This window comes from Brachyhypopomus gauderio, unplaced genomic scaffold (genome assembly GCF_052324685.1).
Source record: "Brachyhypopomus gauderio isolate BG-103 unplaced genomic scaffold, BGAUD_0.2 sc50, whole genome shotgun sequence".
Classification (NCBI taxonomy): Eukaryota; Metazoa; Chordata; class Actinopteri; order Gymnotiformes; family Hypopomidae; genus Brachyhypopomus; species Brachyhypopomus gauderio.
This window is the reverse complement of record NW_027506875.1, coordinates 1,195,471-1,267,559: the sequence shown is the minus strand read 5'-3', so window position 1 is coordinate 1,267,559 and position 72,089 is coordinate 1,195,471. Positions and strand designations below refer to the sequence as shown.

Sequence of the window (72,089 nt, the reverse complement as noted above, 5' to 3'; positions counted from 1 at the left end):
TACAAACGTAACTGCGTATTCAGTTAAATACATTCAGTTATTGCGACTTCGTTAAAATCATTAGAAACTGTTCACTGCGCAGGTTCATATTCTTAGATGATAGCTCAGAGTCAGATACTCACCATGTTTCCTTCTTAAATAATTGTTCCACTCTTCATAAAACGGAGCGGCTGTAAGTTTCACTTTCACTCGCAGCAATCTGGGACTCACCTACCTCAGGTGTGGTGACGGATATGACGTTCACACTACGTAGCGTGAATGCGGAAGCACAGGTGTGCGCTGCCGACGTAAAGAGGTGACTTGGCATGTTTGTTTTCTTCTGTCGAGTCACGGTAAGTATACAAGATCAAAAAAGTTAGCTAAATAACAGGCGTAACTGTGTAAATATAAAGATAAATAACATAGATTGTCTTGACGCACGGTGGGAAAATCACAACAATTTAGATAAGGTGCTTTATTGTTTACTACGTCGTGAAACTGTAACAGGTGTTGTGCACATTCACAGAACGTTCGGTGACGTCCCCGTATAGTCGTTGAAATAACGTTATTTTTGTTACCTTTAGAGAACGTTTGAGAACGTCCGGACGTGGTCCCGCGACCGTTGTCATGGTGCGTGTGCGAAAGGCAGTCAGCTGATTTCAAGTTTTACTCACTAGAGCAGGGGTACTCAACTGGCGGACCGCGGTCCGGATCCGGACCCGAACGCAGTCCTGTCCGGACCCAATCTCATTCCTGATTAACTGGATACGGACCAAAACAAAACCGTAGCATATATTTCAGGGCTATTGAAAAAACACTCCGTCACGAGTGTTACGTTCGCCACCCCGCTCAACAACTTACGTTCGCCACCCCCGCCGCACCGGACCAGGTCACAGGTATCTGCCAAAATTGGACCGCGGACAAATTTAGTTGAGTACGCCTGCACTAGAGGATTAGCAAGCGGGAACATAAACGCACGAGCCGTCTTCTCGCGACGTAGGAACAGAGGCGGACGAAGTACTCAATTTCATTACTTGAGTCAAAGTACAGATACCACTGGTCAAATGCTACTCCGATACAAGTGAAAGTTGCATGTTCAAAATCTTACTTAAGTGAAAGTACTGAAGTACTTGCTTTTAAAAATACTTAAGTATTAAAGTACACCTTCCGTCACATTTGTAAAAAAGTTATAGTTTAAAAGTATTATACATCCTACCAAATCCTCTTTGGGCATAATATTCATACAGTCTTTGATAATAATCCATAAGGCATATTCCAATGATGTACATCATTCAGGTAGTGGTAGCAGAAAAGTTTAACCTACACTTTAGTTTAAGGAACAAAAACATTTTCTAAAACCACAATTCACTGATTAGCCTAGCCTAACCTGTTTAAGCAAATTATGTTACCATATTAAAAGTCAATAATAAAATGACGGTTTTCTCTCTTTGCTAGTTAGGTATTCAGTCATCCAATACAACATTATGCTACAGTCAATATAAACAAAGACAAAGTAAAATTAGCAGTGTGGCATCTTGGTAGTCTAACCTTGCTACAACCTTTTGCAGTATGGCTAAAGCCCACCAACTCCATGCCACCCAACATGCTAACAAACTCTTTTCAAACTAGAAATCACAGCCACATTAGAATTATTGACATTAATTCTACACTGACATTAGAATGGAAACATTATTTGACAAGATTCGATTAACCCACACGGTTTCCCTTATTGATGTTTCCGTAGTTTGAATTACTTGCCAATATAATGTTAACATTATTTATAGTGATCCTAGCAGACCTAGCAGTGGAGTGAGCAGGCAAAGTCATTTCACTAGCCTTACTGCAAAGCTCCTCTGACTACATAGTCACTTAACAAAACATTTAGGCTGCATACCGTAATATACTTCCTCAGGTGGGACGGTGAATTTTGGTATGCAGTGATATAGTTTGTTTTTGGCAAACAAAGCATGCATTTAAAACGATAGGAATGATTAATCCGTTCAGAAAACTGGAACATTTTGTCGAGATACGGCCATGGGTGCTAAAGAGCATGCCAGGGTTGCCAGCTCTCACGCATTGAGCGTGAGACACACGCATTTGACCGTTTTTACACGCTCTCACGCCACAGTTCCGATATCTCACGCCGAAAAAAAATCTAGTTTATTTACCTCTGATCTATATCTATCAACCACCGGCGATCGCAATATAATACTTAATTTGTGTCCATTTTTCACCGCCCCGGTAACGTTCGCCACCCCCCGATCAACAATTTACACTCGCCACCAAGTCCAGGTTCAAATCTCCCTCCAAGCGATCTTGAAAAGTTGGCAACCCTGGCATGCTCCATCACCGCCGTCTCCGCTCATGTTGCTGTTATTTAGGAAAAGAACGACTAGCGACACCGAACTTGATTTTACACCTCATAGACACATCCTTGATTGCTGATAGGCTGTCACCTGTGAAAATACTATCGGGGGAGGGGAGGAGAGTTGTGTGTGGAAGTAACGAGTAACGAGAGCTGGACAGAAATGTAGTGGAGTGATAAGTACTGTATTTGTTATTCAACTGTAGTGAAGTGAAAGTCATAAGTATTTTTAAAAAAATCAACTTAAGTAAAGTACAAATACTCAAGAACTGTACTTAAGTACAGTACTTAAGTAAATGTACTTCGTTACTGCCCACCTCTGCGTAGGAACGTTAGCTAACATGAATATTCTGACAGAAGCCGTTATTATAAATTCAAGGTGAGTCATCTACATTTGATTACAATATGGTTAGCTATTAAATACCTTATCTTAGTAAATTTATCTTCTGAGTTGCGGCTAATGTATGAGGTTATTTTTAATAAACCCTCAGCTAACCCCTCTGGATAATCATAAAACCCGATCAGCAAAATCAAACAGGTGTACCTAAAACGGATGCCCATCTCTGGCTGGACATTAATTCTATGGTTATGGCTAGAACTAAAATATCACTTCACTACGCTACCAAATGATAGTTATATGAATCATTTAAGACCCTAAGACAATAGTAACGTTAACTCGATTTTCCCAATAAGTGTAAATAATGATCCCAAAATGTCCAGGAAGAGAAACATTGATGCAGATAGAAGGGCGTTTGAAGGAAGATGGGAAAGCGATGTTTGCGCTTCAAGAAGAAAAACGTGTATGAAGCGGTGGCGGTTGTCAAAAAGTACAATATATGTCGGTATTTTGCTACCAAACACGGAGCTAAGTATGCCAAAATTAGCCATCAAGAAAAACGACGAATTGTCAAAGAATTAAAAAGCAAACTGCGATCGAAACAGAATGTGTTCATGTAACCAATCTGTGGACAACAATTATAATAATGACGAATAACTCAGTTGATCATTACGTGAAGGAATTTATTGTTGGGTTTGGTAGCAATATACTACCTGTACCTGATAACCTTGTTATCGGGCTGGAGCGTACCTCACAAGTTGTAGTCACTCAACAATTTTTAACAATTAAACAGTATGACTAAACACCCTTGCAATTGCATCAGTTATTAATATACATCACAATATTCGAAACCACATAACAATACATCTCAACTGTCAGATGGGAATGTCCAAAGTACATGACAAGTGTCCTTGGATAATTACGCCAACATTTCTGTTGATGTCGAGTTGTCAGATTTGTAATAAAAATAAAATAATGAATGTGTGTGTGTGTGTGTACTTGTAGAATGTCCAGAACACTGAGGAGCGTTGTAGCCTGCTCTTTGCTCAATCCTCTTATCCGACGTCTCACTCCAAACACAGTCACAGCAATAACTTTACAGCAGGCTAACAGGAGGGTGAAAAAGCACAATTAGCACGACGGTTGCACATACGACCAACAACGTCGTGATGATCTTTCTCATTTCGCGCCGAAAGTAATCTGACAGGCGCGCTTTGTAGCACACTTACAAAAAATAATCACAATAACAAAATACCACAAAATTAACTCAACTATATATATGCAGACCACATTTTAACATTAACAAAGTTAAGCTAGATATTTTGTTCAACAGAGTTAACTGAATTGACTAGCGACAACTAACCAACTCCTAGCATGTAACCAAAATTATTACTCTTGTTAAATTGAACAGATTAATACAAAAATAATATCCACAGTCACATTGTTTCATATTACAACACACTACATTAATATTTACTCAACAACATAGAGTCTGCTCACCTAACAGGAGGGTGAAAAAGCACAATTAGCACGACGGTTGCACATACGACCAACAACGTCGTGATGATCTTTCTCATTTCGCGCCGAAAGTAATCTGACAGGCGCGCTTTGTCCTCCAGTGACGTTCTTTCCAGTCTACTGTAACGCAATCCCCATACTCGCAAACTGCACGAGTATACAGTAAACTGACGCAAAGCTCTTAAAGGGCCAGCATCTATTTAATAATGGCCTTGATAATTTTTAATGAAATTCCATGTAGGTTACATCCTCCCCCACTTAGAATATGACGCCCCCGTCACACTCAATAAGTAAAGAATGAATCAAGTCCGCAATCTGTTCTTGCCATGACATCAAGAGATCATAAATCTTTGACTGAGGTGAAGATGTATCAACCCTGTGCTGTCTACACCCAACATGGTAATCTGTCAGATAAGATGGAGGAACTCTTTTCCTCTGTGGTCCACCCCGTGGTGGGGTGGGGCTTACTACCCACTCACTCTCAGATGATCCTGAAAGATCCATTACTAAATTTGGTGCTTCATTATTTAGAGACCTCTGGGAGGGGGTTGCAGCTCTCTCAGCTGAGCTCATATTCCCTTCTTCGGAAAACAGCAACTCAAGGGTGTCATCAGGCTTCTGTGCTGCGGAAACATCAATAGAGTCTACTTGCTGCTTTTCATTTTCTCTCGTGTCTTGCAATGATGCATTACACTCGTGAACATCCATTCCAGCTTCTAGGTTTACTGGTAAGAATCCACAGGGAAGCAGCAGATCACGATGAAGAACGCGTTCTCCCCCTGCTCCATTCTCCTGCTTTACCACATACACTGGAAGATTCTCATCAGGCTGCCGGACCACCACATGGACGGCAGGTTCCCATCGGTCGGAAATTTTATGCTTCTTCCTCAGGCCCAAATTTCTTATAAGAACACGGTCACCTTCCTCCAGAGGCATAGCAGTGACTTTTGCATCCCAACGCTGCTTATTTAGTGCCTGTCTCTTCGCCATATTACTGGAAGCCAGGTTGTAAGCATATCTAAGCCTGTTCTTCAAATCCCTCACATACTGAGAGTGTGTTTTTGGGTTATATCCCCTTGGGTTGGTACCAAAGCAGAGATCTATTGGAAGGCGTGGCTGTCAGCCAAACATGAGGAAGAAAGGCGCTTCTCCTGTCGCATCGTTTCGCGTACAATTATAAGCATGTACTAAAGGCCTGACATATTTCCTCCACTCTTCTTTCCTCTTTTCCTCTAAAGTACCTAAGAGGTCAAGAAGCGTCTGATTGAACCTCTCAACTGGATTTCCCCTAGGGTGATAAGGGGTAGTACGTGACTTCACTCCAGAAAGCGCACACAGTTCTGCTACTACTTCTGACTCAAAGCTAGCTCCTTGATCACTATGCAACCTGCGTGGAAACCCATAATTACTTATGAAATTTTCCCAGAGAACTTTTGCCACCGTCTTGGCGGTTTGGTCTCTTGTAGGATACGCTTGTGCATATTTTGTGAAGTGATCCGTTACAACTAGGATGTTACGTGTATTACTTGAGTCAGGCTCTAAGCTCAAGAAGTCCATGCATACGAGCTCTAGAGGGGCAGATACCTGAATATTAACCAGTTTGGCCGCTCTTTGCACATGCGACTTCCTCCTTATACACCTCTCACATGTTTTGCACTTAGCTTCAATATACTGAGCCATTTTAGGCCAGAAAAATCTGGCTCTGGCCAGCTCTATCGTTCTCTCTATGCCCATGTGACCAGTTTCATCATGGACACCATGGAAGGCTCTTTCTCTGTGGCTGCTTGGTATAACCAGCTGGTAGAAAACATCCCCACTAGAATCATTAACCTTGCGGTGTAATACTCCATCCTTTAACAGGAGTTTTGTCTTTTCTCTCAAGAGCAATTTAATTTCTGGATGATGAACATACACTTCCGGGGTCTCCTGAGGGTTCTCCAACATCTCTATTAGGTAGGCCAAACTGGAATCCTCCCATTGCAACTGTCTCCAGTCTTCTGCGGACATCCCAGGAAGTGTTTCTTGACCTGGCCAAAGGGCCGGATCCAGTAGGTCGTCAGGAACGGCTCCCTCACCACACAGTAATGTTTCTACTGCTGGAATTGCACTATTAACTTCCTCACTTCCCCTTGGCGATTCTGTGAGAACATTAGCGTTGTGGTACATGCACAGTGTACCTATCGCTTCTCCATCATAGACACTGTATTCTGAGGGCCGTGGGCTGGCACATTTTAACAGCTGAGCAATCCTTTGATCCAGTTCATCCGACTCCTCATCTGTCAGTGGCTGTCCACAAGGCCTCCTCGAAAGCCCATCAGCATCCGCATTATGCCTCCCAGACCTATAATGGATGTCGAAGTTGTAGATTGACAATGCTGCAAGCCACCTATGACTCGTAGCATCCAGTTTGGCACTCGTCAACACGTATACCAGTGGGTTATTATCTGTTAGCACCTTGAATTGAGCTCCATACAGATAATCGTGAAATTTTTCACTCACTGCCCATTTAAGAGCAAGGAATTCTAATTTGTGAGCGGGATAGTTCTTCTCACTCTTAGAAAGTCCCTGGCTGGCGTACGCTACTACCCTAGTCTGGCCATCTTGTACCTGGTACCACACTGCTCCTAACCCACTGGTACTTGCATCCGTATGCAACACATAAGGGAGCCGCCAGTCTGCAAAGCCAAGAATGGGTGCGGAGGTCAGTCTGTCAATAATCACCTCAAAGGCCGCCTGCTGCCTATCTGTCCACCTGTCTCCTAACACTGGTGACTTTGCTCGTGGACCATGTCCAGGGTGCTTATGCCTGGAGACAATGTCCCCAGTCAGTAGATCATTAAGGGGCCAGACGATCTTAGAGTAGTCACGGACAAACCGCCGGTAATAGCCAGCAAACCCTAGAAATGACCTAAGTTCCCGAACTGTTTGAGGGCAGGGCCATGTCTTTACAACAGCAATCTTGTCTGGGTCTGGCTGGATTCCTAGTGCGGAGATTTGATGTCCTAAATACTTTACTGAGGTTTGGAAAAACTTGCATTTTGAGGGAGATAGCTTAAGGCCAAAATCTGAAATGCGTTTTAGTACTTTCATCAACCTGTCCTCGTGCTCCTCTAACGTGCTAGAGAATATTATGAGGTCGTCGAGGAAAGTGATGACTTCTTGTAAATTCAGTCCCTCCATTACTTTCTCCATCATACGCTGGAAAGTGGCTGGTGAATTGGTGAGCCCTTGCGGCATTCGCCGGAACTGCCATGTGCCAAATGGGGTTGTGAAAGCTGTTTTCGGCCTATCGGCAGGCTCTACTTCCAGCTGATAGTACCCACTCTTTAAATCCAGTACACTAAACCACTTTGAGCCAGAAAGTAAGGTAAATGTCTCCTCTATGCGAGGTAGTGGATACGCATCCTTCTTGGTGAGATTGTTTAATCTCCTATAATCTACTACCATCCTCAATTCACCATTTTTCTTTCTCACTAGTACAATCGGTGATGCATATGGGCTGCTAGATTCTTCAATGATGTTTGCTGCTAGCAGATCTTGTAAATGTCTCTTTAGGTCATTGAAGTCAGCTGGTGAGACTCGTCTGGTTCGTTCCTTGAAGGGAACATGTGGCTCCAACTCTATGCGATACGCCCGAAGCAGTGCCCACATCTATATCACTCCGGGAGAAGGCGTGTGGGACTTCCTCCATGATTCTGCCTTGCAATCGCTGTCTGAGATGTTGGCTGATGGGGCTCTCATCAAAATTCAGTTCAAGGGGCTCCATGACCGGGGCAGTATCCTCATTCTGAGAGACCAGTAAAGAGTGTGCCTGTAGCAGGGTAGCCTCGGGAGGGTCGTCTAGATCTCCAGTAATGGGAATAGCCCAGTCAATGGGGGAGCATTCAGCTATGATCATCTTTGGAGGCAGAGTAATGTCATGATGGGACATGTTCTTTACCAGCAGCTCAACTTTAGTATGAGATGTGGTTTTCAAGTGTAGGGGTTTCACCTACTAATCCTTTAAAGTAGATATAATTTGTTTTACCTTAATCATTAATCAGTCTCATTAATTTAGAATCAGTCTCATATTCTAATTATACCAGAGCCATAACATTTAGTTATCAACTAAAAGGTAATTAATGGTTTGGTATCTGAAGGATTTAACTATGAATTCTTTGGAGGTTTTGGCAACAACCACTTTTGAATGACATCAACACAGACAATTTGGTGAAAATAAATGATACATTTATTTAAAACCAACTATTCTAAAACAAACGGCATCAACTAGGATCAGTACATTTACAGTGAAGACTGGGTACTTAGTGTGTGTGTGTGGGTGTGTGTATAAAAAGGGGAGGAGTGTAATGTGTGCACGCGCTTGTGCGCGTGTGAGGAGGCGGAGCTGTAATCTCAGTTCTCCTATAGAGAACAAAGCAACTAAAATGGCGCCGACTTTAAACCGTAGAGCAGCGCGACTGTGTTAATGAGCTCAGCTGGTTTATTCCAACGTGGTCAGAACAAAGAGTAATGGTGCTGGCTTAATAACTAAAAATTAATGTGGTGTGTCTGATAATGGGGAAGACTACAAGTTGTCCATTAATCAGATAAATAAAAGATGGTGGCATGCACAGCAAAGAGAGCTTTGTATATACAAATCTTGATGAAGATTATGAAAATAAAGTTAAACACATTAAGAATGTATTAACAGAAAGCTTGGTTAACTTTACAGTTCAAATAACTTTGCCCTTTTATAAACTATGCCCAGCGTTAAGAGTCTCACGTGTTGAGGATTTGGGGTAGTGTCGTCGTCCTCCCTGAATTAGGAGGGAATTTCCACCGCAGGCTCCTCGTTGATAAAGCGATGTCGTCCAGGTGTGCTGGGAAACGTCCTTCTGGATATGAAGTCCAGGAATGAGAGTCTCGTTCACGGTTTAACTACAGGGAATTGATCGCCTTTGTTTCAGTCCGTGTGGCCGCGTTAGCAAGCTTGATTGAAGTCGTTCGGTGAATCTGTTGTCGCGGTAACGTTGATCGGTTGCTGGTTAGATTACACCGTAACTCGGGCTCGTTAATTAAGTAATACGACTTTCAGCTGTTTGCTGTTAGTCGTTGCAAAGTTCGCGTGTTCTCAAAGAAAAACTGGAGAGAGAGGAGTGACGGAGCCTCTCTTTAATAGGTCTAACCTATGTGTCGGTCAAACCAGAGAGAGAAGGAGATATTACGGAGCCTCTCTTTAATAGGTCTAACCTATGTGTCGGTCAAACCAGAGAGAGAGAGATGAATGGCTGTTCAGGGTATTTAAACACCTGAACTGTAGACACACCCTTACTTCCGTCAAAGCAAGCTTGTTCCATGTGTTGCCAGAGGTACTGCCACCTGCTGGTTTAGCATGGTACCTACACAAGTCCACTAGTTGGTCATAGACTATAAGGCCTCCGGGGTATTTACTGTATCGGCTCTAGTGATGAGAGCACGAACCATGGCATTATTACGCTTAGGACGACACATCCCCTTTACCAAGTTCGTTTCACCCTGCTTCAGGTGAACTGGCCCCCTACTACTGAGCCTGACCTGAAGGACCTTGATATTTTCTGATTGAGGTTTTGACTTCTCATATGTTGCATATGCCATAGCCCATGTGGACTCGATGGGCAAGGTCTTAATAAATGCATTACCCCCTCTCTTTCTACACTGCTGCGTCAACTGTCTTAGAACATTAGTGCCCACAAGTAAAGGAAATTTTGCATTATATGACTGATCTGGGCTCACTAATACCAGTGATTTAAATATCTGACCTGAGCCACATGCACTTTGTGGAAACTGCAAATCCGCCTCCAAATATCCTAAGTAGGGGACACGTTGGCCAGCTGCACCCTCAATGCTGAGGATACTGCCTATCGATTGCAGTTCACGGTGACCTAAATGTTTTGAGAAAAAGGACTGGCATACTATTGTTACTTGCGAGCCGGAGTCTATTAAACAGGCAGCATTGAGGCAGCAGGTGGGAACTCTCACCACAATTATAACAGAACCTCCCAGTCACTGTATCCGTCCCTGAAGAGGAATCAGAGGTAGTCATGGGTCTCTTGCTGTTCTGTGGGGATTTGCGATTAACTCTATCACTCTTAGTGCATTGTCTACTCCATGCAGGCTCATTCTTGAGCATTTCAGCCTCAAGGTGCCGAATCCTCTCCTCGAGTTGCTCTCGGGTTGGGACATCCTGATCATCGTTATCTGAGGAATTGGGCTCTCTATAAGTCACATGCGTTTTAGTATGAACCTGGGTCACTACTTCTCCTAAATGCCTTCTTTTTCTTACTTCTTTAAGTAGTCTTTCCTTCTCATATGTTCTGATCTTAAGTAAAAGCTCAGAGAAGGTGAGTGTACCCTTTGTAGTTTCACTCGGTATACTTTTTAACTGTAGGGAGGCTATCAGATGATCATCCCAACAGCCCCTGAGGAACTGCTTCAACAACTGAGTATCAGCATCCTTGGCATTCACACCCTTCCTCTCTACAGCTTCATGCAGCAAGGTCTGAAGACGGCACAAATAATCACTAACCCCTTCTCCTCTATTTTGATGCGTCTCCAAGAACTGTATGTACAGCTCCTCACCTTCTGTGACATTCCCGTAGGCATTGTCCAGTTCCTGGTGGTAAGCATCTGGTGAGGCGTGTAAGCCTATCCGTAGTGCTACATTCAATGCAGGGGAAAGCAAACTGTCGAGCAGTGCCCTACGCTTCAGATTCTCGTTCAAACTTGGATCTTGTAGCATCTGTTCAGCACGCAGTCGCCACGTGGCGAAATCTACCTCATTAGGAGGTTTATGCGGTTTGCCTGAGAACAAAGGTAACTGCCGCATAGCCGAGGCATACGTCTGAGGATCCTGCCTTACGATATGTTCAACCAGAACGCGATGCGCGTCTAATGGTATGGGTATTACCAGTGAAGAGTCAGCCTTAGCATCTGGAGTGTGGACGGAAGAGTATTTCTGGCCACTCGCTGCTGACTCCATTTCATCTGGAAGGGCCTTCTGTTGGAAATGTGTGGCAGGGGTTGATGTTAACGGGCTATGTGTCTGGTTCCCCTTTCCATACATGTAACTCATAGCCTTCTGACTCAGAGTATCGGGGTTAACATTGTATGCACTTGCTAACTCACCAACTCTCTCCCGGAAGTTGATTGTCATATCATTAAGAACGCGAGCTAATGGGGCTATTCTCTCACTGCTAGGAGATGCTACTGTTTTATCAGGATGGTATTCCTCTAGTTGGAGAACTTCCCAGTAGGAGCCACTGCTATTTGCATACTCAGCCTCTAGGAGTATGGGTGTTACACATTCCCGAAATTGACATAGTAGGGTGCCGGGTTGCACGTCAATGTACTGAATTTTAACTACCCTATCCAGTGATGTGAACACTTCTTGCACTCCCTCTAAGCTGACCTCGGGTGCAACCCCTTTAAGTATTACTGTGTACTCTGGGTCAAATCCGTACTGTTCACAGAGCTCCATTTTACCTAGCTTCCTATTAACGTCTACAAAATTTATAATTTCACGTCACCCGAAGGAATGCTCCAGCCCCACGTTGGGCGCCAAATTTTCCTTATGTAACCAATCTGTGGACAACAATTATAATAATGACGAATAACTCAGTTGATCATTACGTGAAGGAATTTAATGTTGGGTTTGGTAGCAATATACTACCTGTACCTGATAACCTTGTTATCGGGCTGGAGCGTACCTCACAAGTTGTAGTCACTCAACAATTTTTAACAATTAAACAGTATGACTAAACACCCTTGCAATTGCATCAGTTATTAATATACATCACAATATTCAAAACCACATAACAATACATCTCAACTGTCAGATGGGAATGTCCAAAGTACATGACAAGTGTCCTTGGATAATTACGCCAACATTTCTGTTGATGTCGAGTTGTCAGATTTGTAATAAAAATAAAATAAAAATAAAATAATGAATGTGTGTGTGTGTGTGTGTGTACTTGTAGAATGTCCAGAACACTGAGGAGCGTTGTAGCCTGCTCTTTGCTCAATCCTCTTATCCGACGTCTCACTCCAAACACAGTCACAGCAATAACTTTACAGCAGGCTAACAGGAGGGTGAAAAAGCACAATTAGCACGACGGTTGCACATACGACCAACAATGTCGTGATGATCTTTCTCATTTCGCGCCGAAAGTAATCTGACAGGCGCGCTTTGTAGCACACTTACAAAAAATAATCACAATAACAAAATACCACAAAATTAACTCAACTATATATATATACAGACCACATTTTAACATTAACAAAGTTAAGCTAGATATTTTGTTCAACAGAGTTAACTGAATTGACTAGCGACAACTAACCAACTCCTAGCATGTAACCAAAATTATTACTCTTGTTAAATTGAACAGATTAATACAAAAATAATATCCACAGTCACATTGTTTCATATTACAACACACTACATTAATATTTACTCAACAACATAGAGTCTGCTCACCTAACAGGAGGGTGAAAAAGCACAATTAGCACGACGGTTGCACATACGACCAACAACGTCGTGATGATCTTTCTCATTTCGCGCCGAAAGTAATCTGACAGGCGCGCTTTGTCCTCCAGTGACGTTCTTTCCAGTCTACTGTAACGCAATCCCCATACTCGCAAACTGCATGAGTATACAGTAAACTGACGCAAAGCTCTTAAAGGGCCAGCATCTATTTAATAATGGCCTTGATAATTTTTAATGAAATTCCATGTAGATTACATTCACAACCACAAACGGGCAGTAAAAGCTGGTTTTGTTGTGGCTAAAGAAATCGCCGCGCTTCAGTCATTTTCAGAGGGGGCATTTTTGAAGCACAATCGTTTTGAACAAAGTAAATCTGATATATTTGATAATTTTTTCTTTATTCACTTGGATAGATTGATCGTTGATTGATGGAGTAATGTGGGTTTCATAACCAATTTTAAGATTAAATTAACAATTTTAAAGGATTTGTCGTGGGTAACGATTATGCTGATGTGGCCCGCGGTGAAAATGAGTTTGACACCCCTGGTCTAAATTATGAAATGTCTTGCTCAGAGTTTTACTCTTTGGCACTGAAAAACAGCACTCCTTACTGCAGCACGATCTCAGCAGAAATATAAATGGAAAAAATAGGTTGACTCCAAGATGTAGCATTACACTGTTTAGTTTACAAGTTATTTTTGTTTTATTTTTACTACAAGTGTTTATGTTTACAAATTTACTACAAACTTTATTTGCACATTGCAATAAATGCGATATTACAGAATGTTCATGTTGATTTTGTTATTTGTCATGTTGATTTAAATACTGGAGTATTTTTTTTCTACTACTTCCACTTTTACTTCACTACATATTTTCCATCAGTTTAATACTTTTACTCCGATACATTTTTTACGTGCTGTATAGTTACTCGTTACAATTATAAACATGTTAGCTGGCGCTGTCACCGGGTCTTATGAGAAAACTGCGCATGCTCCGGTCGCGTCTCGTTTACTCTGCTGCTGCCTTCGCTGAACACTTGAGCTTCGTAATCTAGGTTCACTTGACACGTCGTGACTGCCGCAAGGGTCTGTGCGGCAAAATGATGCAATCGCGGTGGCTCCGCCCATGCGCGTTGGCCAAGCACGCGGTCGCATCGCGAGGTAGTGCACCTCTCGATTTTTGTGCGGGCACTTTGAAGGTCAATTTTCAGTATTTTCTAGCACCTTCAGCTTAATTTACATATTTATAAAAATACACATATGCTTGAAATTATTCCAAATTATTTGCTTTTTATCTCATTAAAAGAGATGGTACCGTGTTTGGTAATAGCAGAAGTGCTGCATAGTAGCTGCAGCATAAGTGCTGCATAGTAAGCTTTTGTTGGTGTTTTAATGTACATATATTGGCACCTTCCACACCTTCAACATTGAGTGATCGTGGCGGTGAGGGTGAGGAAGGACACCACCCTGGCCCTACCTAGAGACAGTGTTTGCGGTTGGTGGATTGAAAGTAAATTCCTATAGGATGAAGTGCCATCTCTGCCTCCCTAAAGAGGGTAAAATATTGGACTTCAAAAATTCACCTTCGAACTTGAAGAAACACATCAATGTAAGTTATAAATATAATGCACAGAATATATCTTTGCTAACTAACCTAATTATGTTCATGACGTGCTGCAGTATTCACTTAACATTAGCTGGCACTCATAAAGGCGATGTTGTGTTTTTAGCAACAGTAAGCCGTGTCTGTTTCATGATGACTAATCATGTGCCCATTTTTATAGTGTAGTGTTTTTATAGGGTAAGGGCATTTATTGGGGGTAAACGCAGGGCAGTAGGCTCACCCTTAGAATCCGACGAACGGATTTTACGTCCAAAATACAACTCGTTTTCTCAGCTAAATTAAGGCAAACTTGTACTTCTGCGTCAAACCTATGACGTAGCGGGACATGGGTTACATACAGTGTTTGTGGAAACTTTGACGGCTTTCTTTAATTAATTCAAAACACAATACTTGTACTTTTTACTTTCAGTACTTGAGTAATAAATTTTAGAATAAACTACTTGCAATACTTAAGTACAAAAAATGCTGAATACTTCTGTACTTCTACTTAAGTAAAGTTTTTAAATAACACTTCAACTTCTACTCAAGTCAGTTTTTTGATAGAGTACTTGTACTTTTACTCAAGTATGGGTCTCTAATACTTTATACAACACTGTTGGCAACCCTAGTCACAGATAACAACAGCCGACAATAGCGTTTGTTATAAGTAGTTATGCTACATTAACAAGTTAATGCCAACTATAGCTACCTAGCTAGGTTAGCATTTGTTAGATTTGAGTAGCTGATGTTCTTCAGGCAAAACATTCAAATTACTTCGTTTATCGAACGCTTTATAATAACCAGAGGTCACAAAATTAAATGTTAACAAACGTGTATCTTTGTCTATTTTAGGCTTCACCCCAAGAAACGTGTGAAAAGGAGGCTTGAAACGGCATTCAAAATGCGCACATCAGACACTTTGTTCGCATTTCAAATTAAAAATAATAACTTGTTTACAGCCTATCACTTCTTGTGTGTTCATTTTTATTCCATATACAATACCTCGATTTACTAAATCAATACAATCTAAGTTGTTTTAGAAGTAACATAAGAAGTAGATCTAAACAATTTAACACATAAGAGACATTCAAAGGACGTTCCTTAAACGTCCGCTCATTGTCCTCTGGATGTTTCCAGGTGGTCTTACAAACGTCCTTTGTAACGTCCACTGAACGTCCCCTGTAACATTTTGGCGACCCTACAAAAAAACGTCCAGAGGACATTCGCAGTGTTGGTTCTCGGGACGTTTTTTTGTTAGCTGGGTTATAATCACTATTCAAACCCACCCCGATTAACAGGGGAGTATAAATTTGGCAATAACAGGACACCTACTGAAATCCTACCACCCTCATGATCTCAGGTTTGCAGTGTCTGACTGACATGTCTTTTGTTTTGATGACTTATATACATGTGTAGGGCATAACATGTAAAGCACATGTCTCTATGTTAAACAGGGCCTGGGTTAGTAAAGGGAGTATAATTTTGGCAATACCCTTTGCAATTGCAATGTCTGATTGACATCTGATTTACAGGCAAGTGTACTGGGACTTGGAAGATGGGATATCTGTTTTAGTCATGCTGATAACTGGATAACCTTTACACTTCAGATCTTTCAAATTTCACTGTTTCATAAAATGTTGAGCCACCACATTATAAACAAAAAAATATATAGATTTTAACTTTTTTGTATCATACAAATATATTGTGGTCAATCTGATGTCACGAGCACACAAGGGGCACTCCTACTGACACACACACACACACACGCACGCACACACACACACACACACAGCCAGTCTCACACACCTCATAAACTATGTGCTCATTTGCCTTGTTTCCTTTCTTTTTTTTTAAACCCACAGGCATATTCCCACAAATTGCTCACCTGTACAGTGGCAGAACTGATTCCTTTACTGTAGTTGATCTGTGTCTCGGCACCTTTTTCCTTTTGTTCTTTGAGCACTGCTGTACCATTTGTTTGTCTTTGTGGTGGAGAATAAGATTAAAAAGACCCACCTTATTTACACTTTCACTCTCTCCATGCCACCAAGACCGTGCCTATGTGTGTGTTCGTGTGTGTGATTGACAGATATGAGCATAAGAGAAAACTCTTTTTTACAAAATATTTATATGCAATCTGTATATACAAAACTTTAAATACAAAAATTTGAACATGCCAGCAAATACAAAAATGTTAACAAAAGTAAATAAAGCATATTTCAGCCAATATTTACAAATATATTACAAAGAAAATAACACATTTTAATGATTAATATTTAACTTAGATTCTAAATGACAATAACCATTTACATTATATTTATAATTGTAGTTCTTCTTGCACTAATTGTCCAAAACTGTACAAGCTTCACAGATGTAGTCTCTGTCCATTGCAGGCTTTTTAACACAGCTGTAGTGGTACTACCGTGGGCAAAGTTCACATCCAATCTAAATGTTGAATACAGACATATTAATTAGCGATGTTGGGTATTCGTATAAATAACTACTATGTACATTATCTGATAAATATGATTTTTATTGGAAAATAATCTATGACTACTTACCCAGTCAGTGTCTTGTTCTGCATTTAGCTTTTCCCCACAGAAGTGACATAAATCACTCAGGACATCTAGAAAAATGTAATTTCATGTGACAATGTGAAGAAAGATGTTATCATTGTTGATCAATGGGGTGATTTGTCAACATCAGAAAAAACATCATAATGATTCAATCTGTTAGGAAATTGCTACAATTGCTACTAGTTTTAACACAAATGCCTCAAGGTAAATGTACCAGTTCTCTGGAGGAGCACAGTGGCGATTTCCCTTCTTATGTCCTCCACACCTTTGATACTTGTGGAGAAGCAAATAGGGCGGTCCTTCAGGATGTATTCTGCAAACTGTAAAAATAAAAACAATTTCTATATTGTATAGTTATTGTAATATCTGTATTGTATAGTATAATGTATAGTTAATATAATATATATGCCAATATAATAGTAAATAATACAAGTAATACTTTCAGCACAAAGGGCCCACAGGAACTGCCGTCCTTTTGCTGTGGGTGTAGGACTACAGAGTTACATTTAGGTGGAAGATTCTTTAAAGTAAAATATACACAGCCAATTTTGTGCACACCCTTCTTGGACCCTAACAGATTAGCAGTTTTAAAATCATCATAATAGATCAATAGCTGTAGAGCATACCTCTCTTGTGAGAATAGGGAATGATTTTGGAAATATGAACCATTATTAATGTCCTTGTAAATGCCCTTTTCACCAAGTTTGTCCTGCAAGAAGCTTTCTCTTATTTCCCTGTTTTTGAAAATGGATTTGAGAGTACCAAGAATGGGCACATACATATACTTGTCTGTTACAGGGAACTGGCCGTATATACCTGTAGTTCTATCTCTTCTTACATCCATTCTCACCCCAAGGACATGCTCTTCGGGTTCAACTATTTCCCACCTTTCATCAAAATGTTTTTGGCTCTTTTTTTTTTTTTTTTTTTTTACAAACATCTGAATCCTTTTCTTCAGGAGAATAGGTTTTGAGAACTGCCTCTCATGCTTGATTGTGAACATCATTAATAACTTCTTCCATTGAGCTAACAATTGTTTGGACAGTGCTTTCAGAGATATCTGCTGCTTGCAAATATGCAACAATTGAACCACACATAGATGACAGCTGAGACATACCATCAGAACTCTGTGAAGGTAAATGAAATGCTTCTGAAGTGGCAACAGAAGTTGACCATTTTGGCTGATTACTTGAAAACTGCACCTCATTTTCATTCTGTGTAGTGACATACTGGCTAGTATCCACATGGGGAACTGTGTTGTGCCTGTGTACATTGTTAAGGTGCTTTCTAAAGCCATTGCAAGTACAGAAAGATAAAGAACACCCTTGCTCTCCACATTTCAAACGTAAACATTTGCCAGGATATAAACCATGGCAAAACTTTAAATGCTGACAAAGGAGTGAACAACTATTGTGGTGCACTTTACAAACAAAACGTGTGAACTTTATCAAAAACACGATTAGTTTTGCTGCAGTAGTTTTGCTCTAGTAGTTTTGCTCTAAGTTGCTTAACACGGGGGCTCTCCTTGGCACTCCCAACATCAATATTGTAGCGTTGGTCCAATGGGGGACGGCGGTACTTCCCATGAGTCCCTGTGGCTCCGGTATTGCTGGTATGTCGATATATGTCTGTGCCTGTATTTATTGATTATGGGTTTGATTATGTGTGCTGTTAGTTTAAGTTACCCCGTGGTTACGTTGCGAAGGCAATTTAAATAAAGAACCTTGTTGTGTTAAAATGGATCGGTTTCCTGCCTCTCCTTCCTACACCACGCCACAATATTATACACTGTGGTCTGCACAAATGTATAACAATTGTTCAGAGCTTCATCATAGGAGAGACTGAAGACGTAATGAGCTTTAAAAAGCTCAACAAAGCAGCCACTGACGTTAGATCCTTGCATGGGACAGCCTTCTGGTCCATGATAATGTAGAACTTCAAGATTTTGCTCTTTTGCTCACCAATGCAGAGAAGGAATGGCTGTTTTGTTTCGGCTTTCTCAAGGAAGGTAAGATTGGCTCCTTCCTATATGTTAGAAATGTAGGATGTTACAAGTCACTGCAAGTAGAGGTTTTCATGTAGTGATGACACATTTTTACTGGAAATACCATTACATCATTAGACCCCCAATTGCAAATGAAAGGCATTACAAATGAAATTATATATCCTGTTATAACCTCTAAGTGGAGAACACACCAAATTCCAGTGTGACCTGAGCATAACCGCGGGAAGTAGGGGTGCTGGGGGTGCTGCAGCACCCCCTGTGGGCACTACGAGTATAACTTCAAACGTCTGTAACTAAAGAAAAATGATAGATACCAAAACATAAAAATGAATAAAACAAATAACTAAAAAAATCATTTAGTAAATATTGTTACTACTAATAATAATAATAACGGAGTGTCTATTTGCACCCGGGTACAAGTAGCATTTGCCACACAGCGAGGCTATTTTCACCCCTTAATTAAAAAAAAAAAGCGAACCCATCTGCGCATGTCTACCAATGAATGCGCGGGAGCGAAAAGGCGCAAATTCAAAGGAACCTGTAGGGGTTATAGTTATGAGATATAACTAACCTACCTGCTTGCCTACAACCAAGGACGGAAATAGGTGCAGAAGAAGGATTGACGTGCATAAAACTTAAATATCTGACTCCAAATTATAGTTGGTAAGAATCTAAAAGAACTCACTTCTTGAATAGATCAGTACAGGTTATAGAATATACCTAACCAACTTTATAAAGTACCTTGCTATAAACAATAGCCTGCTTTGTCAGAGGTTTATCATAAACATGCGTAGCAGATGGGATACTTTAGAGGGAATTGGCATTAGCATTGATTTACCTTTTAACTGATACTAATAATGAGCTCATCTGGCCCAGTATAGCTATAATCAAGGAAGACCGTGGCTACACAATTAACCAGATTTATTCAATAACCAACAAAATATAAAACAATAACAACCATACTAGATTAAAGTAACAATAATACCTAATGGAAACAGAGATACCAACCGGTGCAGGCTGCCTCACGGAGAAGGACCCCAAAGGAGGCCAAGAGAGAAGAAGAAGCCAAGGCCCAGAGAGAAGAAGAGATGAAAAAAGAGCCCAGATGAAAGAAGAGCCCAGATGAAAGAAGAGCCCAGATGAAAGAAAGAGCCCAGATGAAAGAAGAGACCAGATGATCGAAGAGACCCCTGCACCCACAAACTTCTCTTTTTATATCCCCCCAGCATCTCAAAGGGACAGCAGTCACAAAAACCAGGTTAACCAATGGGAATCAGGTTGCTGGTAAAGACATCAGAGTACATTTGCATACAGTGTGCATTCCATACAGGACTGTCCCCTTTGGGGTGAAGTCTACAAACCTTATCAGGGAGTGATGGAACTCTTATCCTGTTAGCATAAACTTTACCCAGTACACAACAAGCTGCAAAATAAGACTAAACATGCCACACAAACATACTGGCATAACTAAAATACAAATGGTCAGTTTTATCCCATTGCTCTGGGAACCTCTTGAGGTAAACCACCATTTGTTGCCCCCCATGGTTTTATGGAAGAACACCAGATCCTGCATCCCCCACAGGAACACATCTGAGCACTCCTACAAATCCCCCCTCAGGGACGCCAAAATGTAGAAACATTCAACGACCCGAGAGTGAGTGTCTCTGTCATAGTGGAGCGAAGGGCAGTGATGTGCTTCCTGAAATAGCAGAACTGGATCAGGGTGATGGCGAGTATTAAAGAACTGGCCAGGACGCATCCTCGGAAAACCCAGTCCCACCAGGTATACATGTACTCCGCTGAAAGGGTTGAAGCACTGGTCAGGATTCTCACCGTCTCACTGGCGAGATGCACTTCCACTTGTGATTGACGAAGATGATAGCTGGTTGTCTGAATCAGGTGCTGAACCAGCTGTACAGTGTCTGTTAGAGGTTTTGTGCTTTCCTCATAGAACGTGTCTTCCCACCATGGAGAAACATCAGTGTCCATTGGTATCCTACCCAGAATGCTTAAAGGTCCCATTGTGAAGTCATCTCTCACCTCTAGACAGAACGAGTGATTGGCAGGGCACAGAAGACCCCCATAACTGAAAGATGTCATTTCACTAATCACACACCACTGGGTGTGTGACACTTGGACTGCATCAGAGTATCCATGCAACGAATGAACATTTATCAACTTAGTATCATTTGAAGAGACAGGTTGTAATGTATTGCATGTACAGATTACATAACTGGCTGTTTCATGGCAGCAAGAACGTGTAGTAAGCAACATTTCAGAACCCTTTACAGTCAAATAACCAGTCACCTGATCCCATTTGACAACCTGATCCCTGATAACCGTACCCAATGAACGTATAGTGGTGGAATCTGGAAAAATTTGCTCAGGGTGAATAAAAGGATAAGTTGCATAAAAACCAATACAACCGGGGCACTCGTTTCCATTGTACATCATAATAGTTGTAAGAAGTTCAGCATAATAGATGGTTTTCATAGAAATTGATTTAAACCAACGATCAAGATCAAGCATTTCAATCAAATCAGCTAAGGCATGACGTGGTGATTTCTGGAATCGGAGATCCAATACCTCTTGCCTTGTTGCTGTAAACAGATCTTGAGCATAAGATCTGCATGCAAAATCAAGCTCTAAGGTGTGTGTTTGGTTAAAAATCATATGACTAAGGTGTAACAAAGCTTGAGCTTCTGACTTTACTGCTTTAATAATGTTATCTTCACCATTAGTCAGATGTTGAAAACCAGTTGCAAACTGATTGGTAAGCCAAGATGTATACTGTGATTGTTTGGAAATTTGGTATGTGTTTATTAGTGAATTACTACTACCAAATAATCCAGTGATGTCCGAGAATAGATCTCGCTTCATGCGTGACTGTGAGTATGGAATTTGGACAGCTAATCTGCTTTTGTAGTCATACACCAAATCTTCAATTTGAGTTTTGAGCCATGTGTATGTTTTAGTGTAGGCTTTACAATGTGTCAGATAAGCTGAGAGGATATTTGAAATATTGTAACTAACATGAACCATAACAAGGTTTACATCATGCAATAGAGTCTTATTAATGTTTCCTCTAATAAGTCCAGCTAGAGGGACAGGGTATGTATTTGGACACTGTGTTGGTTTGTGGTAGCCGCATGTCGTTAGATTGAAACAATATTTACGTGTCCATGTGCAATTTTCTGCACCTGTCCACAAATTTAGGTCAGCTTCACACCTACCAACACAATACATGCCTTCCCGACGTTTTGTCCAAACAAAAGGTTTGGGCGTAATAGAATAATCCTGTGGAGAAGAGAGATTAAAAAGATGGGATGTATATGTGTTGTGTGTAGAATTGAGTGGTTCTATATGTGTGCACTCATACATGGCAGGTTCAAGTTCTTTTGTGTTATAGCACTTCCGAGGATCTACTCCATTATTTCCTCGCTTGTATAATGTGCTTAAAACACCTGCTTCTTGACCCTCAATTGATTTTAGTTTTATCCATGTTGTAGAATTGGCTTGGCTTGGAACATGGATAATAGGAATAGAAAAACTAATTGTAGGAGGATGGGTGGAACCTAAATTACAGCAAATTTTAGTTATACAATTTGGTTCTGGTGCTACACCAGGAGGCCATGTAACTATTTGCTTAGGTAAAATTGTCAGTGAATTTGGTGTGAATGGCCCCTTGAAGTATTTCCATACCCATCTCCCACATCCGAGCATGTGGCTCAATTTGACTCGCTGTCCGAGCTCAATGCAGGTTTCTTTGGTCACCGTCCTAGCATCAGGGATCCATGGAACTGCAGTAGTGAGTCTGTGAATGTGAGAATGAAAACAGAACAAAATGCTCTACATCTACTCACTAGGTTCCTCTGGATCAATGGGAAGCTTCATGACTCTTCCTGTCATAAGCTCATAAGGGCTGATACCTGTGGCCCTTAAAGGAACGGCTCATAAGACAATTAACACTGTGGGCTCATCAGTCAGTGAAAGTGTAGGATCTGTACATGAACATGAATAGGCAGCTCCCGTATCAACAAGCGAAAAATCATAACCGGCCTCCAAGGTTAGCTCTAATTTTTGATACGATTACCATGATGGATATTACTGCCGACAGGAATGGAGGCCACGCACCCTTATTGAGGACCACTGTTTCTATCTGACAGGTTTTTGAGGTCAGATGTTATGAACTTCGCTTGTACAGCATCTAACTGCTGACTGATCAGTGCAAGCTGCTCTCTTAACGTCTGATATTCACCAGTAGGTCTAGCCTCCTGTCGTTCCTTTGGCTTATGTGCCCTTTTAAACTTCTGTTTGTTTAGCTTGAAACAGTCCTCAATTACATGTCCTACCTTGTTACAAAATTTGCAACGTTTCTCAAAAGTAGGCGTACTTGGTTTGCTAGGGACTTCACCCTCAGCTACCCACTGAACTGTTGCAAGAGGTCTCTTGTTTGTTTTCAAGCGACTCTCCATCCCCATAACCCACCTGACTATGGAGTCAAATGTGTTATCTGGAGGATTTGCTCCATGACTTAGTGCCTGCTGCACATGTGGACCTGCATTATTTTTAAGGAGATGTAGCAGGATTTCATTATCCTTAGTTGGCTCTTCAATTCCTGAATACTCCCTAAAAACTACCCAAAGGCGCTCTGCAAACTGTTCAAACGGTTCTTTCCCTTGTTTTGCATCAATGATCTTATCCCAAGCTGCCGGAACCGTACCCCTAATATCTAGAAGGGTATCTTTCAGTCTGGCTAACACATCCGTGTGTGTTTCTCCCAGTAAGGGAGTCATGATTCTCCCATCCAGAAGTTGTTCTGGAGCTTTAGATATTAGCTCTGGAGGGATAGTTGTGAGAGCTATTTGCCAAATGTCCTTTGGTTCTAAGCTAAAAGCGCTAGCTTGACGCATTAATGCACTCCAGTATGGCTCAAATGGACCTTTACAGGGAAGCATCCCAACAACGCTGGAATGTGCTGCACATTCATGAAAAGTTAGCTGTCGGCTAACATTGAAGCGTTCCCCGTTGGGATCTGTCATTGTTTTAATGACGGCTACTTTAGATGCACTAGCAGTTTTAGACCTGGTGCAAATAGGACTACGCTCCCTGTGCTCAGGTAACCCTGGAATTGCTGCTGCGAGCACCTGACTGCTTTTGTCTTGTCTCCATCTTCTTGGGCTTACGGCCACATGGTCTTCCTTAACCAAATCTGCAAGTGGGGGTGTGGGCTTTGACCCCACAGCCTGGCCAAACCCAGCTGCTTCAGCTAGCTGTGGTATCTCAGCTGGAGACTGCTGATAAACACTATCTGTATGAGGCCGTGGCACTAACCCAGGTACAAGGACTGGTGCTGGTGGGGATGGTAACACAACCCCCTGCTGGCGGGCCTGGTCTAATCCACTGTTAGCAAAGGCCATTAACATAACATCTTCATCACCCTCAGTATCATCCAACAAAGGCATGATTTGAGATTGAGGGTTAAAGCTCTGTCGCACAGCAGCCACAGGAATTCCAGCATTATCACAGCATTTCTCCAAAGTTGAGGCATAGTTCGTACCTGCTCTCAACTTACTTTGGAGACTAGCTATTTGCCTAGTGAATGCCTCACTCTGGCGTGCCCAAGTTAGCTTATCATATGCAAAGCTGTCTATTTGTAAACGCATTCTCCTGATCTCCTCAGATCGGAGGCTTTCCAAGTTGCGCATACTGTCCAGTGCTTTCTTGTGTTGCTCTAAAGAGTTTAGGCTGTTGCGGAGGACTAAATAGCCTGTGGCGGCTAATAGTTTGTGTTGCTTAGGCTTTTTCAGTAAAATATGTTGGAGTTTACTCCTAGTGCTAAGCTTACAACCCTCAGATGAGAGCCAATTTAAAATGAACTCATTGCTAGCATTTAGCGACAATCCTTTGATGCGCATGCTAACCAGAGTTTCTTTTACGTCCAAAGCCCAATCCTCCATGAAGGCCTGCTCTTCTACACTAGAATATCCCTGAGCCATTGTGTATACAAGCTAAAATCCTTGTCTTTTTGCACGTGTCGGCACGCCTGCTACTCGGTGGGTATTCCGACCCATGTGTCTGTATGGTGCACCTATGTTTTCCCTGCTGCTAAAAAGAAGGGTATATTTGTCTTACCTCAGAAGAGACCAAACCCAAAGATGCAGCAACATAGGTGTGAATCACAGACAGCAATCCGGGCGGATGGTCGTTATCTGCTTGCAAAACTGTAAACTGGTTACTTTGTACTAGTACTGGATCACACTAGTACACAAATTTCTGTACTAGTACCATATCACGTCGGGGTCACCAAATTCTGTAGGGGTTATAGTTATGAGATATAACTAACCTACCTGCTTGCCTACAACCAAGGACGGAAATAGGTGCAGAAGAAGGATTGACGTGCATAAAACTTAAATATCTGACTCCAAATTATAGTTGGTAAGAATCTAAAAGAACTCACTTCTTGAATAGATCAGTACAGGTTATAGAATATACCTAACCAACTTTATAAAGTACCTTGCTATAAACAATAGCCTGCTTTGTCAGAGGTTTATCATAAACATGCGTAGCAGATGGGATACTTTAGAGGGAATTGGCATTAGCATTGATTTACCTTTTAACTGATACTAATAATGAGCTCATCTGGCCCAGTATAGCTATAATCAAGGAAGACCGTGGCTACACAATTAACCAGATTTATTCAATAACCAACAAAATATAAAACAATAACAACCATACTAGATTAAAGTAACAATAATACCTAATGGAAACAGAGATACCAACCGGTGCAGGCTGCCTCACGGAGAAGGACCCCAAAGGAGGCCAAGAGAGAAGAAGAAGCCAAGGCCCAGAGAGAAGAAGAGATGAAAAAAGAGCCCAGATGAAAGAAGAGCCCAGATGAAAGAAGAGCCCAGATGAAAGAAAGAGCCCAGATGAAAGAAGAGACCAGATGATCGAAGAGACCCCTGCACCCACAAACTTCTCTTTTTATATCCCCCCAGCATCTCAAAGGGACAGCAGTCACAAAAACCAGGTTAACCAATGGGAATCAGGTTGCTGGTAAAGACATCAGAGTACATTTGCATACAGTGTGCATTCCATACAGGACTGTCCCCTTTGGGGTGAAGTCTACAAACCTTATCAGGGAGTGATGGAACTCTTATCCTGTTAGCATAACCTTTACCCAGTACACAACAAGCTGCAAAATAAGACTAAACATGCCACACAAACATACTGACATAACTAAAATACAAATGGTCAGTTTTATCCCATTGCTCTGGGAACCTCTTGAGGTAAACCACCATTTGTTGCCCCCCATGGTTTTATGGAAGAACACCAGATCCTGCATCCCCCACAGGAACACATCTGAGCACTCCTACAAACCGAAACGGAGACAGTAGGAAACGGTAAGCAGAATTTGGTTAATAGTTATGTATAAAGGTCCATCACTCAATTTAACTTTACATTTTAAGATATATATTTAAGAAATAGTGTGAGAATTATTATCCAACGAACACTGATATATTTTTGAGCTAATAGGAGCATAATAGTGGCGAACGTAAAGTGTTACCGGGTGGGGGGTGTAAAATGGACACAGCGAGAAAAAAAGACAGATTTCAAGTGTGCAGAAAGTCTAAATAGTCGTTTGAACTAACCTAGTGAAAACCGGGACATTAAATAATTTTTATTTTTTGCCGCGACCGAATATTAAAAAGAAGGAAAACCGGGACAAACCGGGACAGCGACGTGAAAACCGGGACAGGTGGCAACACTAACTGGCGCTACAGAGCTTGGAGGCGGACACAAACGCTGAGGAGAGCGAGATTTATTAAGAGGAATGATCATGATCAAAGTCGTTCAAACAGGCAGGGGTCATAACGGGCGAGCCATCCAGGTTTGACAAATAAACAGGCATGACGATACTAAGAATTAAACTAAGACACCGAACGAACACTTTAAACCAAACACGGGGTAAACGCATACAAACTAGAAAATCAGGCTGGGATTACAAATACACAAATACAAGTGAAACACTGGGACTATAAATACACAGAACTAAACTAGACACACACAGAACTAAACTAGACACACAGGTGAAGACACTGATGACACGGGCGTGTCAGACGAGGGGAAACCATGGAGACAGACACGCAGGGAACAACACAGACACAAGGACAGGAACAAGTGACAGAGAGGGGGGTGTAGCCCTACGTGACAGTCGCATTGCTATCTTACAAAAACAATTTTGTCCAGTCTATTTTTTGAGTTTTGTGTAAAATTATATAATTTTGTCTTTTTGTTCTCTATTTTTGTGTTGTTTCAGTACACACAAAGGACATGAATGTGTATAACAAAAGATGTACAGTCCTTTTGAATTAAGGTTTTTGCATGACAGAGTCAATATGCCAGACTTATAATGTAATGACTATTTTATATAAGCTAATATTTGTGTTTTCTCCCAAGAAGGAAGAAAAGCTTAAGAACATTTGTGAAGGATACTCCTTTGACAGTTGTGAGGAATTCCAGAGAGCACTGAGATTATGGAGTGAAGAGGGCTACCATCCAATGCACAAAATTAAAATTTATTTAAACATGATGTAAATAATAAAAACCCCAATTTATTTCTTTAAAAAATGTACAAACCATCCAGAAAAAATGAATTAAAAAATCAAATCTGTCTTCTGCATTCTGTGAAATTAAATAAAATTAAAGAGGCTGATAATGTACTGGCAGGAAGAATATTTGTATACATCATACTGTAACGTAGGCGACTGGGTGAAGGACGAGACACAGAATCCTGTTCGCTACAGACGTTACTTTATTTGTCTTTACACATATAGCGCAGACAGTGCACGTTTAACACTCATATAGAGACACGTAGACTCAGACAACGACGAGCACAAGACACTGCGCGAACGCACATTAAATAGACAAACTACATAAACCCCATATGATGACGAGACGAGCCACAGGTAAAACGAATTATCACAGGACGCAACCGCACCCACGGAGATCCACTGACGCAGACGACGTAAACACACGCCCAAAGGGAGGGGTCGGGGACCATAACGTGACACATACAATGTGGTGTACGTATCAGGGTGCTACAGACAGATATTAACTTGTGTTACATTTTGTTTTAACATTATTTATCACTGGCAGTGTATATTACATGTAGTATTTACCATGTGATTACTGCCATTAGCGGTAAGCGACTTAGGATAATTAAATTGCTATTTAAATTCTAAGCATGGTAAAGAAAAAGACTCACAAGTGAAAAACAAAATTCAAACAGGTCTACCCCATAACCCCAAATAAAAGTATCTTCACTTCTTGTAAAATAATTTGTAAGTAAAATGGAACACAAAAGAATAGTACTAATCTTTGATAAATCAAAATGTTGGGTGCAAATAGCACACACTGCTGCATATACCCGGGTGCAAATAGCACACACTGCTATGTACACCCGGGTGCAAATAGCACACATTGCTGCATATACCCGGGTGCAAATAGCACACACTGCTATGTACACCCGGGTGCAAATAGCACACACTGCTGCATATACTCGGGTGCAAATAACACATACTGCTGCATATACCCGGGTGCAAATAGCATCTGCCTAATAATAATAATAATCTGGTTCATCATCCACAGCAGCTTAATGGTGACCGAGTGCGCCTGGAACTTCAATTAAAAATACTTGATGTCATTCAAGGTTCACAGTGCAACAGCGTGCAGGACATAGCAACAAGCATATCTAAGCTCCATCCTCAAACACGAAGTGTTTTCCAACAAGCTGAAAACTTTATAAAGCTTTGCCTCAGCCTTCCTGTCTCAGCCGCTTCATCTGAGAGAACGTTCTCTGCTCTGTGCCGCCTGAAAACCTGGTTACGCACTACAATGACACAAAAGAGACTGACACATCTAGCACTTATGCATGTGCACAGTCACATTTTGGAGAGTTTGGACATTCATGTTTTAATGAAGACTTTCCCTGAGAGAAAGGCTACGTTTGGGGTTTTATGAGACACCTGGGCGCAGCTGCAGAAAGAAGGTAGCAGGGTTGCCAACTTTTCAAGATCGCTTGGAGTGAGATTTGAACCTGGAGGCGGTGGCGAGTGTAAATTGTCGATGGGGGAGGTGAACGTAAAATGGACACAAGTTAAGTAATATATCGCAATCGACCGCCGGTGGTTGGCGCCAGAGCAAACTAGTAACTCATTGCATCATAGATGTAGATCAGAGGTAAATAAACTAGATTTTTTTTCGGCGTGAGAACTCGGATGTGTGGCGTGTGAGCGTGTGAAGACGGTCAAATGCGTGTGTCTCACGCTCAATGCGTGAGAGTTGGCAACCCTGAGGTAGGACAATGGTTTGTCCTGCCGCTGTGCAGAGTGCATTTCTCTGTTAAATAGCTGGTGTGGCTATATATATCTTGTGTGCTGTACTTGCTGTCAAACTCAGAGTGTAGGGCTTGTATTTGCATATTTGCTGTGACGTTGTAAACCGCAACACTACCCCCCCCCCCCCCCCCCTTCAGCACCCCCTAAGCAAAATACCTTCCCGCGGCTATGGACCTGAGGCATGGTTTGAATGCATATCCCCATAACCATTATGTCAGGGCAGGCCCCAGCACTGCCCCGCCCATGACCACCAGAGGGTGCTCACGGTCTACATCTCGAGGACGCAATCAGCGAAGATAGGCCGTAAGGTGAACCTCGAAAAGTCCTTCAGAAAAAAAATTCTGCTCCGCGCTCTCCGTACCAAACACGCTTCAGCTCAGAAAAAGAACGAGTTATGTTGAGGTTTTAAAAAAAGTTTCGCCGCTCAAAATACTGTACTTTTTTATTCGCAGCGTTTAATGGAAGGACTAGTGCCTGGCAAGGCGTATGTACGTATTTGGCAGGTGTAATAACACTTTGGCTCGCGAGACGTCATCAGAATGGATCGGATAGCTGGTATGTCAGCTGAGCTAGTAAACACAAGCAGACGTCGTAGTAGCAGCGCATTCATCCAGCGGTACCGAAGAAGAGGAAATCTCGTCCGAAAGTGTTCAAAAAAAAGAAATCTTCGAAACGTAAGATTTGATACATGCATATATCTTCTGTTAAGCTTGAGGAAATAGAGAATTTCACCAGCACAAGGTGGAATACTTATCGAAATAGTCTTGGGCAGTGGCTAGATTTGAGGGGCAAAGGCAGAGATGTAGTGGGGTTCTGTTTTGTTAAACTATATTTAATCATAAATTTTCTATGGTTTAAAACATTTCTTCAGCTTATCAGAGACAACCGTCCGTTAAAAAAACTTCACTGTCATTTTTAGGGGTGCTTGAGCAACATTTATTTTTTAATAAGATTTTTAAAATAATATATAGTAATATGCACTGATCGAATGTATACTGATTATGGACGCTTAATATTTGTTTTTAAGTTTTGAAGGATTACGTGCCCCCCCTTTATAAGCCCCACAGTGGTTTGGTCCACTGTCCTACCGTCACCATCGGGCATTTCAGACCACATGTTTCTGAACCTTAATATCAGCATCGGTCGTTTAGTTGTGTTCATCTATTAGTCTACTGTGTTGGTATCTGGACGTGTTGGGACTACTGTTTGACCTCCTGTAAGTACTTAACTTACTAGTACGGAACACTAACACCTAACATTTTATCTAGATTATTTTGTTCGTTCCGGTACTTCATGATTGAATCTCGTGTCATGACTAACTTGGTGGAAAATTCAATGTTTTAAACTGTACTGTGATACTGAGAAATGTTCATAAGAAAGGCCTGTGATTATATTCTGTTGATTTACTACCCCCTTGTGGTCGGATTTGAGTTAGGTTTCGTTTTGCTGAAAGTGAGTCAGTCGAGCATAATCGCCTGCAGCACGGCAGAGAGACAGTGTTTCCAGCGTTTTTAAGCCTTGGAGTATCTTTGTCCGTAAGTTGACTACTGTTATTATATGGGAACATTGTTTTGAATAGGAACAATTGAGATGTTGTGTTGCTATGCATAATGTTTCTGTGTTAGCCGTAACTTGGCCGAATGTGTTGCTAGCTGCCTTAGCGGCTATTCAGGCAAGCTAATGTTAATAAGTAATGCATAGATTGCTGACAGGCTTCTGTAGGTGATTGTGTGAGCAGGAATGGGTAAATTTGCATTATGTTTAGTTGACAAGGTTCACACACATTTGTTTAATTCATGTGTTTATTTAAAGACTGTAAAATTTAAGCTATGCAAAATGTTGATGTATATGTTTGTTTATTTTCCTAGTTTTACATAAAAGATGAAAATGCACGCAACGCCTGAAGTCTTTTTTGTCAGCTATCTGTCTAGCATGGTCTAGAACGCTTATGCGAGGACAGAATAGTAAAAGGACAGTTACACAGCGGGCCCACTGTCGACCACACACTGCGACCACGATAAGAACATCATGGACCAACAAAGGCAAGCAGACCGAACAGAAGATTATGAGGCCATGTCACAAGTTGCAGGGTCCAAGTCATCTGGGAGATCAAGTAGGTCCTCAGCCAGTGCAGCAGCTACCAAGGCAAAAGCTAAAGCAGAGGCGGCCCTGGTAGAAGCCAAGTATGCAGCTCAAGAAGCGGAGATGATGAAAGAAAAGGCCCGCATTGAAGCTGAAAATCAAAAAATGTTAGCTGAAGCAGAACAGCGCAAAGCAGAGTTGGAAGCGAACCTGTATGTCCTAAAAGTAAATAGGAGCGCTAAAGCAGCCTCAGCAGAAGCAGCAGTCTATGAAGCCGCAGCAGAAATAGAGCCAAACTCACTGGAAGGAATAACCCAAATATATCCTGAGGATCGCACTCAATGCACAAATGAGTATGTGCAGGCCCACTACGTGACACCAAACGCTCAGCAGCAAGCTCTGGTCTCACAGGAATCACCTGCCACACCCATGAGCGCAGAACGAGCACGCCCCGATCCAATTCAGTGGTATCCAATTCATGATCAGGAGCCCCGTTTATCTAAGCTCTGCATTAAAGACGAGGGAATGCCTGGTGCACAAAACAGAGGCTACTCACCTTGGGTTCCTGCTCCAATGTCGCACTCATCCAGTCTAAGAGATTACCCGTGTGAACCAGCACAAATAACGGATCTCACCAAATATCTTGTAAGAAGAGAGATGGTAAGCTCTGGGCTACTGAAATTTGACTACTGGGCCTGGAAAACGTCCTTCCAAGACATTACTGAAGAGCCCAACTTAACAGCACGAGAGGAGCTTGACCTACTGATAAAGTGGCTTGGTCCAAACTCATCTCCACAAGCCATGCGAATCAGGTCAGTCCATGTGCACAATCCAACATCAGGTGTCGCTATGGTGTGGCAAAGGCTAGATGATACATATGGCTCCCCTGAGATCATAGAGAACGCACTTCTGCTAAAGCTAGAGACCTTTCCAAAAATATCTAACAAAGACAACCAGCGTCTTAGGGAACTGGGGGATATTTTAATGGAGGTTCAGGCAGCTAAGTCAGGTGGAAAATTACCAGGTTTAGCCTATCTTGACACAGCTAGGGGGGTTAACCCAATCGTGGAAAAGCTTCCCTATGGCTTACAAGAACGCTGGATTACACAGGGCTCTAAGTACAAGGAAGAACATAATGTTCCCTTTCCACCCTTCAGCTACTTTGTAAGTTTCATAAGCAGTCAAGCAAAAACCCGTAATGATCCAAGTTTTATGTTCTCTAAATGCAGTACTATGACCCATGTAAAGCCAGAGAAACCGCTAGGACACAACAATTACAAAACAGTGTCAGTGAAAAAAACTGAAGTTGCAGTTGCACCTGCGCTCCACAATAGTACCTCACTAAAGAAAATAGAGGAGCCAGCAGAGCGGTGTCCTATTCACAGTAAGCCGCACCCCTTGGCAAAATGTCGGGGGTTTAGAGTCAAACACTTAGATGATAGAAAAGCTTATCTAAGAGAAAACTCTATCTGTTATCGTTGTTGCGCATCCACTAAGCACTTGGCCAAAGACTGTAAAGTTGCCGTGAAGTGCAAAGAGTGCAATAGCGACAAGCACCTTACTGCTTTACATCCTGGCCCAGCTCCTTGGGTTACAGAGGTTGAAACGACACGGCAAGAGCATGGCGGGGAGCAAGAAAATTGCCCGTCTCCGGAAGTTATTTCAAAATATACAGAAATCTGTGACACATCCCATGGACTCAAGTCATGTTAAAAAATCTCCTTAGTGAACGTGTACCCTGTTAATGAGCCCAACAAAGTCCAAAAAATGTATGTTGTCTTAGATGACCAGAGCAACCGATCTCTTGCGAAGTCAGCCTTCTTTGACCTATTTGGCATTAATGCAGTCTCCTCTACTTACACTCTAAAGACTTGTGCAGGAATAAAGGAGGCAATGGGGAGGAAAGCTCACAATTTTGTTGTCTCGTCTCTAGATGGAAAGACTCATGTACCACTCCCACCTCTTTTAGAATGCAATACTATGCCAGATGATCGCACAGAAATTCCTACGCCTGACATTGTGCAACATTTCCCTCACCTAGCTCCTGTTGCAGGTGAAATACCACCGATTGAGCCAGAAACGCCCATCCTTCTCTTATTGGGGAGAGATGTCCTGAGTATGCACAAAGTATGCGAACAGTACAATGGTCCACACAACACACCATATGCCCAGCGGCTAGATTTGGGCTGGGTCATTGTAGGCGAGGTGTGCCTTGGAGGGGTGCACAAACGAACAAAGGTGAACGTCTACAAAACTAATGTGCTAAACAATGGGCGCACTTCCTTTCTTGAGCCTTGTCCTAGCACAATACACGTGAAAGAGAAGTTTAGTGCTCCCATCCAGCAAACTACAGACCACGCATCTGACATCTTACAAACAGCTCCACTCAAACTGACAGACAACCTGGGACTTAGTGTTTTCCAAAGAAATCCTGATGATGACAAAACAGCTTTGTCCATTGAGGACAAGATTTTTCTTGAAATTATGGACAAAGAAGTTTATATGGATGATAATCACTGGGTGGCGCCACTACCTTTCCATACGCCACGCCCTCTACTTCCCAACAACAGAGAACAGGCCTTAAAGCGACTCACTGTTCTGTTACGGACACTAGAGAAAAGAAAAGACATGAAAGAGCAATTCATTGAATTTATGCAGAAAATTTTTGATAATGACCAGGCAGAAGAGGCACCACCACTCGAACCAGGGGAAGAATGCTGGTACCTACCAACATTCGGAGTGTACCACCCCCAAAAACCAGGCAAAATACGAGTTGTTTTCGACTCAAGCGCCTCATTCAAAGGTATTTCCCTAAATGACATTCTACTTAGGGGGCCTGACTTAAACAACACGCTGCTCGGGGTTCTATTGCGCTTTCGGCAGGAACAAGTTGCGGTCACTGTGGATGTGGAGCAGATGTTTTACTGCTTCAGAGTCAAGCAAAGCCACAGAAATTATCTCCGGTTTTTGTGGTTCCAAGATAATGACCTTAGCAAAGAAATCATGGAGTTTCGCATGAAGGTGCCAGTTTTTGGAAACAGTCCTTCTCCGGCTATTGCGATCTATGGCCTAAGACGGGCAGCTGAACTTGGGGAAGAAGAGTATGGCTTCAACACAAAGCAGTTCATCTTGCGCAATTTCTATGTGGATGATGGACTGGCCTCTGTGTGCAGTGAAAGCGAAGCCATTGAGCTCTTAACACGAGCAAGAAGCATGATGGCAGAGTCAAATATAAGGCTTCACAAAATAGCCTCGAACATCAGTCATGTGATGTATGCATTTCCCCCAGAAGAAAGAGCAGCGGATCTCAAAGATTTGGATTTGGATGTTGACCCTCTACCTCTTCAGCGAAGCCTCGGAGTTGGCTGGAACCTGAAAAATGACTGTTTCAACTTTCAAGTTGCTAAAGACAACAAACCCTTCACCCGCAGAGGAATACTTTTTGTTGTCAACAGCCTATATGATCCCCTTGGATTTGCTTCTCCAGTTACAATCCAGGGAAAGGCATTGTATAGAGAGTTAACAGTTGGACAGCAAGATTGGGATGAGCGCTTACCAGTGGACCGGGAGGCAGAGTGGTCAAGGTGGATTGACTCACTTACTGCTCTCGAGCATCTCCAGATCCACAGACCATTTGTTCCAGTTTCATCATCACATGCTCAGAGAAGGGAACTATGCATCTTCTCAGATGCTTCGACAACAGCAATAGCAGCTGTAGCATACCTCAGGGTTATTGACACTGGTAGCCAATGTCATGTTGGATTTATTATGGGGAAATCAAAGTTAGCACCCTCATCTGCGAACACTATCCCACGCTTAGAATTATGTGCAGCGGTATTAGCAGTGGAGTTGACTCAATTGATTATGGAGGAAAGCGACATTCAGTTTGATGCAGTGAACTTCTACACGGACAGTCGAGTAGTTCTAGGCTACATTCACAATGTCACCCGGAGATTCTACGTGTATGTGGCCAACAGAGTTGCTCAGATTCGCAGGATTACCAAACCAGGCCAGTGGCATTATGTCACTACTGGTCAAAACCCTGCAGATCATGGGACGAGACCTGTATTAGCAGCCCAACTGCAACAGACCACCTGGCTCTCTGGGCCTCGGTTTCTCACACTATCTGAGACCGAGCCAAGAGATCCAGCGCAGAGCGAAGAGACCTTTGACCTTGTGGAATCCACAACGGATGTTGAGATTCGTCCTCAAGTGGTTTCCTTAGCAACGAGAACAGAGGAAAAGGAGCTTGGGTCTCACAGATTTGCACGTTTCTCAAGCTGGAAGTCTCTGGTAAGAGCAATCAAATCCCTCATTCACGTTGCAAAGTCATTCTCTAAAGCTTCAAGCGTCTGTAAAGGTTGGCACAGTTGCAATCTTGCAAGTACTACAGAAATCTCACAAGCAAAAACAGCAATCATTCAGTGCGTTCAAACTGAGACTTACAAGGAGGAGATTAAAAGCCTTAAAAAGGGAAAAGACATCTCGCGCAGTCCTCTTGGAAAACTCGACCCCCTTGTTGATGGTGGCTTGTTAAGGGTTGGAGGACGCTTACGGTCAGCAGATCTTCCAGATGTGGAGAAACACCCCCTGATAATTCCAGGTAATCATCATGTAGCCACTCTCTTAGTTAGACATTACCACAACCAAGTAGCTCACCAAGGCAGGCAGTTCACAGAAGGTGCTCTGCGCTCTGCAGGACTATGGATTGTTGGTGGCAAGAGACTCATTTCCAGCACACTCCACAAATGTGTCACATGTAGGAGACTTAGAGGTCGCCTAGAAGTGCAGAAAATGGCCAGCTTGCCCTCCAGCAGGCTTGCGGTTGACCCGCCTTTCACTCATGTAGGCCTAGACGTTTTTGGGCCCTGGAATGTCAAGTTCCACCGCACAAGGGCAAATAACGTTGACTGTAAAAGGTGGGTTGTAATGTTTACCTGTCTGAGCACCAGGGCCGTCCATATAGAGGTCATAGAGGCAATGTCAACTTCGAGTTTTATAAATGCCTTACGTCGTTTCCTGTCGATCAGAGGACCTGTCAAGCACTTACGGTCGGACCAAGGGACAAACTTTATTGGCGCTTGTAAAGAGTTGCAAATTGACATTCAAGACCCGGAGATCAAAGGCTATCTAAGGGATCAAAGCTGCACCTGGACATTCAACGCCCCACATTCATCTCACATGGGAGGAGTGTGGGAGAGGATGATCGGGCTTGTTCGACACATCCTTGATGGCTTGTTACTGCAAACCTCAACCACCCGCCTCTCACACGAGGTTCTGGTCACGTTTATGGCAGAGGTCATGGCCATAATGAATGCCAGACCCTTAGTTCCTGTTTCAAACGATCCTGAAGCACCTGAAGTTCTCTCTCCTGCAATGCTTCTAACGCAGAAGGCTGGTACCATTCCAACACCACCTGGAGACTTTGAACTCAAGGACCTTTACAAAGCCCAGTGGTGGCAAGTGCAAGGTCTCGCGGGTTGCTTTTGGAAAAGATGGAGGCAAGAGTATCTTGCTACACTGCAGACAAGACGAAAGTGGAAGGGAGAGAAGCAAAACGTCAAACAAGGTGATGTTGTTCTATTGAAAGATAATCAAGTAAAACGCAATGAGTGGCCAATTGGTATTATAGTCAAGGCCATTCCCAGTGAGGACAACAGAGTGAGAAAAGTTGAGGTTAGCATTGCAAAACAAGGAACTGTTAAAACATATCTTAGGCCTGTTACTGATGTGATAGTACTTTTGTCTGAAACAAATGTTTGAATAAGAGTGGTATATTTATTAATATACCAGACGGGGAGTGTACTGTGATACTGTGAAATGTTCATAAGAAAGGCCTGTGATTATATTCTGTTGATTTACTACCCCCTTGTGGTCGGATTTGAGTTAGGTTTCGTTTTGCTGAAAGTCAGTCAGTCGAGCATGATTGCCTGCAGCACGGCAGAGAGACAGTGTTTCCAGCGTTTTTAAGCCTTGGAGTATCTTTGTTCGTAAGTTGACTACTGTTATTATATGGGAACATTGTTTTGAGGAGGAACAATTGAGATGTTGTGTTGCTATGCATAGTAATGTTTCTGTGTTAGCTGTAACTTGGCCGAATGTGTTGCTAGCTGCCTTAGCGGCTATTCAGGCAAGCTAATGTTAATAAGTAATGCATAGATTGCTAACAGGCTTCTGTAGGTGATTGTGTGAGCAGGAATGGGTACATTTGCATTATGTTTAGTTGACAATGTTCACACACATTTGTTTAATTCATGTGTTTATTTAAAGACTGTAAAATTTAAGCTGTGCAAAATGTTGATGTATATGTTTATTTTCCTAGTTTTACATAAAAGATGAAAACGCACGCAACGCCTGAAGTCTTTTTTGTCAGCTATCTGTCTAGCATGGTCTAGAACGCTTGTGCGAGGACAGAATAGTTATCATTTTTCAGAACAATCCATTACTTACATCCATAACATTATTAAGCGTCACATTTCAAATATTACACATCGCGGATCAGCCCTAAATTCTCTCCAGATTTTTATACATCGCTCTTCGTTTTTTTTTTACTTTATTTATAAAGTTTTCTTTATAGGAGATGCGGAATCTGTCAGCAAAACTACTGTATGTCGGTCTGTCCGCAAAGTATGTCTGGAGAGAGGTTTTATTGTCATTTCAACTACATATGGAGTACACAGTGAAACGAAACAACGTTCCTCCAGGACCATGGTGCAACATAAAACACAGTGCAGACAGAACATAAGTGCAACGTACAGACAGTATACATACATGAATGAATGAATGAATGATTCAATTTATATAGCGCCTTATCAAGATACCCAAGGCGCTTTACAATTGTTTACACAGCTACAAATCTCAGACAGCCAATCACACACCGGCGAGAAGCGGCAGCCAATTGCGCACAGCGTACTCTACCGGGATCCACAGCCCCCTGGGGGACTGAATGGGGTGCAGGAAGGGGAGAGAGGACAGACCCTAGTGGCACAGCACCATCCACCACTGGGCACACAAGCACACACACACTCAGACACTACTTTTTATTGAACAGAGAGAGACACACACACTCAGGGAGAGACACACACTCAGGGAGAATTTGTCTGGGACTGCCATTTTACCTAACCTCCATGTCTTTGGACTGTGGGAGGAAACCGGAGATCCCGGAGGAAACCCACGCAGACACGGGGAGAACATGGAAACTCCACTCAGATAGAGACTTGAACCCAAGACCCCAGTGCTGAGAGGCAAACGTGCTAACCACCAAGCCACCGTGCTGCCAAATAAGACATGCATAGTGCAAACAGACACTTCAGAGGGCTTTGGTCAGAGGGGCACATTCAACCCAGGGCAAAAAAGACAAGGATTCGATATCTTATTTGGTTTATTTTTATAAAACTAACCATTAACCATTGTAGCCAAAGTGAATGGCTCAAAATATCACATTTGAGAAAAAAAAAGAATATTTTACAGACTGTATTGACTGGAGAAAATAAATCATATTAAAATAAATATTTAAATAAATAAATATTTATATATATATTATAATTATATATTTATATACATAAATATTCCCGATATTCTTTGACCTGTCTGTTGTGCTCCTTGTTTAAGACATTGACCAGTGTTGCATTAGCTGCTGCAGCTTTCTGATAGTCTCTCCATGTAACCATGGCTTGTTTGTGCTGCTCAGACCTTGCATGCAATACAAACCTCGCCTCTTTGTAAGATGCTTTCTTCCAGTTTTTGAAACCAACTGGCGAGTCAAAGACTGTGTCTGGGCTATTGGGAGGGACAATAGGTCCGGCTGCATCGGTGGGTCTTCTTTACATTTGCTGACGTCTGTGGAGAAAGACAAACCAAATATATGTAAATAAACATGTATTCTGCATGGACACATCATATAAACTGCAGGACACGGCATATAAACTGCAGTTACACTGACACTGCTTAAGTGCATGCACACGCACACTTGTCTAATTGCATCACTGTATTTATTTATTAATGCTACTTATTAATTAATTGTATTCAGTACATTCTTTCATTGTATTCTAAAGCCTGACCAGGGACTAAGACTGCAAATTAGCTTAAGATAGACAATGTCTGCCTCATTATTCTGCCTCGTTATTCATCTTTTTGATGCAGAAATAGGACGTAATGCCATTTTTTCTCTTCAATTTGAACTACAGACAAAAAGCAAAGTAACGGAGAGGAACACACAACACTTCAGCAACCCAGAATATAAATATCATTTAACTATAATAACAGGCTACTGTTGCAGGCTTGCTTGGTTTTGTGTTGTGGTAAGGTTAACTAACGTTAGCTAGAAGCATGCAATCAACTCAAGCTGACATTAACGCCTGGGGGGTATTCCAAGAAGCAGGGTTAACAAACTCTAAACTTAACCCTGAACTCGGAGTTGTCTTACCCCGATCTGACATACTCAGAGTTTTCGGTTCCAAAACGGCGGATCGGAGTTAAAGTAATCAGGGTCGCTCAACTCTGAGTAGGTTGACCCAGACAGAAGCGCGTTCACGCGTAACTATGAAAGGCATTCTTAATGGAACGCAGATAAATAGGATTTATCATGGACTTAAACGCGAAACTCAGCCGAACATCGTATTTCACACCACTGTAGCTTGAAGTATTAATGATTGCGTATGCAGAATATTTAGATATTATATAAATGTAAATGTAATACTGCGGTAGCTGCTAGAGAAAGGCAGTCAGCATGTCAAAAAATTGCCAACAGAGTTAATGAGTGAGTGAAAATTATATTTTTATATTTAGCAGACGGGTGCGATTATATTATTATTTTCTCCACCTTTATAATACTGTATTGAGTTTTTAAATATTTTTTTATTGAACACTTACTAATTCCAGGTCTAATCTGAGTGGTGTGAAACACACATGGCATCAGATAAAAATGAAGTATAAGAATATTGTACAAAGTGGTATGGCTGTATATAACTATATCTTATTCTTAAAATATATTCTCAAATATATTCAGGGCCTGAATTTCAGTGCGGGATTGCGGGAATTGCGCACTATTTCTTCGATTCCCGCAATTTTATCCATAATAATGCGGGAAACTCCCGCACACAATTACAGCGAAAACGTTCAGCAAAACAATAGCTCTGTTTGTATTGTGAGACGGACAGATAGTCGGACAGACCGACGTCCGTACTGGACGCTGCACTCGGCGCTCTCACTCTTCCTAGCACCGCAGCGGCGGCGACGTTGACCAAACTAATCCTCAGGATTCACACACAGGTGACGGTAGTAAACTAAAGCAGCAGTCCAAACATATGTTTCAGTCCAACTGGCCAAGAATATATCCTTGGCTCGAACTTAATAGCGGTGAAATGAGCTGCTCGATTTGTAAAATGTACGGTGCCTTTTACCAGCCGATGCTACAAAACATCGACTTTAAGTCGCCACTCGGCTAGTGTCTCTCATACAGCAGCACTGAAAGAAAGCGCGAGGCTGATCTGAAAGAGGTGGTCAATAACGGAGGAGAAGGGCAGAAAAACAGATTACTAGGGTTGCCAACTTTATCACTGAGTGAGATTTGATTTTAGGAGGGAGGGAGGGAGGGGGGTAAAATATTGGCCGGGGGCGGGGTGTGCGTGTGTAAATTGTTGGGGGGGGTGTAAAATGGACACCTTAAGTATTATGTCAGAGCGATATAAGCGAACTAGTAACTCATTGAATCGTAGATGTAGATCAGAGGTAAATAAAATAGATTTTTTCAGCGTGAGAAATCGGATGTATGGCGTTTGTGCGTGTGAAGACGGTCAAATGCGTGTGTCTCACCCTCATTGCGTGAGAGTTGGCAACCCTGGATTACTGCAATGCATAAAATTCTGCCTGATGCCCAGTCAGCTGATTGTGATGTGATGACACATTTCAGCACACAAAACAGATGTAAAATTAAGTTATAACAAGCCTAACCAATGTATGCTAATTTCAGCTTGGCCTTCCAAGAGAGCAGTTGGAATGTTTTTTTTTTTTTTTTTTGAAAAGAAAGACCAAGGAGAGGACAGATCAGGGTAGAGAAGAACCTAGAGACAAGTTACAATGCATATATATTATATACACATATATGTGTGTATATAAGCACAGCAAGACCTGTATTTAGGTTCACCAGAAGTATCCCCCCCCCCCCAAATGTATAAATCCCCCTTATGTGACACATTTAAGGGGGGAATTCCCACTCATTTTGAAAAATGAATTTCAGGCCCTGATATTTATTTACAGGAAAAATGAAATAATGAAACATAACAGTGAATTTGACTGTAATGTATATTAAAAGGTTACAGGGTGGATGGTGGGGTGGGTGGTGGTGCATGATTTAATATGAAAAGCAGTGATTGCAGATGGAGTCTCTGACAACTCCACCATCTCTGTTGTCACCCACATGCATTTAAGGTTCCTCATCTGTGGGCATGTCAGAGATGGTAGGCTGTCGCTCTTCCTGGATGGTTGCAATGTTTTGTAATACCACATATGCCATTATTATGTGGCACACCCTATCAGGGGTAACTCTGACCTCCTTCAGGCACTGGAACCTGGCCTCGAGGATTCCTAGGGTCATTTAAATTCTTGCCCTGGTTTTGCTGTGGGCCTGATTGTAGCGGGACTGTGGTCCAGGTGCAGGATCTGAATAGGGAGTCATAAGGTAGGCCTATAGGACAGGCAGGGATACCCGCTGTCTCCATGAAGGAGGCCGTCATGTCCTATAATCACACTAGGGTTTGCAATGATTTAACTATTACACTGCATGTGAACAACTAGCATAACTACCTTAGGCCTACTCTGTTCAGATTTGTTGTACAGTGTGGAATCATACACGGATCCTGGCCATCTGGCTTCAACATTTGTGATGAGGTGGGAAGCATCACATATGATCTTGATGGGGAGAATGGTCAGTTACAATAGCTACGTTATTTTTGTTACCATTAAAGATAAGTATTCATTAAGGATTATAAAGGTTAGTACCTGTACATTAATGCTATGGATGAATTTTCATGTTCTAATGGTGCTGGAATAGGTAGCATATGTAGGTTCCATCAATGCAGCCAATCACTCTAGGAAATCCTTAAAATGTAAATGGAATGAAGTTCGTCATATATTGCCTCCCCTTTGCTTAATTTCTTTATTGTCCGTGTGAATTAAAGACAAACCAATGATGCTGTGGAATTCCTCTTTGATGTCCATAACTGGCTTAAGCCCAGGAAACACCACAAAACTGGGCACTAGGCATTTTGATGCCGGACATACTTTTCGGACAGACCGACATACAGTAGCTTTGCTGACAGATTCCGCATCTCCTACACTATAAAGAAAACTTCGACTAGCAAAAAACGAAGACCGATATATAACAATCTGGAGAGAATTTAGGGCTGATCCGCGATGTGTAATATTTGAAATGTTATTATAATAATAAAGTTATTGATGTAAGTAATGGATTGTGCTGAAAACGATAACGTTCATTAAAAAATAATCCGAAAATGATAGTAGGCCTATGTCTATTCGGGGTTTTATAAGGCGTTCCCGACGAAGAGCAGGCGAGCAGCGAGCCAGCGAGCAGGTTAGCTTCAGAGCGTAAGTTGCTATAGTAACTGACTCCGGTTCTCTCTAAGCTCGGTTTCTGGAACGGAAAACCTCGAGTTTCCGTGAACTCTGAGTTAACTTACCCGGGTTTTCTCGCTTAACCCGCTTCTTGGAACACCCCCCTGGTGTAGCAGGCTGCTATTATAATTCATGAAGTTAAACAACAGTTCTTGACCAGAAATCTCACCTTGTAACAGTTCAATGTTTGTCCTGGTGATCGTTTCTTACCTTGTAACAGTTCAATGTTTGTCCTGGTGATCGTTTCTTACCTTGTAACAGTTCAGTGTTTGTCCTTGTGATCGTTTCTTACCTTGTAACAGTTCAATGTTTGTCCTTGTGATCGTTTCTTACCTTGTAACAGTTCAATGTTTGTCCTGGTGATCGTTTCTTCTGACTGTCTCTCGTTGGGTGGATGAAACCTGATTCTGTGGTGCAACGCACTAAAGGATCCGACTAGAATGTTGAGCCACGCGCATTAGTTCCACCTGTTGCGTCGGCGCGATATCACAATTTTAATTATTACTGTATAATCTTCGTTTGGAGGGGGGGGGGGGGGTCCTGACTCACTTTTGCGGGGACACTGGCCCCTGCTGCCCCCCAGAATCGCCACTGAGGAGTGGGGTTCTGTTTGGTTAAACTATATTTAATCATATATTTTCTATGGTTTAAAACATTTCTTCAGTTTATCAAAGACTACCGTCCGTTACAAAAAACTTCACTGTCATTTTTAGGGGTGCTTGAGCAACATTTCTTTTTTAATTAGTCGATTTTTAAAAATGATATATAGTAATATGCATGGATCGAATGTATACTGATTATAGACACTTAATATTTGTTTTTAAGTTTTGAAGGATTACGTGCCCCCCCTTTATAATCCCCACAGTGGTTTGGTCCACTGCACTACCGTCACCATCGGGCATTTCAGACCACATGTTTCTGAACCTTAATATCAGCATCGGACGTTTAGTTGTGTTCATCTATTAGTCTACTGTGTTGGTGTCTGGACGTGTTGGACTACTGGTTGACCTCCTGTAAGTACTTAACTTACTAGTACGGAACACTAACACCGAACATTTTAACTAGATTATTTTGTTCGTTCCGCTACTTCACGATTGAATCTCGTGTCATGACTAACTTGGTGGAAAATTCAATGTTTTAAACTGTTTTTATAATAGATGATCTACCGCCAACTAACCCAGCCAGATATCTTATTTGTTACTGTACAAATATTACTACATTTGGTTATTATCCTGTATTGTTATTGTTGGACTCTGTACTTCTCAACCACTTCAGCCCACCGCGTTCGTTTGATGCAAAAGGAGAAACAACAGAGCAGAATTATTGCAATGCCAAAAAGCCTTTATTTGAACAGAGATATCTGCGGGGATCTCATACATACAAAACATGTACATCAGAGAGACACGAAGGTTACTGGTAACAGGCAGTGCAGTGTAACTTGTCCTTTCTGACATGCCAGAAATAACTAATCATTGGATCAATTAGTTTTAGAGTTATGCGCATTTGTTCTACATCATCTAATTGCACAGAGAGCCAACCACAGTTATAGACCTGCAGTTCTAGACCTGCCGTAGTTTTAGACACGCACACATACATGCATCTCTCACACACACCACAAACACACATACATACCTAAGGAGGTGTTGTCATACACACAATGCACACTGCACACCTTCATACACACAACATATGCATCATATATGCCATACACACTACACCTTCATACACACCACAGACAGTCCCATGCACCATAACACACATTAGACTCTACACACATTGCACTCTAATCCTCTCACCACCTGTAGCGCCCCCCCCCCCCCCCCCACACACACACATGTACATCTGTCTCGTATCCATTCCACACACACACACACACACACACACACACACACACACACACATACATACATCTCTCTCATACCCACTGCACACAGCCACACACACACTTAAGGAGGTGTTGTCATACACACAATACACACTGCACAATGTCGCACTTTTGATCCTCTTTCACCTTAGTGCAGCATGTTCGTTGATTGCAAGAGAAAACACTACCAGTCTTGTCTTTAACCTTTTATTAAAAGTAAATAAAAATACAGAGATCTCTGGAGAGAATACATACAAGCCTAACAACTCTACCCTGTAGCTTTGTGTGCAGGTCTCTGCCTGAGACACTTTCCTCCTGTACTATATAGTGTGGTCTGGGTATGAGCCCCCCCGTCTCTGTGGGATATAGGAGCTGCACACACATTCCATACGTTAAAAATACAGCTGTTCCTCTCTTAATTTGGAAGCGAGGTCTTCACTTGCTGACCTTGTCAAATTGACTTACAGAGGCTCATCTTACACATCCTGTTTTTAGAAAACTGCAGGCACTTAGAGTCTGGGACAGAGCACACAAGCACTTTCCCAGACATTCTTGATAATAAGCAATTTGATTAATAGTATAATGTAAGCAAAATATAAAGTGATTAATATAAGGAATTTGGTTAATACTTTAAGGCTAGTCAAATTATATAAGGATTATGATAAGCAGTTTGATCAATACTGTAATGTAAACAATATGACGGGATTAAAATATAATTCCCAACAACACCTTCATGCATTACACACACCATATACACCATACACACTACACACCTTCATACACGCCACATATATTCCCACGCACCATAAACAACTTAATATACGCTAGACTCTACACACATTACACACTAACCCCCTCACAACCAGCAGCTCCCCCCCCCCCACACACACACACATCTCTGTCTCTCACAAACATCACTCACACACACACAAACTTAAGGAGGTGTTGTTCACCTACACAGATACACAAGCACACACACACACACTGTACACATTTTCATACCAATTTTAATGTTCACACTCTCACCTTTCATGCCATATACACACCTTCATTCACACACACACACTCATATACCACAGACACATACCCAAAGAGGTGTTCTTCAACTACACACACACACAAATACAGACACTATACACACACCATACAGTACACATTGTACACATCTTCATAAACACTGCACGTACACCTATACACTCACCTTCATTCATGCCGTATACACACCATCAGTCTCTCACAATCACTCTCTCTCTCATACACATACATGCACACACCACACATACTACAATATCATCACATCATACACACAACACACCTTCATACACAATACACACCATATACAACATATACCCCATACGCACTACACAACTTCATACACACCACATTCATTCCCACACACCATACACATCTCAACACACACTAAACTCTACACACATTACACTCTAGGGCAGCGGTCACCAGTGTCATGGGCTAATGACACGTCTCTACCACTTCAGCCCAGCGTGTTCTTTTGATGCGGGAGAAACAGGAACCACAGACCAATTTTGCAATGCTAGGAAAAAGGCTTTTATTAAAACAGAGATATATCTCGGGGGAATCTCAGAGACACGAGCAGAAACTGTGCATCAGAGAGATTTCAACAAATATTCCTACTTGCAGTATTTATATACTATTTTCTCCACCCCCCAAACCCACAGATCTTCTTCTATGCCTTACATGGTATTGTTATTCAAACAAACAAGACTTCTCTCTTTGTCTTCTTCTGCAAACCCAACATCTCTTATACATATGGTTTCTGTCTCTGGACTATTTGCTTGACCCGAGGTCACCATACATCAGGATGTCATAAATTCATATTTCATCCGTGTCAGCACTGTTAGGTCAACACCTTCTGCTTGAGCAATCCTCTTCTCGTTTAAACTCCTTACACATCATGATTTCCCAAGATCCCTTTTTAGGGTTCACAGCTCGGACACATTTAAATAATAATAATAATAATAATACATTTTATTTAATGGTGCGTTTCAAGTCACTCAAGGTCACCTTACAACTCACATTAAAATAACAATAAACAGTAAACCCATACAGAGAATATATAAACAATCCACTTTGTAAAAAATACAATAAAATAAACGGTCAATTAAATGTATAAGCAATTTTAAAAATATGAGTTTTTAAAGCAGATTTAAACTCTGCGATTGAATCCAGCATCCGAATATGATAAGGTAGTGAATTCCAAAGGTTAGGTGCAGCATGAGAGAAAGCCCTAGAACCCACTGTGCTGAGCTTAATGGCAGGAAGTGCCAATAAGCGTGCTGATGAAGACCGCAGAGAACGGGGTGGGGTGTATTTCTGAAGGAGATCTGCTAAATAGCCAGGAGAGAGGTTATGTAGTGCCTTAAAAGTTAAAAGCAAAATTTTAAACTGAATCCGCTCCAACACAGGAAGCCAGTGCAGCTGAATCAACAGAGGTGTAACATGATCAAAAGATTTTGAGCATGTAATAATTCGTGCTGCAGAATTCTGAACTAGCTGGAGTCTGTGAATAATCTTTTTAGGAATGCCTACCAAAATTGAATTACAGTAGTCAATGCGCGATGTAACCAGAGCATTAACTAAAACCTCTGCTGAGTATTGTGTTAAAATAGGACGTAGTCTGGAGATATTTCGCAAATGATAAAAGGCAGTCCGAGAGACCTTGCTGATATGATCAGAGAAAGAGAGTGTACTATCTAAAATAACACCAAGACTCTTAACCTGCATAGAGACAGGTATAGTGATTCCAGCAATGAGAAGAGAACAAGGTGAAACTTTTGAGATAGTGGACTTAGAACCCACAAGAAGTACCTCAGTCTTACTGTTGTTGAATTTTAAGTAGTTCCTTGTCATCCATAAGTGTAGATCATGGATACAGGCAGTAAGTGAATCCAAAGTAAGAACAGAGGCTGATTTGCTGGACACAGAGCTGTGTATCATCAGCATAACAGTGAAAATGAATCCCATAATATCGAAAAATATTGCCAAGAGGAAGAAGATATATAATAAATAAAAGTGGCCCTAATACTGAACCCTGTGGTACACCGTGACAAACTCTGGAAGTCTCTGATCGAGAATCCTGAATTTGAACAAATTGTTTTCTATCAGCAAGATAGGAGACAAACCATTGATATACAGTGCCACAGAGGCCAATACCAGCCAGCCGATCCAAAAGAAGCTGATGTGATATTGTATCAAAGGCTGAACTGAGGTTGAGAAGAATTAAAATAGAAACCAAGCCTGAATCAGCAGCACGGAGAAGGTCATTAGTGATTTTGACCATAGCTGTCTCTGTACTGTGTTTAGGACGAAAACCAGATTGAAACTGTTCAAAAAGATTATTGTCATCAAGGTAAGCTTGAAGTTGAGCTGCAACTACCTTCTCAAGAATTTTAGAAATAAATGGTAGGTTCGAAATAGGGTGATAATTATTTAAATCATTGGGCTCCAAACCAGGTTTTTTTTTAATTGGTCGAATCACAGCAACTTTCAGTGCAGGCGGAACTATAGCTGCAGTCAAAGAAGAATTAATAATTAAGGTTATCAGAGAAACAATAGAAGGTAAACAAGCTTTAACTAAAGTTGTGGGAATAGGATCCAGGTTGCATGTGGAGTTATTTGATTTTGAAATAAGTTCATAGATGTGACTTTCGGTTGGAAGACAGAAATCACACAGAACAGTTGATGGAGACAGATTCATAACACTCACTAGTGGTGAACTAGACTGCATACCATTATCAGAAATTAGCTGCAAAACAGTTCATTTTTACTGTAATCCGCTTCATTTGGACTTTATTTTCAAATGTGTGCATTTTTGGCAACATACTGTCTACACAAAGAGTGATATTTACTGTTAGGTACTATATGGAATGTAGATTAGACAAAAAGGAGTCAGTAACAGTTTTGCAGTATTTTACTGTATTAGGGACATAACTGTAAATTGTAGCCTAACCCAAAAAATAATTACTGTAATTGTAAACATAATTAGCCATGGTCCCATATGTGTAAAATACACATATACAAAAAAAAGCCACACAAGGAGGAAAAACAGGATCCAAAACTGAACAGTTTTGTTGCACGTAATCTAAACGGTCTTCAGCAATTGGCCACATGTTTTCATCCACATCGGTGTAATGTGATTGGTTGGATGTTGGTTCGATTGGAGACTGAATCAATTGCTCATCCTTTGTGTCCCGGATTTTTATTCTGAAATTCTGAACGTGTATTTTTGCATCCTAATATTTGCATGCATATTTTGTGAACTTGAAAAAAATATCTTGAATTTTTTAACACTTACAATTTTTTCATTGTACTTTATTAACCACGAATAATAAAAGTGAAAACGTGTTCTTGAAAATTCAAGCATTAAATTCAAAAGCAACAAAGTTCAGATGCATAATTTCAGTGCAAAAAAAAAATCAGTGCTTCAAATTCAATATCTGATTACACTGATTTGCTTCCATACCTATACTGCAGATCTCAAACACATTTTACAGCTTTTACAGATGCACTGTAAAAATGACATGATGTTTAATAAGAAATGACATGGAGATGTTGAGGAACAGTTGGAATAAAGTGGATGTGTTGGATCAACACTACATGTGCATGTTTTACCTGCATTTGTTATAAATATGGAAGTGTGAAGTATGAAGTGTTAAAATGTTAAAATATTTTATTCGAATCATTTTCAGTCCTACGTGAATGTTGAAGTTGGTTTAACAGTGAGACAGTTGATGAGATCTTCTGAAGAGGTGAGTTATTTTTAAAACCTGTGACAAATTCCTCAGCATCCACATAAATCATCAACCATTTAAAACACACAACCAACAGGTAGCCTGTAGGCACAATTTCACCCTTTGGATTTGGATACATAATGTGGCCTTAGTTGTTTTGGGTGTTTTTGGAGTCTTTGAACAGGCTCCCAGTCTCATTACACACAAAGGCTGGGTTATACATCCTTTTACACAGTATTAACACAATATTTCTGAATCTCATTATACACACACAAAGGTAGTTTTATTGTATAACGTCCCTGAACTAGCTAGTAATGCATTTGTTATATAGCTGTTGTGAGGAATGATAAAGGAATGGTGACACTGTTACGCACAGTAATCATTGTATTATACAGTTATCTGTAACACCATTTTAAAGTACCATGAAAAGATTAAATTTTTATGACTGCTAACATTTTTGTTCAAACAGTAGAAATAGGACCCTACCAAATTCACAGCAGTGAAAATCACATCACGAACCATGAAAAGAACATTTTCTCCATTAAATATGACATTTTCTGTGATATCTTGATGATGCCCATAGATTAATTCTCTGATGCAAAGAGGCACAATAATTTAAAAGATCAAATCACACTGCTGGAACTCATAAGGAGCTTCAACAGACCAAAACAGCTCTGCAGCACCATGAGAGAGAGAGGAAGGAAAACAACTTGGAATATGAGGTTGATGAGCCCTACAAAATAAAAGTCCCTATAGCCTGAACAGTGGAACTGGACCAAACAGAGAGCGACATGTATAACAAATTGGACAAGTGTTTTCATTTTAGTAAAGGAATGAAGCCTAGCTTTTCTCCTGATGGGTTTTAGTATGAATGTCTTTAGTATTGTGCAGAGCCAAAACATTTATAATTATGTTTCATCTCACACTGTCTTTTTTCCCTTTAGAAATCAATGCTGTCCATTGACACATCTTCTGCGGCTGTGTTCTCTTCCTAAATACGTCAAATTTGCCTACATAAACACATTTATCTATGAGGAGTATGTCAGACAGCTGAAATCAGGAAGCATGGAAAAGGAGAAAAGCTACTTCTGCTCAGAGTGTGGGAAGAGTTTTACTACACAGAGTAATCTCAACATACACCAGCGCATTCACAAAGGAGAGAAGCCATATCACTGCTCAGAGTGTGGGAAGAGTTTTACTCAACAGAGTAATCTCAACCAACACCAGCGCATTCACACAGGAGAGAAGCCATATCACTGCTCAGAGTGTGGGAAGAGTTTTACTACACAGAGTAATGTCAACATACACCAGCGCATTCACACAGGAGAGAAGCCTTATCACTGCTCAGAGTGTGGGAAGAGTTTTAGGCATAAAATTAGTCTCTACGGGCACAAGCACATTCACACTGGAGTGCGGCCATATCACTGCTCAGAGTGTGGGCAGAGTTTTACTACACAGAGTCATCTCAACCAACACCAGCGCATTCACACAGGGGAGAAACCATATCACTGCTCAGAGTGTGGGAAGAGTTTTGCTCAGAAGTGTAATCTCCACGAACATCAGCTCATTCACACACTAGAGAAGCCGTATCACTGTTCAATGTGTGGGAAGAGTTTTACTAAACAGCGTATTCTCAACCGACACCAGCGCATTCACACAGGAGAGAAGCCGTATCACTGCTCAGAGTGTGGGAAGAGTTTTACTACACAGAGTACTATCAACCGACACCAGCGCATTCACACAGGAGAGAAGCCGTATCACTGCTCAGAGTGTGGGATGAGTTTTACTACACAGAGTAGTCTCAACATACACCAGCGCATTCACACAGGAGAGAAGCCATATCACTGCTCAGAGTGTGGGAAGAGTTTTACTGCACAGAGTCATCTCAAGCAACATCAGCGCATTCACACAGGAGAGAAGCCGTATCACTGCTCAGAGTGTGGGAAGAGTTTTACTACACAGAGTAATCTCAACGAACACCAGCGCATTCACACAGGAGAGAAGCCGTATCACTGCTCAGAGTGTGGGAAGAGTTTTACTACACAGAGTAATCTCAACATACACCAGCGCATTCACACTGCAGTGTGGCCATATCACTGCTCAGAGTGTGGGAAGAGTTTTACTGCACAGAGTCATCTCAACCAACACCAGCGCATTCACACCGGAGAGAAGCCGTATCACTGCTCAAAGTGTGGGAAGAGTTTTTCTCGACACCATCATCTCAAGCAACACCAGCGCATTCACACAGGAGAGAAGCCGTATCACTGCTCAGAGTGTGGGAAGAGTTTTACTACACAGAGTAATCTCAACGAACACCAGCGCATTCACACAGGAGAGAAGCCGTATCACTGCTCAGAGTGTGAGAAGAGTTTTACTACACAGCGTAGTCTCACACACCACCAGCGTATTCACACAGGAGAGAAGCCGTATCGCTGCTCAGAGTGTGAGAAGAGTTTTACTACACAGAGTAATCTCAAGCAACACCAGCGTATTCACACAGGAGAGAAGCTGTATCTCTGCTCAAAGTGTGGGAAGAGTTTTACGATAAACAGTGATCTCCTGCGACATCAGCGCATTCACACAGGAGAGGAGCCGTAACGCTCAGAGTGTGGTAAGAGTTTTACTAATCACTGTAATCTTAAGCAGCACCAGCCCATTCACACAGGTAGAGGTGTCAAGTAACAAAGTACAAATACTTTGCCACCTTACCTACTGGAACAGTAGCATTTTGGGTATCGATACTTTTCTGTAGTAAAAAGACAACTTTTTACTTCTTCTCCTTACATTTTTCCCAAATTATCTGTACTTTCTACCTTGTTAGTCCTATTTTATTTTGGCTTGTTTCTCAATCTGGCAGGAAACAGTAAAAAAAAAAACAACTATCCAGATAGATTGTGCCATCCAGATAGATTGTGATCTGACTGTGGTGGGATGAGAAGTATAAACATATACCATTCCTACACCCTGTTGCATTTGTGTGTGATCCATCACACATATCCCAGACCCTCCAGAAAGTCGCGATGTTGCGATTTGCAACTTCAACGCAACTTCAAGCAAACCCCGCGAATTCAGGGCAGTGTTGCAACTTCAGCCAATCACCGCAACTTTCCCGCAAATTTGACCAATCACTGATGTCATCTTGATGTGACGTCGACAAACTCCCGCCTTACCTCCGTATATACGTTCAAGAGGAGCAGACTGAAAGCAGCATGAGCGACGAAAATAACGGCAAAAAGATCAGGAAAAGCAGTATCCCGGTACACTACATGAAAGCGGGGATAAACTGTCCAGATCCGACCCGCGAATTGATTACACAGGTCAACAGCATTTTTGGGGCCAAAGATATTTCAACGAATTTAGGGTAACTTTGGGGTGCTGATTCTGAATATGTCATCAGTTTTGCCAGATTGGCTCAAGTTTTTGAGATTTTTCATGAAATGTGTAAAAAAAAACAGACTATGTGTGGTGCCCAAGACTTGTCTTGGTCCCCAAGCATAACCCCAAAATAGGCCAAATACATAGAGGAAAAATAAATAAATAGAGGAAACCATACAACATTTACTCCCTATTGTAATGTACTCACAAAAAAGCAAAAACGCACCGCAACTTCCATCGCAATTTTTTTTTAAAAACACCCGCAACATCAAACATTTTAGCCCGCAACAATCACAAAAAAGGCCCGCAAAATCCTGGTGGGACTGATATCCAGCCACTCCAGCAATGACATAGCAAACATGTAGCTTAGTGTGAAGATATTCATGACAGAGACTCGAGAAATTAAACAAAATGTCCCAATTAAGCACCAGCGAAGAAGTTGGTAGCCAGGAAGACCCTGCACTGTATATCAAGTCACTTGTGGTAGGTTTTTGAATTGTTATTTGTCTTGTCATCTGTGTATTTGTCGTCATGTTAATAAATGTTGTCACCACTTCCTCACTGCCCCCACCTATGGGGCAGTCATGGTCCTGTGGTAGGGAACTGGTCTTGTGACCGGAGGATCGTGGGTTTGATTCCCAGGCCTGAGGCCATGACTGAGGTGCCCTTGAGCAAGGCACTTAACCCCTACTGCTCCCCGGGCGCCGGGTTAGGGCTGCCCACTGCTCTGGGCACGTGTGCACCACAGCCCCCTAGTAATCACTAGTGTGTGTTTGTGTGTGTGTTCTAATTGCACAGATGGGTAAATGCGGAGGACAAATTTCGATTGGGGTGTAAATTCACAATTGACAAATATGGCCCATTTCATTTCATTCATTTCAACCTTGCCACTGGGACAATATGGTTTTAATAAATTTGCATTGGATGGCGTCTAATTTTCTTCAACTAAATTCTGATAAGACTGAGGTGCTGATTCTTGGGCCCAAAGCTGCTAGAAGCAATTGGGCTGATATTCCCCTTACCCTAGATGGTTTTTCAGTAACACCTAAATGTACCACAAAAAGCTTAGCTTAGGTCACTATTGATTCTGATCTTTCATTTGACACACATGTATGCAATGTCACTAAGGCTGCCTTTTTCCATTTACGTAATATCGCCAAGCCGAGACACTTTTATTAACTGATGCATGGTTAGCTGGTCCATGCTTTTGTCTCGTCAAGATTGGTGTAGGTGCTGGCCAAATTTATTTAGTAATCAGTCTCATAAAATTACCTACGAAATGGTGGGAGTTCAGACCGTGTTAAATTTATCCAAATTTTGTATAAACTCATTTAACTAAGGTCGCCACTAATTGTGGTCAACTCCCGTAGCCCAAATTGTTTGATTAACAAACTATAAATCTGAAGGTTACAGTTCAAGTAATAGTTCTGGCTTCAGATTGTAACAGAGAAACAACGACTCAAACGACAGTATTTAAACATAAAAACATTTATTGATCACAAAGCATAATAATAAAAGCATAGCAAACAAAGGGGACAGGAGGGTAGGCTAGTGTGTGTGTGTGTGTGTGTGTGTGTGTGTATGTATGCGGGTGTGTGTGTGGATGTGTATTCTAGTGCGCGCGGATGCGCGTGCGTGTATTCGAGTGCGCGCGTGCGTGTGTACGTGCGTATGGGGGAGGAGATCTTTGAGACAAAGAGAAACTCGATGGCGCGAAACTTAAACCGAGTTCTCACTACAGCCACAAACACAACGCAAATTTCCTCCAACTAAGACACGGTATCGTCGGTCACTATACAGCCTCAACGAGCGTATAGTGGGACACACGTTTAACAGTTATACGAGGAGTTAAGTATTAACTATGAAATAAAAGAATCAGTGTGAATAACCGAACAAGTTTAAACAGAATACCTATTTAAGCTTTGAACAGAATATCTCTTTAAGCCTTAAACAGAGTACGGTTTAACATGAACGTGATTATAAACACCACTGCAAACAAGCGTTCACCCAAGCGTTCATCACCCTGGGTAAGGTTCTTTGGGGACGTCAGCGGTCATCTCATTCGCAACAGGTTGGATCGGACTGCAATTCATGACTGCATAAATAGGCATCTCATTCTCCTTGCTGAGATCAATGCGACAAACCAAGCCTACTGGCATCCTGTCTGGAATCACGGCAATCATTCTTGCAGGCAGGTTGAAGAGCACATTGTTGTGAATCTGGGGTCCCTCAAGCAGCCTTGGCAACTTGCCAATCATGGGGATGGACAGTTCCAAGCCCTGGAATGCGTGGTCACTTAAGTGGTCCAACATTGTTCGAGCAGGCACCTGGGTAGTGTAGTTAACTGAATGACTGGTCAGTTCAGGAAGGGGAGTGCCCCACGTGGTGAGGTTCAGTTCAAGGAACCATGGTGCAGGATGAAAGAAAGCCCCTGGGTAGTCAAACTTCTGTCTTCTCAAGACCATGAGTCGAAACGGAATGCCAGCCGACCTGGCTGGGACAATCAAGTCCAACCCTTTTACCACCTGACATGCTTGGGGAATTGTTCTCCAGTCACAGTTGTATGTCATAGTCCTGTCACTGACAGGCTTACAGACTGTGACTTGGGTCCATGACCACCTGATCAGAGGAGCCAGCCTATCGAGCAGGTCTTGACCGCTGAGCAGCTGTTCCGCGTCAAATTTAGAGGTGTTGACTGGGTCCACGTGCTTCATCTCTGGGAGTGTGAACTCAAACCAAGCTCTCTGGTTGGTTGGGGCATGGTCTTGCTTACAGCAGGTGATGCTAAGCTGACGGGACTCAATGTTGAGGCATCTCCCCATGGCGAGTGAGGCCTGTCTCATGGTGGAGAATGTGACGGTGCAGATGAGGCTGATCTCCGATCCGGTACCCAGTAGCGTGTTGACACTTGGGTGATCTTCTTGGAGGACACTGGTACAGATGCGTTGGGCGCTGCCTTTCTGGACCAGGTCTCCCTGGAACTGCAGGAGTGGAGAGGAAGAAGCAGAAAGACTGGATGAAGTATGCTCCGCAGCTGGTGGCAGTGCGTTCTCACTTGATGGTTCCCTTCCCCAGCCAATGAGATGGATCCGGGGTAGTGTTGAGGAGGGTTCTCGGCCTAGTCATGCGACTGCGGGGCCTCCATCCTCACAAGAGCGTTTCTCACGGTCCTTGGTTGGCCGGTTGGTGTTCATGTCCTTCTCCTGGGACATCTTTGTGATTGCATCTTTGAGAAGCTGAAGCTCTGTCCTTAATTCAGCAGTGTCTTGTGACTCTGTCTCTGGACTTCTGCCTCGGTCTCTGTGTTCTTGGCGTCGAAAGGTCCGATCCTGGTTGTCCCATCTGTTCTCTCTAGGTGATCGCTTAGGCTCATGGGAGGAGTAGTGGTTGCCACGGCTCTTCTGGGGTGCCCTTGACTGGTGTAGATCACCCCCCTTGGACTGTTTGTGTCCGTCTCTCCAATCCCTTGGCTTTTTCTCCAAGTGGGAGCGGTGAGACAGGCTAGCCCCATGGTGGACACGGTTACCATTTGGTACTTCCGCGCCCTCCAATTCTATGGGTTCGCTCGCGGAGTTCTGCATGGCGAGTACTTGGGGATTCTCTTCTCTCTTATCCACCGATCGGACAACAGTCTCCCAGGCCATCTGTGCCATCTTCCGGATGTCACGCATGGATGGGTCACCTTGCCGGGTGAGAAGAGTCACGTGGGTGCGCACGCATGGATGCAGGTTGTGCAGAAAGAGTGACTTGAATGCTCTGTCTTCTTCAAGTCCTGGGCCGTTTCTTCCTTGGAAGTAGGCGTGTCTTAGGCGAGTGTAGAAGTCACGGGGATGTTCGTGGCGGCCATGCTTGATTTGGATGGCTGAAATGGTCGCAGACATCTCATCCGCAAAAGGGGAGTATTCCTCTGCTAGTGCTTCACAGAGCAGGTCAAAGTCGTCACGGGTGTCAGCTGGCTGGGCCTCTATGAATGCGTGGACTGATCTGGAAGTCGTCTTCCAGATTAACTTGACTCTCTCTCTGTGGGTGGAGTGAGGCAGGTCGAGAAGGCAATGCCTTATCTCTCTGAGGTAGTCTTCAATGTTGTGGTCGCGCTTCTCTGGATCAAAGCGCTCAATGTCTTTGGCGAGGGCGTCCAGCTGCTTCAGGCGTGGGGCATCACTAGGTCTTGGTTCTCGGGCAAAGCTATAGTGGTGTGGCTCGCACCTGCCACGCTGAGGAGACTGGAGGATGCGTCCGTCATATCTGTCATGGTGCAGGAGCTCTTCTCTTTCCGGGGAGTAGTCATCAGGTCCGTAGTCTCTGTAGTCCTGGTAGGGAGGTCTGGAGTGTGCAGCTCTCCGCACCTCTAGGAGGCCCTTCCGCTGTTGGTCAGCAAAGCGAACTTGTTCCTGGTGCTGAGCGTGAGAGCGGTAGGAGCAGCGAGTTGACTCTCGTCGTGGGGGTGAGAAGAAAAAGGGGGACATGGAGGAGGAGTAGTGCTGATGCGTAGTTCGGGGTCTCTCAGGCGCGTGGCGGGACGTGAGAACCCTGGAGGGGGTTCGGGGAGCCCGTATTGGGCGGAGCTCTTCAGGGTGTTCCTCCTCTGAGTCATAACTTGAAGTGTGGTGGCGTGGAGCAGTTCTTGGTACTGTTGGCCGTGGCGGACTGAGGCGTAGGCTGGGTTGTCTGGTACCTCGTGAGTCCCAGCGAGATGGTATTGGCTCCAGGGGAGGCACGACATGGCCATCTCTGGGGTTCTGGGAGCGAAGGGACATCCTGCTGACTGCCTTCACTATGGACCTCACCTCCAGGTCGCTCTCACCTCCTGAGCCAGCATCCTCCTGCCTCTGTCGCGCACTGGTCAGGTCATCCACCTCCTCCTGCAGGGCATCTAGCTCCATCCTGGTTTTCTTGTGGAAGAGCAGGAATATTCGACCAATGGCCTCCTGAATGTTGACCTCAGAAGCTTGCTGGATAAAAGCCATCATTTCACCTATCTTCCTCTCACAGTCCTCCCTGGAATATTGCTGGATGCTGTTCTCCTCTTCTTCAGGCAGCCGGATAAGTTGGCTGATCAGGTTGGGAAGGGAGATGTGAGGGGGTTGCTGGGGTTGCTCCCCAGAGTTGCGTCGGGATGCTGATGCTGTGCTCATTCTCAGGCCTATGACTAGGGCTCAGTTCTCCTAGGGGCAAGCAGGCTATGCACTGTACTCAACGTGTATAGAACCAGCACTAAGCCTTGACTAGGTCAAACGACAACCAGTATGTACTCAAAAGGAATATGAAGCTAGCAGCAAACCTTGAATCTATCAGATGGGGACCAGCAATGTACTCAAACGGGGTAGGACGTTAGCACCAAGCCTTGAATATGTCTCAAATAGAAACCACAAGCAGTGTATTAAAAAAGGGATTATGGAGCTAGCACCAAGCCTTGACTATATCGAATAGGGCAACAAGCGAGGAGCAGCAACTTCTGCAAACCCAATGTACTGGAGCGGCTAAGGGATCTATTCTAGTTACGGCAAGGGTGGACTACAATTAGTACACGCGCTAGCTACCTCCAGTGATGTGTACCAGCATTAAATTCTATTCAACAGGAGCAAGCAACCGAACTTTCAGTTAGGTGAAATTCTGAATTCAATCAACATCAGTATATCAAAACATCAATGCTTATCAATATAACTTAGTTAATTCATTACCAGTCAATGGTTACTGAATAACAACACCCCAGATGTGATCAACAAAAGTCCTAATTAATAAGATTCGACAGTAAAAGGTGGTTGCTCATTAATTTGCTCTGATCAAATTAGAGAAGTATGGTTAGTTGTTAATCTTAGTATCCGGTATGGATGAGTGTATATGAAACAAAACCTTTGCCCTTGTATACACCTTTGTTTTTAGATTTTGGCGCCACCTAGTGGCGGGATGGGTGTATATACCTTTAACTATGCGGTTGTTACTGCGCAGTCGTTGTCGCGGTTACAACTGAAGCCAAGCAACTATCCCTCACACGGGGCACCAATTATGTAGGTGCTGGCCAAATTTATTTAGTAATCAGTCTCATAAAATTACCTACGAAATGGTGGGAGTTCAGACCGTGTTAAATTTATCCAAATTTTGTATAAACTCATTTAACTAAGGTCGCCACTAATTGTGGTCAACTCCCGTAGCCCAAATTGTTTGATTAACAAACTATAAATCTGAAGGTTACAGTTCAAATAATAGTTCTGGCTTCAGGTTGTAACAGAGAAACAACGACTCAAACGACAGTATTTAAACATAAAAACATTTATTGATCACAAAGCATAATAATAAAAGCATAGCAAACAAAGGGGACAGGAGGGTAGGCTAGTGTGTGTGTGTGTGTGTGTGTGTGTGTATGCGGGTGTGTGTGTGGATGTGTATTCTAGTGCGCGCGGATGCGCGTGCGTGTATTCGAGTGCGCGCGGATGCGCGTGCGTGTGTACGTGCGTATGGGGGAGGAGATCTTTGAGACAAAGAGAAACTCGATGGCGCGAAACTTAAACCGAGTTCTCACTACAGCCACAAACACAACGCAAATTTCCTCCAACTAAGACACGGTATCGTCGGTCACTATACAGCCTCAACGAGCGTATAGTGGGACACACGTTTAACAGTTATACGAGGAGTTAAGTATTAACTATGAAATAAAAGAATCAGTGTGAATAACCGAACAAGTTTAAACAGAATACCTATTTAAGCTTTGAACAGAATATCTCTTTAAGCCTTAAACAGAGTACGGTTTAACATGAACGTGATTATAAACACCACTGCAAACAAGCGTTCACCCAAGCGTTCATCACCCTGGGTAAGGTTCTTTGGGGACGTCAGCGGTCATCTCATTCGCAACAGGTTGGATCGGACTGCAATTCATGACTGCATAAATAGGCATCTCATTCTCCTTGCTGAGATCAATGCGACAAACCAAGCCTACTGGCATCCTGTCTGGAATCACGGCAATCATTCTTGCAGGCAGGTTGAAGAGCACATTGTTGTGAATCTGGGGTCCCTCAAGCAGCCTTGGCAACTTGCCAATCATGGGGATGGACAGTTCCAAGCCCTGGAATGCGTGGTCACTTAAGTGGTCCAACATTGTTCGAGCAGGCACCTGGGTAGTGTAGTTAACTGAATGACTGGTCAGTTCAGGAAGGGGAGTGCCCCACGTGGTGAGGTTCAGTTCAAGGAACCATGGTGCAGGATGAAAGAAAGCCCCTGGGTAGTCAAACTTCTGTCTTCTCAAGACCATGAGTCGAAACGGAATGCCAGCCGACCTGGCTGGGACAATCAAGTCCAACCCTTTTACCACCTGACATGCTTGGGGAATTGTTCTCCAGTCACAGTTGTATGTCATAGTCCTGTCACTGACAGGCTTACAGACTGTGACTTGGGTCCATGACCACCTGATCAGAGGAGCCAGCCTATCGAGCAGGTCTTGACCGCTGAGCAGCTGTTCCGCGTCAAATTTAGAGGTGTTGACTGGGTCCACGTGCTTCATCTCTGGGAGTGTGAACTCAAACCAAGCTCTCTGGTTGGTTGGGGCATGGTCTTGCTTACAGCAGGTGATGCTAAGCTGACGGGACTCAATGTTGAGGCATCTCCCCATGGCGAGTGAGGCCTGTCTCATGGTGGAGAATGTGACGGTGCAGATGAGGCTGATCTCCGATCCGGTACCCAGTAGCGTGTTGACACTTGGGTGATCTTCTTGGAGGACACTGGTACAGATGCGTTGGGCGCTGCCTTTCTGGACCAGGTCTCCCTGGAACTGCAGGAGTGGAGAGGAAGAAGCAGAAAGACTGGATGAAGTATGCTCCGCAGCTGGTGGCAGTGCGTTCTCACTTGATGGTTCCCTTCCCCAGCCAATGAGATGGATCCGGGGTAGTGTTGAGGAGGGTTCTCGGCCTAGTCATGCGACTGCGGGGCCTCCATCCTCACAAGAGCGTTTCTCACGGTCCTTGGTTGGCCGGTTGGTGTTCATGTCCTTCTCCTGGGACATCTTTGTGATTGCATCTTTGAGAAGCTGAAGCTCTGTCCTTAATTCAGCAGTGTCTTGTGACTCTGTCTCTGGACTTCTGCCTCGGTCTCTGTGTTCTTGGCGTCGAAAGGTCCGATCCTGGTTGTCCCATCTGTTCTCTCTAGGTGATCGCTTAGGCTCATGGGAGGAGTAGTGGTTGCCACGGCTCTTCTGGGGTGCCCTTGACTGGTGTAGATCACCCCCCTTGGACTGTTTGTGTCCGTCTCTCCAATCCCTTGGCTTTTTCTCCAAGTGGGAGCGGTGAGACAGGCTAGCCCCATGGTGGACACGGTTACCATTTGGTACTTCCGCGCCCTCCAATTCTATGGGTTCGCTCGCGGAGTTCTGCATGGCGAGTACTTGGGGATTCTCTTCTCTCTTATCCACCGATCGGACAACAGTCTCCCAGGCCATCTGTGCCATCTTCCGGATGTCACGCATGGATGGGTCACCTTGCCGGGTGAGAAGAGTCACGTGGGTGCGCACGCATGGATGCAGGTTGTGCAGAAAGAGTGACTTGAATGCTCTGTCTTCTTCAAGTCCTGGGCCGTTTCTTCCTTGGAAGTAGGCGTGTCTTAGGCGAGTGTAGAAGTCACGGGGATGTTCGTGGCGGCCATGCTTGATTTGGATGGCTGAAATGGTCGCAGACATCTCATCCGCAAAAGGGGAGTATTCCTCTGCTAGTGCTTCACAGAGCAGGTCAAAGTCGTCACGGGTGTCAGCTGGCTGGGCCTCTATGAATGCGTGGACTGATCTGGAAGTCGTCTTCCAGATTAACTTGACTCTCTCTCTGTGGGTGGAGTGAGGCAGGTCGAGAAGGCAATGCCTTATCTCTCTGAGGTAGTCTTCAATGTTGTGGTCGCGCTTCTCTGGATCAAAGCGCTCAATGTCTTTGGCGAGGGCGTCCAGCTGCTTCAGGCGTGGGGCATCACTAGGTCTTGGTTCTCGGGCAAAGCTATAGTGGTGTGGCTCGCACCTGCCACGCTGAGGAGACTGGAGGATGCGTCCGTCATATCTGTCATGGTGCAGGAGCTCTTCTCTTTCCGGGGAGTAGTCATCAGGTCCGTAGTCTCTGTAGTCCTGGTAGGGAGGTCTGGAGTGTGCAGCTCTCCGCACCTCTAGGAGGCCCTTCCGCTGTTGGTCAGCAAAGCGAACTTGTTCCTGGTGCTGAGCGTGAGAGCGGTAGGAGCAGCGAGTTGACTCTCGTCGTGGGGGTGAGAAGAAAAAGGGGGACATGGAGGAGGAGTAGTGCTGATGCGTAGTTCGGGGTCTCTCAGGCGCGTGGCGGGACGTGAGAACCCTGGAGGGGGTTCGGGGAGCCCGTATTGGGCGGAGCTCTTCAGGGTGTTCCTCCTCTGAGTCATAACTTGAAGTGTGGTGGCGTGGAGCAGTTCTTGGTACTGTTGGCCGTGGCGGACTGAGGCGTAGGCTGGGTTGTCTGGTACCTCGTGAGTCCCAGCGAGATGGTATTGGCTCCAGGGGAGGCACGACATGGCCATCTCTGGGGTTCTGGGAGCGAAGGGACATCCTGCTGACTGCCTTCACTATGGACCTCACCTCCAGGTCGCTCTCACCTCCTGAGCCAGCATCCTCCTGCCTCTGTCGCGCACTGGTCAGGTCATCCACCTCCTCCTGCAGGGCATCTAGCTCCATCCTGGTTTTCTTGTGGAAGAGCAGGAATATTCGACCAATGGCCTCCTGAATGTTGACCTCAGAAGCTTGCTGGATAAAAGCCATCATTTCACCTATCTTCCTCTCACAGTCCTCCCTGGAATATTGCTGGATGCTGTTCTCCTCTTCTTCAGGCAGCCGGATAAGTTGGCTGATCAGGTTGGGAAGGGAGATGTGAGGGGGTTGCTGGGGTTGCTCCCCAGAGTTGCGTCGGGATGCTGATGCTGTGCTCATTCTCAGGCCTATGACTAGGGCTCAGTTCTCCTAGGGGCAAGCAGGCTATGCACTGTACTCAACGTGTATAGAACCAGCACTAAGCCTTGACTAGGTCAAACGACAACCAGTATGTACTCAAAAGGAATATGAAGCTAGCAGCAAACCTTGAATCTATCAGATGGGGACCAGCAATGTACTCAAACGGGGTAGGACGTTAGCACCAAGCCTTGAATATGTCTCAAATAGAAACCACAAGCAGTGTATTAAAAAAGGGATTATGGAGCTAGCACCAAGCCTTGACTATATCGAATAGGGCAACAAGCGAGGAGCAGCAACTTCTGCAAACCCAATGTACTGGAGCGGCTAAGGGATCTATTCTAGTTACGGCAAGGGTGGACTACAATTAGTACACGCGCTAGCTACCTCCAGTGATGTGTACCAGCATTAAATTCTATTCAACAGGAGCAAGCAACCGAACTTTCAGTTAGGTGAAATTCTGAATTCAATCAACATCAGTATATCAAAACATCAATGCTTATCAATATAACTTAGTTAATTCATTACCAGTCAATGGTTACTGAATAACAACACCCCAGATGTGATCAACAAAAGTCCTAATTAATAAGATTCGACAGTAAAAGGTGGTTGCTCATTAATTTGCTCTGATCAAATTAGAGAAGTATGGTTAGTTGTTAATCTTAGTATCCGGTATGGATGAGTGTATATGAAACAAAACCTTTGCCCTTGTATACACCTTTGTTTTTAGATTTTGGCGCCACCTAGTGGCGGGATGGGTGTATATACCTTTAACTATGCGGTTGTTACTGCGCAGTCGTTGTCGCGGTTACAACTGAAGCCAAGCAACTATCCCTCACACGGGGCACCAATTATGTAGGTGCTGGCCAAATTTATTTAGTAATCAGTCTCATAAAATTACCTACGAAATGGTGGGAGTTCAGACCGTGTTAAATTTATCCAAATTTTGTATAAACTCATTTAACTAAGGTCGCCACTAATTGTGGTCAACTCCCGTAGCCCAAATTGTTTGATTAACAAACTATAAATCTGAAGGTTACAGTTCAAATAATAGTTCTGGCTTCAGGTTGTAACAGAGAAACAACGACTCAAACGACAGTATTTAAACATAAAAACATTTATTGATCACAAAGCATAATAATAAAAGCATAGCAAACAAAGGGGACAGGAGGGTAGGCTAGTGTGTGTGTGTGTGTGTGTGTGTGTGTATGCGGGTGTGTGTGTGGATGTGTATTCTAGTGCGCGCGGATGCGCGTGCGTGTATTCGAGTGCGCGCGGATGCGCGTGCGTGTGTACGTGCGTATGGGGGAGGAGATCTTTGAGACAAAGAGAAACTCGATGGCGCGAAACTTAAACCGAGTTCTCACTACAGCCACAAACACAACGCAAATTTCCTCCAACTAAGACACGGTATCGTCGGTCACTATACAGCCTCAACGAGCGTATAGTGGGACACACGTTTAACAGTTATACGAGGAGTTAAGTATTAACTATGAAATAAAAGAATCAGTGTGAATAACCGAACAAGTTTAAACAGAATACCTATTTAAGCTTTGAACAGAATATCTCTTTAAGCCTTAAACAGAGTACGGTTTAACATGAACGTGATTATAAACACCACTGCAAACAAGCGTTCACAAAGCATCGATCTAAGCACACAGAAAACAGTAAAACAAGATATTGTTCTAAGTCTGCCCAGATGCACAGTCTTACTTTGAGTTGTTCAGTCCGCGGCCCGCGCAGTAGGCCAGGTAGCCTCTTGAGGAGGACTCCTTCGTGCGCTTTCGTGAAGAAGGTTCCGCTGGATCGCGTTGCTCCGTCCAGGGGAAGCTGTGGTGGCCGTTCAATCGGCGGTCCCTCGATGGTCCGTTGCGTGGTGTCCCGGGGAAGTGGTCGCTGTCGACGTTAAGATGAACTCGCGGAGGTCCGGCCGTCGCGCGAATGTTCAAACCGTTCTTAATCATCGGCTAGCTGAAGCGATTGGTTTTAGCGAACTCCGCAAAAGAAATAAAAGTAGCGAACTAGTTACTTCTTGCGTCGCGTGCTGCACAGGGTTCGAGTGCAGAACCAATACCGCTTTGTTCCCGAAGGTGTGCGCGCTCTTCGTCTCTAGGTAGCTACTTTGATGCAGCCAGGTAGAGAGAACGAACAAAGGGGGATCCCCCCTTTTAAAGGGGATTCATCTGATGACGTAGTTCCACATCCGTCCTGACGTGGGCCATGCACCTAGGGGGAGCACCCCCTTTCCTTTGTCTGTGAAGGCATGGTACCTACATTGGACTACTGCAATGGTCTTCTAATTAGATGCTCTAAACAGTCCATAAAGAAGCTACAACTTGTACAAAATGCTGCAGCTAGAGTCCTAACTAAGGCTAGAAAATCCGATCATATTAGTCTCACTCTCACGGCATTACACTGGCTTCCGATTAAATATCAAATTGAATTTAAAATTCTTCTGTTAACCTAAAAGGCGTTAAATGGTCTTGCCCCACAATATCTGACTGAACTCATTGCTTACTACAACCCATCTTGCCCTTTGCGCTCCCAAAATGCTGGATTTCTCCTTGTTCCAAAAATTTTTAAATCAGTCAGAGCTTTCTCATTTAAGAGCCCCTCATTTATGGAATAACCTTCCAGCTCCAATCCGAGATTCTGAAACAGTTCCAATCTTTAAATCTAGACTTAAGACTCACCTATGTAATTAAGCCTTCAGCTAATATTCCCCTTGTAAGATGTGGGGCTCGGGGGCCCCCAGACATTGAGATTTCTGGTAATCATCCAACTGTGTCATGGCATGACAATGACTTGACTGGAAAGCAATGTCTCATTGAGCCCTCATGACTGTGGTCACCTCTGAACGCCTCCCTTTAGTTATGCTGCTATAGATTAGACGGTCGGAACCACTGGCACGTGAGCTATGTACGTTTAAATCAATGGTGGTTTAAATTGATGTCCTCACACTCAGTCTGTATTGTCTATCTTTTTGCATGCTTCTACCCAAGACGATTGCATGCAAGCACCTACAAGCACCTGGGAGATGTTCTGGATTGCCGGTGGATGTACTGATGCCGGGGTTGGATGTGTCATTCCCGCAAGAGGACGTGCTGATGCTAGCTCCTACCTGAGGCTCACCATCTACACTGAAGGGACTGTGACTACTTGGCCGGAGAACAAGAACCTTAACTATAACCGTAGAACCACCTTTTGTCCACAAATACGGACTTGTGCTAATGGCATGGGTTAAAGTTCTCTGTCACTACAACGGATTTCCGTCATTTGATTTTTTTGGGGAAAAAATCCGTCAAATCTTAATAAACCACACACGCGTGTGATACCTGTTTTGTGGCCGAAATATGATTCTCTCACTGGTGCTCATCATCGCTGGATGGATAATGGCAGTGTAACTTGATTGACTTGCGGGGAATCCCGCCTTCAGCTTTTCGGACATTATGTAGAAAAGTTATACTTATAACGATTATAAAGATTATACTTTCGCGAGTGACCATAGCGCGCGACTCCGCACAACTCGCGCAAACCTACGTGAACGGCGGAGGCGACATGGCGCGTCATATTTTTTGCAGTGGTCTCTGAAATGATATGTGGTAGCATAAAGAAACACCCCTCAAAAACAGGGGAATGAACATTTACCTGATGAATTTTTATGTTGCATTTTTTGAATTTAGGCTAAAGTACATGAAAATGCTTGAAATTGTTAACTACTTCATTTCACAACTGTCTGACTGAACAGTTCTCTTGTATTACAAATACAAGCCTCTTGTAATTCGAGTGCGAAAGATGAGAGAACGTGAAGATGTTAAGATTGGCATTTTCAAAATAAACAACCATTAAATAATGTGATAAAAAAGCGGAATTATTTCAAATCCTTTCAAGTATATGTATAAATATTTAACTTAATAAAGTTTAACGTGCTGGGAAATATTGAAATGGACCTTGAAAGTGACGTACAAGTGCTTGAATTCCACCTTGTAAATATGTATGAACCCTGCAAACATGACTTAGTTCATTGCGCTGAAGCGCAGCACGTGCAAAGTTACAAAATTCGAGAGGTGCACAACCTCACGAATCGCCAGCGTGCGAGGCTCTCACGCACGGGTGGAGCCACAGCGATTACGTCATTTCTCTGTCTTGTTCGAGTACTTACAGTGGGGAAAATAAGTATTTAGTCAGTCACCAATTGTGCAAGTTCTCCCACTTAAAAAGATGAGAGAGGCCGGTAATTGACATCATAGGTTGACCTCAACTATGAGAGACAAAATGTGAAAAAAAATTTGAGAAAATCATTTTGTCTGACTTTTAAAGAATTTATTTGCAAATAATGGTGGAAAATAAGTATTTGGTCACCTACAAACAAGCAAGATTTCTGGCTGTCACAGACCTGTAACTTTTTTAAGAGGCTCCTCTTTCCCCCACTCATTACCTGTATTAATGGCACCTGTTTGAAGTCGTTAACAGTATAAAAGACACCTGGCCACAACCTCAAACAGTCACACTCCATGGTGAAGACGAAAGAGCTGTCGGAGGACACCAGAAACCGAATTGTAGACCTGCACCAGGCTGGGAAGACTGAATCTGCAATAGGCAAGCAGCTTGGTGTGAAGAAATCTACTGTGGGAGCAATAATCAGAAAATGGAAGACCTACAAGACCACTACCAATCTCCCTTGATCTGGGGCTCCACGCAAGATCTCAGCCTGTGGGGTCAAAATGATCACAAGAACGGTGAGGAAAAATCCCAGAACCACAAGGCGGGATCTAGTGAATGACCTGCAGAAAGCTGGGACCAACGTTACAAAGGCTACCATCAGCAACACACTATGACGCCAGGGACTCAGATCTTGCAGTGCCAGACGTGTCCCCCTGCTTAAGCCAGGCACGTCTGAAGTTTGCTAGAGAGCATTTGGATGTTCCAGAAGAGTATTGGGAGAATGTCATATGGTCAGATGAAACCATATTTTTTATTTGGATTTTATTTGGTAAAAACACAACTCGTCGTGTTTGGAGGACAGTGAATGCTGAGTTGCATCCAAAGAACATACCAACTGTGAAGCATGGGGGTGGCAAAATCATGCTTTGGGGCTGTTTCTCTGCAAAGGGACCAGGACGACTGGTTCGTGTACATGAAAGAATGAATGGGGCCATGTATTGTGAGATTTTGGGTGCAAACCTCCTTCCATCAGCAAGGGCAATGAAGATGAAACGTGGCTGGGTCTTTCAGCATGACAATGATCCCAAGCACACTGCCAGGGCAACAAAGGAGTGGCTTCTGATTGGGGTCTGATTAATATGAACAGCAGAACCAGCGGACGGGTGAGTTGATGTACAGCAGGAGTGGGACTGTGTGTTCTGAAATATGTAGTTTGATGAAGCCTGTCACCACCAGGTTGCTAGGGAACAGCGCTGGGTATATTTGGTCTTCAGGGAGGTCAGAGTTTCTTCTGAGATGGAGCATCTAAGAGGACACGAACATCAGTAGAACATGTAAAACCTGCCAGAAACATGCTTACAACATGCTCACATCAGCAGCTTGATATTCCAGAGTTCTATCTATGGTACACACCTTCTTTATGAAAGCACACAGGTTTGGTTCTTCAATAAGAACAGGATCTTCTCATGTGCACTAAACATGGTGATGTTGGGATTTGTAGTCTTATGATGTATTAACAGTGTTTAACTTGGTTATGAGTTTGAAACACTTCTTCTGAAATGTCTGATATTACACTGCAGTACATGTCAGATACAATGACTAATGACATCTTCTCACTGATGGTAATGGAACAATTGACTTATTCAACTTTGCTGATTTTACCACTTACAGCCACAGTGATTAATGAAGTCTCTCTATTTTATTTCAGATAGCGGTAGCGTAGTTAAACTGTGTCGCTGTGCTGATCTTGTAGAGGAGTTTGCTCCTCTGGTTTCACTGGTTTAACTGGTACAATGTCACACTGTAACTGACAACCTGAAGAGTGAGTGTCCACATGAGGCTTGGTGGAAATCACACGCTTCATACACGCCACTCGCGTCATACACGCCACTCGCTTCATACACGCCACGCGCTTCATACACGCCACACGCTTCATACACGCCACGCACTTCACAGACGTCACACGCTTCACAGATGCAACATACATCATACACGCCACGCGCTTCACAGACGTCACACGCTTTATACACGCTACGTGCTTCATAGATGTCACACACTGCATACACGGTACAAGCTTTATAGACGTCGTACGCTTCATACACGCTAAACGCTTCATACATGCCAAACGCTTCATAGACGTCACACGCTTCATACACAGTACACGCGTTATAGACATCACACTCTTTATAGACGTCAGAAAGGTTGGCGTACTGAAAAGTATGTTCAGTAAATGCCCTTAGTACTTGGACTGTGTGTCTTTCCTCTTCCTCCAGACTCTGGGACCGTGATTTACAAATGAAATGCAACATTTAGGAGGCACTTAGAGCACTTCATGCTTTCCTCTACCGACAAGCTTCTTGGAAATGGACATTTAATTTTCCAGCAGGACTTGGTACCTGTCCACACTGCCAAAAGTACCAATACCTGCTTTAATAACCACAGAATCACTGCACCAGTAAACTCTCCTGACCTAAACCCCATAGAGAATCTATGTGCTATTATCAAGAGGAAGATGAGACACCAGACTCAACAATGCAGACGAGCTGAAAGATGCTATCAAAGCAAACTGGGCTTTCATAACATCTCAGCAGTGATACAGACTGATCACCTCCACGCTGCACTGATGCAGTAATTCATGTAAAAGGAGCCCTGACCAAGTATTGAGTGTATTTACTGTACATACATTTCAGTAGACCAACATTTCTGAATTAAAAATATTATTTTCAGTTCAAATCAAATCAAAGTTTATTTGTATAGGGCTTTTCACAACACATGTTGTCACAAAGCGCTTTACAGGATTTACAAGGTTAACAATACTATGGGTCCAAGTCCCTAATGAGCAAGCCAGAGGCGACAGTGGTGAGGAAAAACTCCCTATGATGGTGGGGATTAGGAAGAAACCTTGGGAGGACCAAGACTCAAAAGGGAACCCATCCTCCATTTGGTGGCCAGTTGGTCTTATATAATAAAATTTTTTGAGGTAATGATTTTGTGTATTCATTGGCTGTAAGCCAATTCATTGGCTGTAAGCCATAAATTATATAATTATAAATTATATAATAATAAATAATTTCACTTTTTGTATGGATTTAGTGAATTTGATATTCTAATTTATTGAGATGCACCTGTACATTAAAACATTATATGAGTATAGTAAACAGGAATTATTAGACAAAATCTAATACATTAAAATGGATCAATATGTTTCAAAATATAATGTCATGATGTCAAGGGAGTGTCATTTGCGGGATGTGAGTGGGGAAACTGCAAATGCAGTTCTGGCCACTAGATGGGGCACTTGTGCTTGTCTTTGGGTCCAGTAATGTGCACAGCGTCTGTCAGTGTGGACATGGGAAAGTTTATCAAAAGGAATTAAGTAGAATTAAGTGAATGAACTGAAAGCTGCAGCAGTAAGACTAGACAGATGAACATCAGCTCAGTTTACCTGAACTGTCACAGCCTGGACCAGTGGATCTGTAGTTGAAGGACTTCAGTCCCTGAGACACAGGACACGCAAGGGTTCAGCTGTCTCTCCACACCAGTACATTAGCCACGCCCATGACCCTCTACACCAGTACATTAGCCCCGCCCCATGACCCAACACCAGTACATTAGCCCCGCCCCATGACCCAACACACCAGTACATTAGCCCCGCCCCATGACTCTCCACACCAGTACATTAGCCCCACTCCATGACCCAACACCAGTACATTAGCCCCGCCCCATGGCCCAACACACCAGTACATTAGCCCCGCCCCATGACTCTCCACACCAGTACATTAGCCCTGCCCCATGACACTCTACATCAGTACATTAGCCCCGCCCCATGACCCAACACCAGTGCATTAGCCCCGCCCCATTACCCTCCACACCAATACATTAGCCCCGCCCCATGACCCTCCACACCAGTACATTAGCCCTGCCCCATGACCTTCCACACCAGTACATTAGCCCCGCCCCATGACCCTCAGTACATTAGCCTCGCTCCATGACCCTCTACACCAGTACATTAGCCCTGCCCTATGACTCTCCACACCAGTACATTAGCCCCGCCCCATGACCCTCTACACCAGTACATTTGCCCCGCCCCATTACCCTCCACACCAGTGCATTATACCAGTCATAAGTGTGTGTGGTCGTGTTCTCTGTACCAGTCAGAAGTGTGTGGTCGTGTTCTCTGTACCAGTCAGAAGTGTGTGGTCATGTTCTCAGTACCAGTCAGAAGTGTGTGGTCGTGTTCTCTGTACCAGTCAGAAGTGTGTGTGGTCATGTTCTCTGTACCAGTCAGAAGTGTGTGGTCATGTTCTCAGTACCAGTCAGAAGTGTGTGTGGTCGTGTTCTCTGTACCAGTCAGAAGTGTGTGGTCGTGTTCTCTGTACCAGTCAGAAGTGTGTGTGGTCATGTTCTCTGTACCAGTCAGAAGTGTGTGTGGTCGTGTTCTCTGTACCAGTCAGAAGTGTGTGGTCGTGTTCTCAGTACCAGTCAGAAGTGTGTGTGGTCGTGTTCTCTGTACCAGTCAGAAGTGTGTGTGGTCGTGTTCTCAGTACCAGTCAGAAGTGTGTGTGGTCGTGTTCTCTGTACCAGTCAGAAGTGTGTGTGGTCGTGTTCTCAGTACCAGTCAGAAGTGTGTGTGGTCGTGTTCTCTGTACCAGTCAGAAGTGTGTGTGGTCGTGTTCTCAGTACCAGTCAGAAGTGTGTGTGGTCGTGTTCTCTGTACCAGTCAGAAGTGTGTGGTCGTGTTCTCAGTACCAGTCAGAAGTGTGTGTGGTCGTGTTCTCAGTACCAGTCAGAAGTGTGTGTGGTCGTGTTCTCTGTACCAGTCAGAAGTGTGTGTGGTCGTGTTCTCTGTACCAGTCAGAAGTGTGTGTGGTCGTGTTCTCTGTACCAGTCAGAAGTGTGTGTGGTCATGTTCTCTGTACCAGTCAGAAGTGTGTGTGGTCGTGTTCTCTGTACAAGTCAGAAGTGTGTGTGGTCGTGTTCTC

The 72,089-nt window shown here is 43.1% G+C and overlaps 2 protein-coding genes and 2 long non-coding RNA genes across 6 annotated transcripts in view; 1 reads left to right on the top strand and 3 right to left on the bottom strand.

Moving 5' to 3' along the window:
• Positions 1–230, bottom strand: part of LOC143487794 (uncharacterized) — a 16,439-nt gene extending 16,209 nt beyond the window's left edge. Inside the window, exon 1 of the long non-coding RNA XR_013124366.1 lies at positions 123–230. This is a non-coding gene — a long non-coding RNA (uncharacterized LOC143487794). The remainder of the gene's footprint in view (positions 1–122) is intronic.
• Positions 231–16,267: 16,037 nt separating this feature from the next.
• On the bottom strand, positions 16,268–43,475 carry LOC143487785 (uncharacterized). The gene is made up of 5 exons (XR_013124364.1): positions 43,168–43,475; positions 39,078–39,206; positions 17,092–17,197; positions 16,863–16,927; positions 16,268–16,746 (listed from the first exon to the last, which is right to left on the bottom strand). It is a non-coding gene; the product is annotated as an uncharacterized LOC143487785 (long non-coding RNA).
• LOC143487784 (uncharacterized) lies at positions 19,787–29,372 on the bottom strand. Its single transcript, XM_076986953.1, has one exon. It carries the CDS (start codon positions 22,603–22,605, stop codon positions 20,497–20,499), a length of 2,109 nt encoding a protein of 702 aa, XP_076843068.1. The 5' UTR covers positions 22,606–29,372; the 3' UTR covers positions 19,787–20,496.
• A 379-nt stretch (positions 43,476–43,854) lies between the features above and the next one.
• On the top strand, positions 43,855–69,492 carry LOC143487763 (uncharacterized). Of its 3 annotated transcripts, XM_076986913.1 has the most exons (5): positions 43,855–44,011; positions 49,590–49,649; positions 50,576–52,242; positions 53,457–53,489; positions 65,946–66,813. In XM_076986913.1, exon 3 carries the CDS (start codon positions 50,697–50,699, stop codon positions 52,227–52,229), a length of 1,533 nt encoding a protein of 510 aa, XP_076843028.1. In that variant the 5' UTR covers positions 43,855–44,011; positions 49,590–49,649; positions 50,576–50,696; the 3' UTR covers positions 52,230–52,242; positions 53,457–53,489; positions 65,946–66,813. The 3 variants fall into 3 exon arrangements, with proteins under 3 accessions (XP_076843028.1, XP_076843029.1, XP_076843027.1); XM_076986914.1 differs by lacking the exons at positions 53,457–53,489; positions 65,946–66,813 and adding an exon at positions 69,381–69,492; XM_076986912.1 differs by lacking the exon at positions 53,457–53,489.
• The last annotated feature ends 2,597 nt before the right edge of the window (positions 69,493–72,089 follow it).

Coding starts and splice junctions, on each gene's coding strand:
- LOC143487763 (XM_076986914.1), top strand. CDS start 50,697: ATGGAAAAGGAGAAAAGCTACTTCTGCTCAGAGTGTGGGAAGAGTTTT.
- LOC143487784 (XM_076986953.1), bottom strand. CDS start 22,605: ATGCTCGGATGTGGGAGATGGGTATGGAAATACTTCAAGGGGCCATTC.